The sequence below is a fragment of the Carex rostrata genome, chromosome 27 (genome assembly GCF_964058835.1).
Source record: "Carex rostrata chromosome 27, lpCarRost1.2, whole genome shotgun sequence".
Taxonomy (NCBI): Eukaryota; Viridiplantae; Streptophyta; class Magnoliopsida; order Poales; family Cyperaceae; genus Carex; species Carex rostrata.
Window position 1 is genome coordinate 2,607,460 of NC_135944.1, and position 72,089 is coordinate 2,679,548.

At 32.6% G+C, this 72,089-nt stretch overlaps 4 protein-coding genes and 1 pseudogene across 5 annotated transcripts; 3 read left to right on the forward strand and 2 right to left on the reverse strand.

The window, feature by feature from the left end:
• The first annotated feature begins 1,032 nt into the window (after nucleotides 1–1,032).
• LOC144545134 (glutamate dehydrogenase 1, mitochondrial) lies at nucleotides 1,033–6,797 on the forward strand. The gene is made up of 11 exons (XM_078293719.1): nucleotides 1,033–1,053; nucleotides 1,508–1,564; nucleotides 2,012–2,173; nucleotides 2,821–2,934; nucleotides 3,288–3,509; nucleotides 3,649–3,723; nucleotides 4,028–4,144; nucleotides 4,726–4,976; nucleotides 5,567–5,642; nucleotides 5,731–5,817; nucleotides 6,338–6,797. The coding sequence occupies exons 3-11, from the start codon at nucleotides 2,066–2,068 to the stop codon at nucleotides 6,521–6,523; spliced, it is 1,236 nt and encodes a 411-aa protein (XP_078149845.1). The 5' UTR covers nucleotides 1,033–1,053; nucleotides 1,508–1,564; nucleotides 2,012–2,065; the 3' UTR covers nucleotides 6,524–6,797.
• Nucleotides 6,798–10,141: 3,344 nt separating this feature from the next.
• On the forward strand, nucleotides 10,142–12,797 carry LOC144544833 (flavonoid 8-hydroxylase 2, chloroplastic pseudogene; annotated as a pseudogene). Its single transcript, XR_013508343.1, has 6 exons — nucleotides 10,142–10,600; nucleotides 10,754–10,941; nucleotides 11,030–11,459; nucleotides 11,820–12,023; nucleotides 12,208–12,382; nucleotides 12,486–12,797. The product of XR_013508343.1 is annotated as a flavonoid 8-hydroxylase 2, chloroplastic pseudogene (transcript).
• Nucleotides 12,798–41,098: 28,301 nt separating this feature from the next.
• Nucleotides 41,099–45,910, reverse strand: LOC144545068 (serine carboxypeptidase-like 17). The gene is made up of 14 exons (XM_078293623.1): nucleotides 45,722–45,910; nucleotides 45,406–45,551; nucleotides 45,248–45,324; nucleotides 44,929–45,051; nucleotides 44,710–44,812; nucleotides 44,452–44,486; nucleotides 44,241–44,345; nucleotides 44,085–44,165; nucleotides 43,884–43,958; nucleotides 43,367–43,438; nucleotides 41,842–41,960; nucleotides 41,601–41,714; nucleotides 41,474–41,519; nucleotides 41,099–41,335 (listed from the first exon to the last, which is right to left on the reverse strand). The coding sequence occupies exons 1-14, from the start codon at nucleotides 45,895–45,897 to the stop codon at nucleotides 41,252–41,254; spliced, it is 1,356 nt and encodes a 451-aa protein (XP_078149749.1). The 5' UTR covers nucleotides 45,898–45,910; the 3' UTR covers nucleotides 41,099–41,251.
• A 17,122-nt stretch (nucleotides 45,911–63,032) lies between these two features.
• On the forward strand, nucleotides 63,033–64,105 carry LOC144544834 (putative WRKY transcription factor 13). The gene is made up of 3 exons (XM_078293376.1): nucleotides 63,033–63,085; nucleotides 63,333–63,464; nucleotides 63,895–64,105. The coding sequence occupies exons 1-3, from the start codon at nucleotides 63,033–63,035 to the stop codon at nucleotides 64,103–64,105; spliced, it is 396 nt and encodes a 131-aa protein (XP_078149502.1).
• A 2,088-nt stretch (nucleotides 64,106–66,193) lies between these two features.
• Nucleotides 66,194–68,164, reverse strand: LOC144545324 (GATA transcription factor 12-like). The gene is made up of 2 exons (XM_078293915.1): nucleotides 68,012–68,164; nucleotides 66,194–66,948 (listed from the first exon to the last, which is right to left on the reverse strand). Exons 1-2 carry the CDS (start codon nucleotides 68,087–68,089, stop codon nucleotides 66,349–66,351), a joined length of 678 nt encoding a protein of 225 aa, XP_078150041.1. The 5' UTR covers nucleotides 68,090–68,164; the 3' UTR covers nucleotides 66,194–66,348.
• Between the last annotated feature and the right edge of the window lie 3,925 nt (nucleotides 68,165–72,089).

The following is a 72,089-nucleotide window of genomic DNA, read 5'->3' on the forward strand; positions in this document are numbered from 1 at the left end:
AGTCAAAGGCACAACCCGGCCCAATTGTCTCCTTATCTGAAAAACTCTAATAACTGAAATTTAAAAAAAAAAATTTTATCTAATTCCTGGTTGCATTATGGTGGATGAGAATCAATCCTTTCAAATCCATATAGCTGCTGTAAAATGACGTCAGTGGATGCAAAGTTGCGGCTTTAGTTTGCACCTTCTTTTTGGGGTTAATTTACAAAAAATAGAGAAAAGAAAGAAAAAAAGTGCCAACCATTAAAGCGGGGCACCACCAATTCCAGAAAAATCTGATTCATTTCACAATTTGTGTGTGTCGCTTTAATATTCATGTGTGCCGCTTTCGTATTCATACAGATAAGCACGCACAAATATCAAAGCGGTACCTGATTTTGTAGAATCAGGGCAAGTGTTGCGTTCAATCAGGAGTAGGCAGTTGCCTACTCTTAAATTTGAAAAACCAATACAGACTCTATATGCATATGGGCTGATGTCTTACCAGGGCAAAAAGTTACAACTGGACATGTTCGCCTACTCTGACAAAAATTCTGGCTACGCTTTTGTGTAGAATGAGATATGAGTCATTGTTTATTATGACGCGAATCTCAAAGCAAACCCCCATATTTCAAATAGGTTTCGAAATGATTTTTGACACCGCTAGAAGTATTATCCGCAGTCTGATACAATCCGATACCGCAAAGTATACTGGCTCCAATGCACTGGTTGGCACCTCTAACTTGCATAAAAAAAAAAAAAACATAAAGTAGCTCCCCTCTTGATCAGTTTCTTCAAAAAGAAATAGAATAGAATAAAAAGGGAGCTATTGTTTGGGGTCTAGATTCCCATAATGAGAGCTAGAGAGAAAATTCTAATGTGGAATCCATTATCAGCTCACAATTGAATTCGTAAGAGATTCTTTTAGAGGTTCTCTTTTCATTTCGTGATCAATGACTCGGCACCAATTCATGATACAAAAGGAAAAAATAATTAAAAAGAATCACAATTCAAATTGGGTATAAAAGGAGAAGAAGCATCTCACTTTGAACTTAAATCTTCTATAGTAATAAGGTAGTGTACTATTTGCCATAATCTCACTTAGTTTGCTTCTTCCTCTTTCTGGGTTTCTTTTATAACCTTTTAACATATAATTGCATTGGCCAATTCTATTTTGACACTTGTTACTTAATATTTTTTTTAAAGAAAAATAATCTGTCTATTTACTGCATGTTTACTCTTAATTAATTGTTATTTGGAAGCCTTCATTTTTTATTAAGAAAAAAATAATTAGTTTATGACATGATTGAAAAATAGCCATTTTTTTTTCTCATCGAAAAAAAATAGTTAGAGCTGAAATTTCAATTCTAGTTTTATTAAATTTTGAAATTCATTTAATATTTTTATATAGATATAATTTGAATTTTTACATTTAATCGACAAAAAAAATCGGATATTTTTCTGCTTATATCAGTCTCCCATAAATTTCATTAGGTGGTTTCATTGTTTTTATTTATTTTATTTCCAGATTGAGATAGCGTGCATTAATTTACGCAGCTGTGTTTGCTCTGAACTCACATTTCTGGTAAGAAAAATTATTTTTACTATTTTTAGGGGTTGCCTAGATATTTATTTATTTCTAGCGTACCTTGCATAAATATTTATAACTACCACCCACTATTGTCTGACTATTAAGTAGACCTTTTTGTCACTCTCTTTTTACAATTTAGTACCTGTTCTACAACAAATTACCAAGGAAGATCTCCAATTTGGATAAACATCACCAAACATATTGTAAAAAAAAATTAGAAAAATGATACATATAATATTTTTTTAATAAACATCTCCATCTCCAATTAATCAACCCCCCACACACACACCCACTGGGAACTCTTTCCACAAAGACACATACATTAAATTCTTTTTTAAGTTGTCTGCTGCTTGTATGGAAATCTCAAATTGGCCATGACTTGGCTGGTACAAATTAGTTTGCTTATATATATTCATGACCTTTCAATCCTTGAAACTACAGTGAGATTGAGAAAGAGAGGAAAGAGAGATAAGTATACTTGAAACTTGAAAAAAAATGAATGCGTTAGCTGCAACAAATCGAAATTTCAAGCATGCGGCGAAGCTTCTCGGTCTCGATTCAAAGCTGGAGAAGAGTTTATTAATCCCTTTCAGAGAGATCAAGGTTGGTTTTCTAGTTTATATATGTAACCCAACATTGGCATCAACTTAATTTATATTGTGTTTTACCTTGGAAAGACAAGATTTTTTTTTCTTATTTTATCCTTTTTTTATACTCATATGGTGTGTACATGCACCAGTAGATTCTAGTTTTATCATTTGTGTTCTTTAAAGAAATATGATTTTTAACTATGGTAATAAGTATATTACGAATCGATCTGTGCTATGAATTTATATTTTTATTTTCATAGTTAAAACAACCTATCTGAACCGTTAAATATAATCATTCATATGTATTAGGAGACAAAATTTTACATTTTGTAGAAGTTTTTAACTATTTGTTTAGATAAGTAGAAAATCAATAGTTTCAGATGGTTCAGAATGTTCAAATCAAGTGATTTTATATCTATCTAATAAAATAGTAAAAATATTCTAAAAAATGTAAAATTTGGTCTGCAAGTACATTTTCATATTAAACGGTTCAGATTAACATTTTTGGACTTTAAAAACAGAGACATTGATCTATAGTATGGACCAATCTACACTATACATAGTACCATAACCTCACTCTTAAGAAAGCATCCAATTGACATTAGCATATGAAAGAATAGATGTCATTCTTCACTAACACAGTTTTAAATTTTGTAAAAGGTGGAATGCACAATACCAAAAGATGATGGTACTTTGGCATCCTATGTGGGTTTTAGAGTGCAACATGACAATGCAAGGGGTCCTATGAAAGGTGGTATCAGATACCATCCTGAGGTATCTCATTCCCTATTTGTTTAAAATAAAGGAGAAGATTCATTTTTTCTGATTCCCCTTTTTATTTAAGGCTGCTAATTAATGGTTTTTCATGCTATTATTATTTATTATGTTATTAATTGTATGACTCATGTTTGAATGGATATCAATTAAATTTGACTCATTGATTACTATTAAGAACTAATTCACTAGTAGTAATAAAAAAAAATTCAGCTATATATATACTCATCATAGCTGCGATATTTACTTATCAAAACTTTAAATTTAGTTATTTTCCAATCAAACTCATTTATATTTTATATATACTCATTTTGTGATTTAATGCAATTTTAAAAATAATATGAAAATGACAGGTGGACCCAGATGAGGTGAATGCCTTAGCGCAACTGATGACGTGGAAGACAGCTGTCGCTAACATCCCGTATGGAGGTGCAAAAGGCGGGATCGGGTGCACACCGGGAGAGCTGAGTCTGTCTGAGCTGGAAAGACTCACTCGAGTGTTTACACAAAAGATACACGATTTGATCGGTGTCCACACCGATGTTCCCGCACCCGACATGGGAACCAACCCTCAGGTTCTTTTTTAGCATCTGTTTAATCAATTTGTAAATTTTTTTTTTTTTTTTAAACATGGTATCAGTTTTTAAGAAGTAAATTAGAGCTTGTTAAATTCAAATGTATTAAATTTGATTCTGGTAATTTATTTTATGGCAGACAATGGCTTGGATTTTGGATGAGTACTCAAAATTCCATGGTTATTCTCCAGCAGTTGTTACTGGAAAACCTGTTGTAAGTGTATTATTATAGTTGCAAATCAACTTGTAATTATGCATATTATAATAAAGTAACATAAAATAATTATTACTAAAATCATGCAATAGTTATATAATCTATGTTGTTCCATGGGCCCTTGTCAATATCTTAAAATTCGGCCCAATTTGGTTTCAGGTCAATATTGTTGGGCCTAAATTGGATCTGAGATTGCCCAGAAATTCTTCATTCAAATGATTAAATGTTCTCTCTTTTTCTTTTTTCTTTTTTCTTTTTTTTTTCTAAATTTTAATACAGGGATGAATTTTCTTGAAATTTGTAGGATCTTGGTGGGTCCCTTGGTAGAGATGCAGCAACTGGGCAAGGTGTCTTGTTTGCAACAGAGGCTCTTCTGGCTGAGTATGGAAAGAGCATTTCAGGCCAGCGCTTTGTTATCCAGGTCAATTTTACTAAAATACCCCCATGTTTAATTTTAAATAGTTCAATATATAAGAATGAGTATCTGTTGTATCTTAAATGCTCAAAATATATTATGGTGATAACTAACAGGGCGGATCCAATGTAGTCCAACTTTCTTTTCCTAAATTTTGAAAAGAAAAATAAAAAATTAGAGCCTATGTATTATTGGGTTTTTGTCTATTTTTGAAAAAAAATATTTTTCTACTTGTAATTTTTTTTTTCTGATTTCTGATTTGTGTGAAGTGGGAGCCATGCTTATCCTGAAAATTTCTAATTTTTTTGAAAGAAGGGAGCATCCAAATTTCATCGGACCAAATTCGGAATTGTCCGATCTACTTCAAGATTCGTGCTTACCAACTATGCACGAATCTTGATATAAATAAAAAAGATCCGATGCTCATCGGACGCCTTCCCGATTCAAATTTTTTTCCTACATCTGACTAAATTCCTGAATCCGTCCCTGAGAACTAGACCAGTAACATGCCAGTTCTGTTAGGTACCTCAGTAATGTTGCATATAATTGTTATTTGTTATTAGTAGCATTGGTTGGTTTGTTTTCAGGGATTTGGAAATGTTGGATCATGGGCTGCACAGCTGATCAGTGAGGCTGGTGGAAAAGTAGTTGCAGTAAGTGATGTTACTGGTGCTGTCAAGAACAGTAACGGTCTTGACATATCGAGACTTCTCAAACACAGTAAAGAGAACCGTGGGATTAAAGGATTTGATGGTGGAGATTCACTTGATCCAAACTCGCTTCTTACTGAGGATTGTGATATTCTCATCCCAGCAGCACTTGGTGGTGTAATAAACAGGTTAATAATTGTGACAAAGATAATTATATTATATTTTTTCTTATAAAATGAACTAGAGTGAGGTTATTGTACTATGCATAGCGCATAATGGTTCATACTATGGATTAATATTTCATTTTCAAAGTGCAAACTATCAATATGAACCGTTTGACATGATCTCCTTATGAAAATGTACTTGTAGATCAAATTTATATTTTTTAGAAATATTTTACTATTTTTTTAAAGAATATGGACTGACAAAAAGTAGTGATTTTCTGCCAATGTAAATAAATAGTAAATAAGTTTGAAAAAATATAAAATTTGAAATCCAAGTACTTTTTCAAATGGAGATAATGTTGAACGGTTCAGATTGACTATTTGAACTCTGAAAACAAAAATATTGAACCGTAGTACGGATCAATATGCGCTATGCATAGTACCACAGCCTCACTCAATGAACCATCTTTTTTGTGGGGAAAAGAGAATGATACTCTACTAATTATGACAATGACAAGTATATACAAATTGTAAAGCCTTTCATGAAAGCTATTTTTCTAAAACAAAATCATTTCTTCATATTGTATCACTTTACAATGTGGTTGTTTGTAAAGGGAGAATGCAAATGACATAAGAGCTAAATTCATCATAGAAGCAGCAAACCACCCATCAGACCCAGAGGCTGACGAGGCAAGTCGATCGATTTAATTTACTAATATTTCTTAATGACTGATTATTATATTTTCTCTAACATTCTTTTTTTTTTTTTAATTTTCAGATATTAGCCAAGAAGGGAGTTGTGATTCTCCCTGACATTCTGGCAAATTGTGGGGGTGTTACTGTAAGCTATTTTGAGTGGGTTCAGGTTAGTACTCTACCCTTTTTCTAAAAAAATATTATAGGTGATAATCCTAATTAGATACATACATTAAAAGTTGTGGGAGGATTAAATGTCCATTTATAATTTCTTAGACCAGATTTAACAATGATTACCAGTCAAATACTGGTACATTATATAAAAGGGATATATCATAGAGACAAGAACAGTAACACAGAGAGCAATATAAAATTCTACCAAAAAATATTGAAAAAATTACAATGGTATATGTTATGCACAAGGAAATAGTATATCATATATAAATAATCAGAGATAGAGCCAAACTCTCAAATTATGGGGTCAAATACACATTGGAGGTCAATTATATATATAATTATATAATTTTCCATGCTGAGTATGAGAGCCAATTTTACAGTACCTATTGCGAATTTTACTTTAAATTATATAGAAAATTATGTATAAATACACAAAAATTAAAAATGACTGTGCAAGTGATTTTGGGCTCTTCTGGTATTGATGCAAAAGGAATGGTATTATTTGTTTGTAGAACATACAAGGATTCATGTGGGATGAAAACAAGGTGAATTCAGAGCTCAAAACCTACATGACAAGAGGATTCAAAAATGTCAAAGAAATGTGCAAAACACACAACTGTGATCTTCGCATGGGTGCCTTCTCTCTCGGAGTTAACCGTGTCGCACGTGCCACTGTGCTCAGAGGCTGGGGAGCCTGAATCAGCAATTTACCAATATACCCTTACTACTAATTAAATATCTCATTTTCCTATGCATGATTGGCATATGAAATATTATGTTTTTTTGTGGTGGTGTGTTTTATATATCTTGCAAGAGAAGATGTGGATTTGATTTTTATTTTTAGGCATGAATTAATAAGTTCTCTTGTTTCTTTTGGAGACGAGTGATTTGTGTGGTGAATTACTTGGTTTACCCCTTAATTATGTATCAAAATCTTAATTACATGGATTTATGGAATATATTAATTAATATTGATGGGGTGATTTATGGAATATTTTAATTAATATTGATGGGGTTTTGTAGGTTAAATTAGATAACCATATTAATGTGAGTTGTAATTTAAAAAAAAAAAAAAAAATGATGTCAACTTGTTTGTTGGTCACTCAGTTCTCCAACAAAAAGAAAAAGGAGAGAAAAAGCAAGATATTTGAAAGAATAAAAAGAAAAAAAAAAAGGAAGAAAAATGTCAAATAGGTAACCAGCCCATTTATCTATTACAAATAAGTCCATTTTTATAACATGTCCAACTATAAAGCCCTCAATAATTTGGCGCAGCGAATAGCGCTTATTTTTTTTTTTTTTTGGAAGAACACACAATAGAAAAAAAGAAAAAGAAAAAGAAAAAAGAAAAAATCATTTCTCTGTTCTAAAGGATACATCCGGCTGTTCCTTAAAAAAATTGTTTCAGTTTAAATAAAAAAGTTGTTTCAAAATTTTTATGGAAAAATGTTTATTGATAATGAGAATTAGAAGTTAAAACATTAGATATTAGAGGTCAGAGCATTAGAAATAACAAGTTAGAGCATTTTTTTTTTATCTAGTATTTAATTACTTAATAAATTTGAACCTGATTCCTTATTTTCTTGCCCTTTGACGAAAAAACACATGTTTAATATGAAGTAATTATCATTATAATGAAGAGGCTGTCAACCCAGAATTTTTAATTTTAGAAATGTATTAATTATTTTGTAAAAACTGGAAAGAAGTTTTTTTTTTTTAAACTATAAAGAAATCAAATCATTAATTTGATTCCTCATGTACTTTTTTCAGAAACTAGATCAATAATTTAATTCCTTTTTAACACATTAAAAAAATTGATCTTTCTCCACAAAAAAAAAAAAAAAAAAAATTCGGTGAAGGATCTCAGCGTCACATCTTCAGATCAGCGGCTAATAATAGCAGCTCTGCGACAAGTCAGCATAAGCATCAAAGTCAACGATGGATTGCATCAAATCATCAATCAAAAGAACTTGAAAAGGATGACATTAATTAGTTACTGAATTATTTTTAGATTTTCAATAGAGGGATCGGTAACTTGTTTGGTTGTTATTTATTTATTTTTATTTTTTTTGTGATATTTTGATATATATCTAACAACTTGTATGTTTGAAGTAAATGAATTTTTCTCTTGAGAGTCTCTCGTAATATGCATATTACAGATCAGTAGTTCATGTTTTAGATTTATATCTTCGTTTATAAAATTTAAATAGTCGATTTGATCTGTTCACATGATCTCTGTACGGAAATATATACTTGCAAACAAATTAAATTTTATATTTTATTTCGAATTTACTATACTTTTAATATGCAGAAAATCATTTAATTTGAATTTTTTAGACCGAGAGTAGTGATCAACCTATATAAAATAATGATAAAGAAAGAATTTAAAAAAGAATATAAAATATGATTAAAGTATATTTTTATATGAAGATCAAATTTATTAGTTCATATCAACTACATAAACTTTGTAAATATCAAATTTATATGCATATATATTACCATAGCCTCACTATTTTCTCTTTATATCTTTTACAGGTCTATCCTGACTTTATTATTATTATTGTTATTGTTATTGTTATTGTTATTGTTATTGTTATTGTTATTGTTATTGTTATTGTTATTGTTATTGTTATTGTTATTGTTATGTATCTCTCACTAGCGAGAGAATGATCTGAAATTGAATATTTCCCAACAGTGATATAAAAAATATAAAAAATATTGTTTTTATCTTATTATTTAAAAACTATAAATTATTAATCCAATAAAATGATATAAAAATGGTATAAATCAAATGTGTCATAAATTAATAACTAAATAAAAACTATATCAAATATTAGACAAATCAATTATATCATAAATTATTGAATAAAAAATATATAAAATGTTGTACAAATCAATCTAATAATAAAAATAAAAGATCATATAGTCATGTATACTTAAACAAATTATAATATATAAATTAATATTTATCAGTTATCTTATAAAATAATTGATTCAAAATTGCTCTTTGATCCTTTACTCATGTGAACATAACATATTCGTTAAGTTAACAAAAAAAAAATCCAATGTAATGCCCTAAAGTAACTCAAATTTTGAGTTTAGATTCAGACCGTCTGATTTGTTTTGGCACTAATAATGAAGTTCTCCGTGAATCTCTCGATACAGCTAATTGGTTGCCAGTGAGAACGTGGTTGCCTGGTAAAATAGGTTTTTAGAAAATTTATAGTATGTCTTAAAATTTGTAATAGTTTGATTGAAATTTTGTTTATTTTCTAGGTTGTATAGCTATTGTTTGAGAATTAAACAATGTTTGATTGGTACAATCAATTAAACACTTGAGAATTAAATACTTGGTCAATAAGAATTAAACACTTGGCTAACTCATCTTTGAAAAATTATTTCTTATTAAACAATTTTTTTCAACAATTGCTAAATAAGCAATGACCATACAATCCAGCAATTATATTAGCAATTGACACATCAGATTAGCAATTTAAAAATAATTACCATTATAGATGCTCGTAATATGGAACACAAGGAAAAGAAGAAAAAAAACCTTTTTTTTTTTCATTTTTGACTACAATTTGCTCCTCTGATCGTTTTTCGTCTAATTGATCTGTCAGATTGATTCGTATTTTTATCCTCTACATTTTAAGATCTCAATTACTTGGGTTTTATTTTATTTTATCTCCGACGAGAATTTCAGAACGTCGCCTCCTTGCGTCGAAGGTGCTGGAGTTGGAGCTTTATTGGAGGTCTGAGTGTGGTCGAACCCTTGAAATCATAAAAGCTTTTGTTTAGAGGTCTGAGTGTGGTCGAAGGTGTCAGAGAAAGCTTTTGTTTAGAGGCATTTTAATTTCTATCACTTTGGTTTAGAGCGAGAACTCTCCTGACGACATAGAAGATTGTGAGATATAAAAGTAAATATTGATGCGATGAAATTTATGAAAGTGCACAATCGACACTTTTTCAATGCTATAGCAATAAAGGGACAGTAGATTATGGCTTGAGAGGCAGAATAGAAAGTCGGCTTGGCGACAGAGACGAATCGAAGGAAGCGTTGGGTTATTATCAGAAGATGAAAAGATAAGCAAACAGCGAGAAAGGAGAGGGAAGAGATGCTCTAAGTAACTCAAAACTTTTGAGTTTAGATCATGACTGTCAGATCTGTCTTGACTCGAATATTAAAGCGCCATGGATTCTGACCTGACGGTTGAGATCTAAGCACAAATTTTGAGATTCGGACTCGTAGTTAGCATACCAACTCTCAACAGTTGGTAATATAAGACCTTATCATGCACCAGCTCTCAACAATCATGGCCTTGCAAAATTTCCTCTTACCCTCCCTCTTCTCCTGCCCATCCAAATTCTTCATATCACCTCTCCCATTCCGACGTTCTTATATTAATATTAGTGTTAATCATCGGTTAACCAAACTCCATATTTCCTCAGCTGCACCAAATCCGACTCCAACACCAGAGACGGAGACTAATTTCGATTGGTTCTCCCACTGGTACCCCTTGGATCATCTATGTGACCTTGATAAGCAGGCTCCAAAAGCCCGAACAGCGCTCGGGCTAGACGTGGTTATTTGGTGGGACTATGTTGACAATGCATGGAAGGTGTTTGATGATAGGTGTCCTCACCGACTAGCACCTCTATCTGAAGGCCGTATCGATCACCAAGGCAGACTTCAGTGTGTGTACCATGGTTGGTGCTTTGATGGAGCTGGTGCATGCAAGTATATACCACAAGCTCCTGCACTCGGGCCCTCGGTTAGATCTCTAATGCTATATATATTTACACACGTATGTTTATTCTTAAACTAGCTATGTGCCCACGTGTTGCGGACTTGCGGTGGGGATTGCTAGTATAAGTGTATAACATTATAGTAATTTTTAAATTTATGAAAATTTATGAAAGTGCAGGTACACAAGAACGAGAAGGCTTGTGTTGCGGTATATCCGAGCATTGTTCAAAATAACATTTTGTGGTTTTGGCCCAACACTAGTTCTCAATACAAAGATATCATGCACAAAACAAGACCTCCGTATATACCAGAGTTGGATGATCTATCATTTTTTGATGTGAGGTCGACAAGAGATTTTTTATATGGGTAATTGTTGCTTGGAAAGCTGTTTATCATCTAATATCTTATACTTATATAGTGATTTTGTGGTGAATTCTTGATGTTGATGTTACAGGTATGAAATTTTGACCGAAAATCTTCTGGATCCAGCTCATCTTAACATATAAGAAAAATGAAGATCCCGGAAGATATATAAGCTTAATTCTAATTCTTCAATCTAAACATCAATTGCTTATATATTGTTTTTATTGGATTTTAGCACAAATAAAGCTAGAAACATTAATTATTGTCAAACTAATATCATTGATATCTTAAATGGCAATTGGCAAATTCAGTTACCAATATTAATTTCATCTTATTAAGTATATCTTACTATGTCGACTAAAATATGATGTGTTCATTCATTCACAGTCAAAACTGATAGAGAAGGAGGTACCCCACTTAAGCTAACAATAGAGAAGTCAGATATAAGTGGTTTTGATGCCGAACATTATAAGTTCATTGCTCCATATGTTGTTTATTTTACGGTGTTCAGAAACTTTTCCGTAAGAAGTTCAAATGCAATACAGCTATTCATGCATTATTCTATATTTAATTATCTTACTGAGGATTTTGAATTTGTTGGTGCCAAATCGCTCCAAGTTACAAATTCCTCCTCAGTATACTGGCAAGAAAATATTTAAACCTTCACTGAACCTCAATAAACCCTCAACTTTGAAACTTCATAATTAGCCAATAAAAAATGCCTTAAGTTATAAGGTATTTGTCATTGTACCAGAACAAATTGAGGTTTAAATCTTTTGAATTGGGGGTTTTACACTATATATGTTGCAATTTGTAACCTTTGAGTCTTTGACCATGCTATTAATTTTATGACTGTTATTTCTTTTTTGTATATTTCTCAGGAGAATTCTGGTAAAGATAGTTGGAATCCACAGAAACTTATGAGCATCTTCTTTTGTGTACCAGTTAATCCTGGAAAGAGTAGAGTTCTAATTATTACTGCATGGAATTTTGCGACATTAATCGATAAGTTTATCCCACGATGGTACTACCATAGAGGTTTAAACCTTGTCTTAGATGCAGATCTTTGTCTTCTTCATGTCGAGGTAGAACAATCTTTCTTGAAATTTCGATTTTACTATTTGAAATGAAAGCACTCTTATACTGAATGGGGTCAGATAATTGTGTAATTCCTGTTTGTTTGTCCTGAAAACCAACTAATTACTTACTTTCATATCCAATTAATGAAGATTCCTCATCCATTTTCCTTTAAAAATGTTAAATTCTCAGGAATGGAAGCTTGTTTCAGATGGCATTTCAAATTGGCACAAGGTTTGCTATGTGCCAACACAATCAGATACAATGGTTGTTGCATTTAGATCATGGTTAAGAAAATACTCAAACAATTAACTAAAGGTTTTGCAGCCCTTCCTACTTCCCCTCCTAGGGAACAACTCGTGAACAGGTTTATTATTTTAAACAAGTTTTTAATTTAGGATTGAATTTAATTACAATTTAAAGTTAATTGTAACAGTTAATTTCATCTAAATTGCTTCACCAATGTTCAGATATTGGTCACATGTTGTTCACTGCAAAAGTTGCCGTTGAGCGCTAAGAACAATGAAAGCCATTAAGGTTTCTCTACAAGTCGTCTCAATAGGATTGATTGGTATTCTTGCTGCTGCAAACCATAGCATAATCTCAAATATAGCAAAGACCGGCATTGTCGCTATGGCGATCACGTTCTTTGTCGCCTCCCATTGGCTATCTCAATTTATCCATAAAACATTCTATTACCATGATTACAACCATGCTATCTTCAGGACAACTAATACTTGTATGGAGAAAATACTTGGTGCTTTGAGGTCTCTTAGACTTACCTTTTAATTGTTTGATTTTACTTGTTTTGAGAGATTAATTTGGAGGGATTTGATTTAATAAATTAATGTCCCTACTTTATTCAATTTTGTTTTGAATTTTGCTGGTTCAAAAGTATTGTCATCTTTATGATAAATTATTCCAATTGTGCTCAGTTGAGATTGAAGTCTTGTTGCTTTGGCTACAATTAAAAGACTATTTTATATATGAACTGAGGTTCCTTCAATTTTAATAGGGATGCACTACCAATCTGCAAAATACCAACCATCAAATAAATTTTGATTAAGGAACTTAAAGATAATGTTGTGTAAAATGCAAGTAATGATTTACACAAGGAGAAACAAAAACAAAATATAGTACATATCAAGTAAGTTGTAGTTAATTCCCATTTACATATGGCAACAAAATGTAGTACAACAAAACTATAAATTGGTACTAGTTATAATTTACAGTCTGTCTCTATTAATTAACAGTGCCAGTTCTGAACAGCTCTAAAGCATTAAAATAATCTTAGAAAGTAGTTTGTGTTATTTATATTAAGAGGGTTTAAATGTTTTTATTTTTTTGTTCTTTTATTGTGTCTCTATTTTTAATTTTCTAATAAAAAATATTTTAAAATGTATATGTTAAAATAAAATCATTAGATGTGATCTACATTGTTCTTTCTACATGCATATAAAACGAGCATTTTTATTAATATCCCTAAAACAAATCAAAATTTTAAAAATGCCCCTGTCTCCCATTTTTTTTTAAATATGCCCTGACCGCCAGAATTACGGGCGGCCCATTCCTCTAGTGAGGCGCCACCCCCTGGGGCGCCCCACTAGGCCTGTGAGGCGCCACTTCCTGGGGCGCCCCATGCTATTTTTTTTTTTTTTTTATTATTAAGATTTTAGTATTTTGATTTGAATAATTTTGTGAAAAAAAAGTTTTCTTATTTAGAGTGTATGCCAAAAAATAAAATATTTGATATATTTATGAAGTGATGTCGTAAATATTTATAACTTTGAATTTTTTTTGGTGAACTTTGATTTTATTTGTCAGTTGGATATTACAAGTCTAAATATAACACTAATTAAGGACTTGGGATTTATTATGGTTTTTATAATATATGTATAATATATACATACACACACACACACACACACACACACACATACATATACTAGTATTTTGATTTAAATAATTTTGATCTAAACAAGATTAGAGTGTATGCCAAAAAATAAAACATTTGGATATATTTATGAAGTGATGTCGTAAATTCATATAATATGCAATAATTTTTTTTTACGAAATTGATTTTCAGTGGTTCGTATAAAAGTTATACAAATTGAATTAATTTTATATATAAATATTTTCTTATAATTTTGAACGAAAATTTTAACTGAGAATTTTTATTTTTTATTATGTATGCATGTATATGTTGATGAATGTCATTTGGAGATGCAATATGTTGGAGATCTTTAACCAAGAGACATCATGTCATGGATCACATACATACTCTTTTTTTGATATGTTGGATCTAATACGCCTTAGTTTGTATGAAATTTTGGTCCAAACTAGATCATAACCAAGCATTTTGGCAATTTGAGCCCAACTTACTGAATTTTGGGCAAAAGCAAAAATGTATGTGTATCAAATTATAATTGTAGTATGGACCAAAGCAAAAATGTATGTGTATATGTATATGTATATGTATATGTATATGTATATGTATATGTATACTAATATTATTTGTTAGTTGGATATCACAAGTCTAAATATAACACTAATTAAGGACTTGGCCTTTATTCAAAATAGTAGTTTAGAGCTATTAAAATAGTATGTGTATATATGTAGCTTTGTATATGTATATATTGTTAGTTTGTAATAATCTAGAAGTCAATAATACGATAAGTTAATCATAAAGCTTTGTTCATGAATTGAATGTTTATTTATATATCATTTTGTTGCCTTGAGTATTATTGCATTTATGGATCATTTCGAGTTCATGACTGAAATTGTGAAACTCCATAATATAGATAATATACACTCTTAAAAGGTCACTGACCAAGGTAATTAGCAGGAACACTAATTACCGCTATAAGGTTAGTATGTGGATTAAAAGATGGTTAAGTTTTACAAACCACCTGACACGAGATGTCATTTTAATCACATAGATACATGTTCTAGGAACATGGTATTTGACAGACCCCGAATGAAACATTAAATAGAATTGTGTTCGTGTCATTTATGTTTTTCATTCAGTGTCAAAGTTCTACAGTATGAGGTATTTATCGTTCCCAGTAAGAAATATATATGAGTGAGTGTTATCTAACGCTGTCCGTAAAAATCAGCCATAACGGTAGCATTTCCATATATATAACTTAGCTGAGGAAGTGATAGTCTGCCAAAAATACTACTTGTCCCTCGTATCTCTATACGAGCTATAGCATCACTGGGCCCCTTGATAGAGTTAGATTATCTGCATGCGGTATAATTACAAGAGTAATTATATTTGATAATCTACTCAAGATCAAGAAAAGATACAGTTAACAAGGATGACACATATCTACCTTAAAACTGATCTGATAGCTATGAGGCAGAAGAACTGACACAAGTAAATTGTTTACTGGATCGTGATATTGTACAGTACATCATCATCTGTGTAATTGGATGGTCATGATGTGTTGCCAGACGCCACCCATGACTAACAGAAGTTAAAATAGTTTTAACTCTGTTTACCAACATAACACAGATCCTATTGGGTCACACCATATAGGAGCTACTCGGAGAATCTTACTGATTAATTATAAATTGATTATAATTAATATTAAGATGGTTATAATTAATTATACGTGTATAATTAAATTATAAATGTCATATAAAATTGACAAGCAGAAACAACGGTTAATTTATAAACGTACACGTTACGTTGTATAAAAGTTACCGAACAACAACCGAAACCGAACCGTGAGAAATATAATTGTTTAGAACAATTATATATATAATTTTGATTTAGATTTTAAATATTAATTATGGTTTTAATTTTAGGCTAACCTAACAAATTAAAACTTTAATTAAAAATTGAAATCTAAAAATTCGAAAATATAAAACAAATCAATATGCATGTCGGCACATTTATATATTCAATATATATATATATATATATATATATATATATATATATATATATATATAAATATATTAAATTAAGATGTCGGCAAAGAAATAAAAATTAAAATATAAATCAAATTAATTTTGGCCAATGAAAAGTGGCAAAATCAAATTTGAGCATTTCATCTCAAAACCGCCACAATATGTGGCATGGGCATTTTGGTAATTTCATGCATATTGATGCCTATAAATAGAAGGGTAGGGGTAGAGAGAAAATAACTAATTCACATGTATCGTATCTGATCTGTCTGATCGATTCGAGTTTCTATTTTCTCTCTTTCTCGGTTACGGTTTCGGTGAATAGTGTTTCTGCAGAATTCCGCGGTTTACGGTATTTCTGGCAGAAGAAATAAATCGCTCTCCGGTTAGTCCTGGTGGATAACCAATAGAGGTATCACACGTGTGATACTGCGAGTCGATTCCATCCCTGGTGAGGCTCTACTCGCTCGGTCTGCATTCCAACTGAGATTTGGAATCAAGGTATAAATTGTTATATTAATCTATTTAATTTGTAAATAGATTTAATGCTTTAGAAAATCAATTATGGAGTAGATCTGTAAATGAATTAAATGAGGTTTTGATGCCAAAGGAATACTGAAGGTGGACCGCCTTGGAAGGTTTCCTGACATACCTCGTTTAATCCGTAGCTTAAGTTAGATGTAAAAATTTTTGTTTTACTCTTTCCGCAGCTTAAGCTAATTAAAGGGTTTGAACCGTTCCCCAAAACCCAACAGTGGTATCAGAGCTCAAGGCTCTCCCGCTGATTGATTTTCTAAAGTTATAACTTATGCAAATAAGGTGCATGTACCGCATATCGGTCTAAATTCTTACATTTGCAGCACAAGTCCAAAACCGATTAGAAATGAGATTTTCTTGGTTCGGTTTTTCCGACTAAGAAAGTTAAATTAGATTTACGCTTTCTTTATGCTTTCTTTATATTTTTGTTTTCAAAAACTTTTGATCGCGTTAAAGTTCATCGAAGAATGTGATGAAGCAATAAAGTACCTTAGTAAGAGCTGTCATTTCCACACCGTAAAAGAGATGGTTCTGTCTAGGAAAGATTGAGTCTAAGCGGTCCTTGTGACCCCGATCTTTCCTGGGAGCCCCTTTTACACGTCCTAATGGCTGGCCGAAAAGGAACTTTGTCACGTTACCAAATTGCTTTAACGCTTTTGAAATGGCAAAATTTAGTGTAAATCTTTCGCCTTTTCGAAAACCTTCGGAAAATAAAGTTCATCGAAGAATGTGATGAAGCAATAAAGTACCTTAGTAAGAACTGTCATTTCCACACCGTAAAGGAGATGGTTCTGTCTAGGAAAGATTGAGTCTAAGCGGTCCTCGTGACCCCAATCTTTCCTGGGGGCCCCTTTTACATGTCCTAATGACTGGCCCAAAAGGAACTTTGTCACGTTACCAAATTTCTTTATGGAACGAAAAGAATATCTGTTTTAAAAACATGTAAACTGTTTATATGCTTTAAAACGGTATAGAATAAAGAACTGAGCATAACTGCAAAATAAAGAATTAGGAACTGATAAATAAATATACCTGACTTGGTCCCGTATATAAGTAAATTAGATTTACTGCTTTGATATGAACTGAATAAATTAGATTTATCGCTTTCATGGAACCGTGAAAGAACGTGATGTCAAAGAAAGATTTGTGAAGGAACTCACCGTTGTCTTTCTGGCAGACGACTTTCACGTGTCCGCTAGAATGTCTAAAGTCAGTTGCAAGAACTGACTGCTTAACAAAAGCTAAGTATATGAAAGAGATACTGCTAAAAGAAAGGAAAGTAATGGAGATCATATTCGGTATTCTTTCTAGACTTCCTTTCCACGACTGCTTAATGAAGCATATGAAAGAGGTATCTTTAAATACGAATAAAATCACATTAGTCGTTCTTTCTGGCACGCTAAGAATAGAAAGTAATGGAGATCATATTCGGTATCCTTTCTAGACTTCCTTTCCACGACTGCTTAATGAAGCATATGAAAGAGGTCTCTTTAGATACGAATAAAATCACATTAGTCGTTCTTTCTGGCACGTTAAGGATAGAAAAATGTGATCACATTTCGTACTCTAGACTTCCTTTCCACGACTGCTTAATGAAGCATATAAAAGAGGTCGCTTAAAGATACGAATAGAATCACATTAATTATTCTTCCTGACATATCCCTTTTAGAAACTGCTGGCACTGTTAAGCATAAACACCAACCCATTAAATATTAAGTAGTATGCCCTTCCCACTCTATCCTCCTCAAACCATTGTTCATTGGTTGATGATTAAACTACTCAGTAGACATCGCCTTTTACCTTTGGTGGTCGAGGGTTATGTCCGACATATCAAACCAAATAGAGTGAGGTTACTTACCAATGATTTCCAAAACAGTTTTGGGCTTGGGGCAAAGTCTTCGTTAAATACACGTGATGTTTTAACGAAATCAAGAATCACAAAGAGGTGTGATTAGCAAGTTTGCTTACCTAAGATAACTGATAGCCATGATATGCATACACTGTCTTGGTTATTGGTGAAAATAGGGATCTTGGTCCTACTGCAAAACGGGAATAGAACAAATTTGCAGTGGGAGTTTTATCATTAGAATAAAACATTACATGAACAAAGCTAAAATCTTTACATTTTAAACATTGTAGTAATATGGCTAAAGAAACATCCTTCTCTCTACGCTCCCTGCTCGAGAAACAAACACTGAAAGAGGACGGATCCAATTTCACTGATTGGTTCCGTACTCTCACCATTGTACTAAGACGTGAAAAGAAAGAATATGTCTTAAACTCACCTGTCCCTGCTGAGCCAGGAACAAATGGCAAACCAGAGGATATCACTAAGTACAACAAGCACAAAGAGGATGAGCTTGATGTACAAGGTCTCGTAGTAAGTATTATGGGTCCTGAATTGCAGCGCCGATTCATGGATACCAAAACTTATATCATATGCGATCAGCTCAAGAACATGTTTCAAGAGCAAGCGCGTATCGAGAGATTTAAAGTGACAAAATCTCTACTTGGTCACAGGTTGGCCGAGGGAGGCTCTATGGGAACTCACATGCTCCGTATGACGAGCGATGTTGAGCAGCTCGAGAAGCTGAATGCTCCGATAAGCAAGGAATTTGCTACGGACATTATCCTGCACTCACTTCCTCCAAGCTTTTCGGGATTCATCATGAATTTCCATATGCTTGGTATGGATAAAAGTTTGCAAGAGCTCCAAGGGATGCTTCGGATCGCTGATGGGGACATGAAGAAAAAGTCTTCTGTTCTCATGATCCAAGCTGGTGGGAAAAAGATAAAGAAAGCCCCAAAGAAGGTGGCTCCCAAGTATCAAGGCAAAGGGAAAAAGATTCTTAAACCGAATCCTCCCAAGATAAAGGTTGCTGCTTCCTCTGAATGCTATTACTGCAATAGCAAGGGTCATTGGAAGAGGAATTGCCTGAAGTACCTAGCGGATCTGAAGTCTGGAAAGGTTTCCAAGGCTTCAACCTCAGGTATTTTTGTTATTGAAGTTAACGTTGCTACCTCTATAAATGATTGGGTATTGGATACTGGATCATGTGCTCATATTTGTTCAAATATGCAGGTACTAAAGAATAGAAGGAAGCTACGTAACAAGGAGATACAACTCCAAGTTGGAAACGGAGCACGAGTTGCAGCCGTAACAGCTGGTAGTATAGAGTTGTATTTGCCCAGCGGGCTTGTAATGGAATTAGAAAATGTATATTTTGTTCCTAGCATTTCCAGAAACATCATTTCAATCTCATGTTTGGAGATGAATGGTTTCTCTTTTGTGATAAAGGACAATAGATGTTCTATATACAAAGATGAATTATATTATGGATCTTCTTATATGATGAATGGTCTTTATATACTGGAAATGAATAAACCCGTGTTTAACATAAATAACAAACGACTCAAAGCATCACATGAAAGCACGACTTACATGTGGCATTGTCGCCTTGGTCATATAAATGAGAAACGCATCAAGAAGTTACATAAAAATGGACTTCTTGGTAAATTTGATCTGGAATCAATTGACACATGCGAATCTTGTATACGAGGTAAAATGACCAAAGCGCCTTTCTCCAAAAAGGGCGAAAGGGCAAGTGACTTGTTAAGTCTTATACACACGGATGTATGTGGACCTATGAGTACTTGCACAAGAAATGGTTTTTCTTACTTTATCACGTTTACTGATGATTACAGTAGATACGGTTATGTCTACTTGATGAGACATAAGTCTGAATCCTTTGACAAGTTCAAAGAATTCAAGACTGAAGTAGAAAATCAATTGAACAAAAGTATTAAGGCTCTACGTTCTGACCGTGGAGGCGAATACTTGAGTTTTGAGTTTAAAGAATACTTAAGGGAATGTGGGATAGTCTCACAGCTCACACCTCCGGGGACACCACAATGGAATGGTGTTTCTGAGAGACGGAATCAAACTCTACTAGATATGGTTCGATCCATGATGAGTGAAGCCACTCTGCCAAAATCCTTCTGGGGGCACGCACTAGAAACTGCTGCACGAACTATAAACATGGTTCCATCCAAGTCAGTAGAAAAGACTCCATACGAGTTATGGTTTGGGAAAATCCCAACTATGTCTTATCTTAAAATTTGGGGTTGCGAAGTATTTGTCAAACGTCCGACGTCTGGCAAACTTGATCCCAAAGCTGACAAATGCTTTTTCGTAGGGTATCCTAAGGAAACGAAAGGATATTACTTCTATTACCAATCCGAGAACAAAATAGTTGTTGCTCGTCATGGTAGATTTTTGGAGAACGAGTTTCTCGCAAAAGGAAGTAGTGGGAGTAATGTAATACTTGAAGAAATTCAAGATACATCACACAATACAATATCTGAACCAGATCAGATTAACCCACCTCTTGATTTTTCGGCTGATGAGCATCTGGAAGTACCAAATCCACAAGTAGCTGTGGATGAGGTTCTAGTCCCGAGCTCAAGTACTTCAACGCAAGTTGAAGAAGAACTGGATCCGCAGACAGTTGTGGATCAAGTTCAACAGCCCGAAGAACGAGTGCTACGTAGGTCAACAAGAGTAGTCCATGCACCTGAAAGGTACTTGGGACTGCACGAGATCTCAGCATATGATACTGAAGATCCTTTGACCTATGCGGAAGCAATGGATAGGCCCGACTCTGATAAATGGCTGGAGGCCATGAGATCCGAAATACAGTCCATGTATGACAACACGGTCTGGAACCTAGTTGTACCACCTGATGGGATAAAACCCATATCTAACAAGTGGGTTTTCAAAATAAAAACAGACATGGATGGTAAGATGACTGTATACAAAGCACGGCTAGTAGCGAAAGGTTTCAAACAGATTCTCGGTGTAGATTATGATGAAACTTTTTCGCCCGTGGCTATGTTTAAGTCAATTCGGATACTCCTAGCAATTGCCGCATTTCATGATTATGAAATATGGCAAATGGATGTCAAAACCGCCTTCTTAAATGGAAATTTAGAAGAGGATGTGTACATGACACAGCCTGAGGGTTTTGAGGATTCAAAGAATGCTGGGAAGGTGTGCAAGCTTCTTAAGTCCATTTATGGACTGAAGCAAGCATCACGGAGTTGGAATCTTCGATTTGACGAAGAAGTCAAAAAGCTTGACTTCGTCAGATGCAAAGAAGAACCATGTGTATACAGAAAGACTAGTGGGAGTGCCATCGCTTTTCTTATCCTATATGTAGATGACATACTACTAATGGGAAATGATATTCCTCTTTTGCAACAAGCCAAGTCTTCGTTGAAGAAAGTCTTTTCAATGAAAGACTTGGGCGAGGCTGTCTATATACTAGGCATAAAGATCTATCGAGATAGATCAAATAGACTTATAGGTTTAAGTCAAAGCACGTACATTGACAAAGTGCTAAATCGGTTCAGCATGCAGGATTCTAAGAGAGGATTCCTGCCAATGTCTCATAGTGTTCAGCTAAGCAAGACTCAGTGTCCTTCGACAACTGATGAGCGAAGCATTATGAGTAGAGTACCATACGCTTCGGCTATTGGCTCTATCATGTACGCCATGTTGTGCACTCGCCCTGATGTCTCGTACGCTTTGAGTGTGACGAGTAGATATCAGGCTAATCCAGGCAAAGAGCACTGGATTGCTGCAAAGAATATCCTTAAGTACTTGAGAAGAACTAAGGATATGTTTCTCGTCTACGGTGGTGATTCCGAGCTTGTGATTAATGGTTACACTGACGCCAGTTTCCAAACTGATCGTGATGACTCAAGATCACAGTCTGGGTATGTGTTCATACTCAATGGTGGTGCTGTGAGCTGGAAGAGTTCAAAGCAAGAGACTACAGCAGACTCAACCACCGAAGCAGAGTACATAGCTGCATCCGAGGCAGCTAAAGAGGGTTTCTGGATCAAGAAGTTCCTTAGCGAACTTGGAGTGGTTCCCAGTGTTCAAGGCCCTGTGGACCTCTACTGTGACAACAATGGAGCTATAGCTCAGGCCAAAGAACCGAGATCGCACTCGAAATCCAAGCATGTTCTACGGCGTTTTCACCTGATACGAGAGATCGTAAATAGAGGTGATGTAAAGATATGTAGAGTTGACACAGTCAGCAACACAGCTGATCCACTCACGAAACCTCTTCCTCAAGCCAAGCACCAGATGCATATTGCCTCTATGGGTCTGAGACACATAGGAGACTGGCTATGAGTTTTTTCTTTAGATCTACGAGATTTTTAGAATACTAGAGATTTTGTATAAGTAGGGCCTACGATGATTGGCTCCTAGCTTAAGTGGGAGATTGTTAGTTTGTAATAATCTAGAAGTCAATAATACGATAAGTTAATCATAAAGCTTTGTTCATGAATTGAATGTTTATTTATATATCATTTTGTTGCCTTGAGTATTATTGCATTTATGGATCATTTCGAGTTCATGACTGAAATTGTGAAACTCCATAATATAGATAATATACACTCTTAAAAGGTCACTGACCAAGGTAATTAGCAGGAACACTAATTACCGCTATAAGGTTAGTATGTGGATTAAAAGATGGTTAAGTTTTACAAACCACCTGACACGAGATGTCATTTTAATCACATAGATACATGTTCTAGGAACATGGTATTTGACAGACCCCGAATGAAACATTAAATAGAATTGTGTTCGTGTCATTTATGTTTTTCATTCAGTGTCAAAGTTCTACAGTATGAGGTATTTATCGTTCCCAGTAAGAAATATATATGAGTGAGTGTTATCTAACGCTGTCCGTAAAAAGCAGCCATAACGGTAGCATTTCCATATATATAACTTAGCTGAGGAAGTGATAGTCTGCCAAAAATACTACTTGTCCCTCGTATCTCTATACGAGCTATAGCATCACTGGGCCCCTTGATAGAGTTAGATTATCTGCATGCGGTATAATTACAAGAGTAATTATATTTGATAATCTACTCAAGATCAAGAAAAGATACAGTTAACAAGGATGACACATATCTACCTTAAAACTGATCTGATAGCTATGAGGCAGAAGAACTGACACAAGTAAATTGTTTACTGGATCGTGATATTGTACAGTACATCATCATCTGTGTAATTGGATGGTCATGATGTGTTGCCAGACGCCACCCATGACTAACAGAAGTTAAAATAGTTTTAACTCTGTTTACCAACATAACACAGATCCTATTGGGTCACACCATATAGGAGCTACTCGGAGAATCTTACTGATTAATTATAAATTGATTATAATTAATATTAAGATGGTTATAATTAATTATACGTGTATAATTAAATTATAAATGTCATATAAAATTGACAAGCAGAAACAACGGTTAATTTATAAACGTACACGTTACGTTGTATAAAAGTTACCGAACAACAACCGAAACCGAACCGTGAGAAATATAATTGTTTAGAACAATTATATATATAATTTTGATTTAGATTTTAAATATTAATTATGGTTTTAATTTTAGGCTAACCTAACAAATTAAAACTTTAATTAAAAATTGAAATCTAAAAATTCGAAAATATAAAACAAATCAATATGCATGTCGGCACATTTATATATTCAATATATATATATATATATATATATATATATATATATATATATAAATATATTAAATTAAGATGTCGGCAAAGAAATAAAAATTAAAATATAAATCAAATTAATTTTGGCCAATGAAAAGTGGCAAAATCAAATTTGAGCATTTCATCTCAAAACCGCCACAATATGTGGCATGGGCATTTTGGTAATTTCATGCATATTGATGCCTATAAATAGAAGGGTAGGGGTAGAGAGAAAATAACTAATTCACATGTATCGTATCTGATCTGTCTGATCGATTCGAGTTTCTATTTTCTCTCTTTCTCGGTTACGGTTTCGGTGAATAGTGTTTCTGCATAATTCCGCGGTTTACGGTATTTCTGGCAGAAGAAATAAATCGCTCTCCGGTTAGTCCTGGTGGATAACCAATAGAGGTATCACACGTGTGATACTACGAGTCGATTCCATCCCTGGTGAGGCTCTACTCGCTCGGTCTGCATTCCAACTGAGATTTGGAATCAAGGTATAAATTGTTATATTAATCTATTTAATTTGTAAATAGATTTAATGCTTTAGAAAATCAATTATGGAGTAGATCTGTAAATGAATTAAATGAGGTTTTGATGCCAAAGGAATACTGAAGGTGGACCGCCTTGGAAGGTTTCCTGACATACCTCGTTTAATCCGTAGCTTAAGTTAGATGTAAAAATTTTTGTTTTACTCTTTCCGCAGCTTAAGCTAATTAAAGGGTTTGAACCGTTCCCCAAAACCCAACATATATCACTAGTGGAGAACATACAATTAGTGTCGCCTTAAAAAACCGACACTAATACTTTAGTATCGGTCGTTTACAAAAACTCGACACTAATAATATTAGTGTCGGCTGTTTATAACTGGCCGACACTAATTGTTAAGTATTAGTGTCGGCTGTTTATAAAAAGGCGACACTAATACTTAACAATTAGTGTCGGCCATTTATAAACAGCCCACACTAATACATTAGTGTCGCTTTTTTATAAATAGCTGACACTAATACTCAGTTATTAGTGTCGCCTATTTATAAACAGTCGACACTAAAGCTATTCCAATTTCATTTTAAGTCCCGCGCACCTCTTTCAAACGCACGCCTGGGGTTTAAAACATCTCCTTCACTTCACTTCACGCTTCTCTCCGATCTGATCTTCTCTCCGAATTCTAGAAGATGTGATGCAATATGGTCTTGCGCATGCTTCACGAAAAGGGGCGTAACTTTTGATCCGTCCGTCGGATCGGGCTGAAATTTTGACAAGAACTCCACAGCCCAAAACCGGATGCAAAACTAATCTATGATTTGTTTTGCCATTTGCGGGCTCAGATTCGCGATCCGAGTCTTCCTTCATGGACTTTTGGACCTTTCTTTATAATTTGTGAGTTTTTAGGGTCTTTTATGTATCTTTTATGTATCTTTTATGTATTTTCTGTTTTAGGGTTTGTATTTAAACAGACGTCATGTCTTTTATGTATTTTCTGTTTTAGGGTTTGCACAAACCATTTATAAGAATAACAATAAATGAGCAATTTGGATGATATTTTATTTAGTGAGTGTTATTTGTAAATTAGTGTCGGCTTTTTAATAAATAGCCGACACTAAAAGTTAGTGTTAGTGTCGGCTATTTAATAAATAACCGACACTAATGCCTTACTTTTAGTGTCGGCTATTTACAAAGTATTAGTATCAGCCCGATTAGTGTCACCTAATGTCCGACACTAATATCCATAAACAGCCGACACTAATTCCAAGTTCTCCACTAGGGTATATATATGTGTATGTGTATGTGTATGTGTATGTGTATGTGTGTGTATGTATATGTTTGTGTGTGTGTGTTTGTGTGTGTGTGTATGTATATGTGTATATGTGTATATTATACATATATTATAAAAACCTTAATTAATGTTATATTTAGACTTGTGATATCCAACTGACAAATAAAATCAAAGTTCACTGAAAAAATAAAAAATCATAGTTATAAAGAATTACGACATCACTTCGTAAATATATCAAATATTTTATTTTTTGGCATACACTCTAAATAAGAAAACTTTTTTTTCACAAAATTATTCAAATCAAAATACTAAAATCTTAAAAAAAAAAAAAAAAAAAATAGCATGGGGCGCCCCAGGGAGTGGCGCCTCACAGGCCTAGTGGGGCGCCCCAGGGGGTGGCGCCTCACTAGAGGAATGGGCCGCCCGTAATTCTGGCGGTCAGGGCATATTTAAAAAAAAATGGGAGACAGGGGCATTTTTAAAATTTTGATTTGTTTTAGGGATATTAATAAAAATGCTCGCATATAAAAAATTATCACTTAGTAATGTTGGTTTTATATGAATCAATAAGTTGAAAAATCAACATCTATAATTTATCCGCATTGGTGTATTTTTGCAAGCTCTTAATACTAATTAAAACAAAATTGAAATGTCGTGAACTTTTGTGTGTACATAGAGAAAATGTTATATCATATCTAACAGTTTTATTTTAACATTTAAATTTTAAATTTTAAATTATTGTCGTTCTAAAAATAAAACCACGATGGAAAATACAAAAAATAAAGACATTTGAACTCCCATTAATATATTAATGAAGTCTTCGAATGCAAATAAGATGAGGTCACCTTTTAAATAAATCCAACAATCGTTAATTAATACACTTACTAGGATATCAAACTTCCAATTTATTCAAGAAAATAATATATAATTCTTCTTCTGATAATTTACCTCTCTATTATTAAGGAAATTTCCATATCCTAAACTACAAATTTCTATAAAGTTTGAAACCGACAATTTGGATTTATTAGGTGTCTTATTGATAAGAGAAAAGCTGTGGAAATTTCTCGAGAGGAGCGGAGTCGGAGAAGCTAATAATGGGACCCCCTGATCGAAGGGAATTCACTTCCTCTGAGATACCTCAAACTTTGAGGTGTTTCTTTGGAAAATCTCAGCCGTTTAATACCTTCTGCACGATTCTCAAAGCCCAAATAAAACTTGCCCGCGCTATCCCAAATAGAAACCGTACTCGGTCATGTAAAAGTTGTAATATCTCGGAGGATACACTCAAATCCAGTGTTGTAAAAAGCTTCTGTTTAGGTCGACTAATCTTCGATTAGTCATTCGCAGTGATCAAAATATTACGAATTTTTCTGATTTATTGATCGATTATTTTCAATTATAATTGATTATTCTCTATTATTTTCAATTAATCTAACAACATTATATCGTTATTTGCAACACTGCTCAAATCAAAGTGAATTAGATACATAGAACTAAGATATCTATACTTCTTTCACAGTTCCACTGCACATGAAAAACGAGTGCGGTGGCTGCTTCAAAGAGAGAGAGAGAGAGAGAAAGAGATAGAAACAGTTCCGTTGCACTGGCTGGTCCCAAAAAGCGGTGGTTGTTGGAATCCATATCACCTAGAGGAACTCAAATTTTATGTTTAAATCTACACCGTCAGATACATATTGACTCGATTATTAAAGCGCGTAGATTCCAATCGAACGGTTCAGATCTAAACTCAAAAGTTTGATCTACTTCAGAGGATTCGGGCTAGTGGTTGGTTTACAACTTTACATCCGAAACAAAACAAAACAGAACCCCACTCTCCACTGCAAAAAAATATATAAAAAAAACCCACTATTTATTAAATCAATGGTGTTCTTGCTAACTAGATCTAGCCAAAAATCTCCTCTTTTATAGCCAATTTTGATCCTATTTTGGTTTTGAATTTCTTCTTACATGGCCATGTGCTGAGTCTGAAGAGATCAAATGGGGGTTTCATTCTTCAAGTGTAAGAAGTTACCAGTATTTCTCTACTTTTCCTGTCTTCACAAATTGAAAGAGGATAGGTTCATTTCTTCACCCCCGAAACCCGATAAGGTCTCCTTAGAGGAGAAGCCTCTAGATGAAAGGGTTAATTGTGATACTGAAGGTGTAATTTTGAAGAGTAGTTTGAAAAAGAATGGATGTTGTGATTCAATTGGGGTTGAGGAGAAGAGAAATGTGAAGTGGATGGATTTCATTGGGAAAGAACTCGTCGAAATTCGGGAATTTGAAACGTTGTAAGTTCAGTTTATTGAATAATTGCTTCAACTTTATGAATTTTATTTTAGTGTAGGTGTTAGTGTTGCCTCTAGTACCAGTTCAAGTATCTAAATTGGTAATTTGGTTGCTTCCATTTTTGTATGCTTTATTTTGTTTATACTATATGACTTTATCAAAATACCCCCTATATTTATATATATCATACTTATACTATGTTGTGTTTAATTGAGGCTAATTAACAGCTTGGTAGTTCAAAATTCTATAAATAGTAAGAAATAAAACTCTAGCAAATTTCCAGTAGCATGCCAAAATTGAAATTCTTAATCTATAATTGTTATGTGTGTTTCTTATCTCAATGTTTTGTGATTAGTAGGTATATATTAAATCTTTTTTTCTCTAAATAACAGTAAGCTAAAATTAAGAAGTGTGGAAATGGTAGGGGCAGTTTCGTCAAAAAAAAATTTAATTAAAACCATTTACGCCCGTGAAATATCAAGCATTGTAGATTATGGACTGCAAGTTGTTTAATTGGTTTTTCAGGTTTTTCATGGCTGTAAAAGGTTTAAATTAATCAAAACTTGACTAAACTTCTAACCTTTTCTTACTAATACAGATATAAGTATTAAAATATACCTACTCTTATGTCAGTATATCTTAATGAGTAGGTATATTTTAATACTTATTTCTTAATATTAGTAAGCTAGAATTAAGAAGTATGGAAAGCCTAGGGGCAGTTTAGTCAAGTTTTGATTAAATTAAACCTTTTTATGCTGGTGAAAAAACTAAATATTATAGGGTTGATGTTGATGTTGATGTTCAGTTGATAATTACCAGTAGTATAGTACTTTTAATTCTGATTTTATTTCCTTGATTAAAAATTTAATAGGGAGCTAGAGGAAGAGGAGCAAGCCATTGGTAATACGCCTTGTCTATGGTTCATCCAATAAGCTACAAAATCTTGACTTTATTTACATAAATTCAAATAATGCTAAACTGTGCACAAAGTAAGCTCTCTCTCTCTCTCTCTCTCTCTACTTCTTTGTTTCTTCTTCTTTTTTCTTTTTTTTTAGTATTGTTGGTGTGGGAAAAGTTCTTCTCTCTCTTTGTTATAAATTGAAAACAACTAAATAGGTTGCCTCCCACATAGTGCGGTGGTTTATGCTTTGTTAACCCTCATATAATCAAATTGATAATGAGTGAGGCTATGGTACTATCCATAGCGCTGATTGGTTCATACTATGGATTCATAGGTAGAAAATTATATTTTGTTTTTTGCTATTTTTTAAGATAAGTAGAAAATCACTATTTTTAATGGTCTAAGAATTATAGATTTCAGTGATTTTCTACCTATCTAAAAAAAATAGTAAACAATTTGTAAAAAATGTAAAATTCGATCTACAAGTACATTTTCATATGGTGATAATGTTGAACTGTTCAGATTGACTGTTTTAACTTTCAAAACAGAGATAATGATCCATAGTACGAACCAATCCATGCTATGCGTTATTAGTACCATAGCCTCACTCATTAATAGATAATAATAGGATCAATTGCATTATTTGACCCTAAAATCTGATAATAAGCGACAGAGATGAGAATACAACACAAAATAAACAAGAAATAACAACTCATCATCCTTATAAAAAGTGTCCTATCAATTATTATATAATTAGTGCTTTAGCATATTATTACCAGTTTTCATAAATGCCTATACTCACATAATTCACCTTCTTTGCCTGTAACTTCTCAGGGACCGTCTTGGTGGATCTGGGTACAAAAATCCTGTAAAGTGTGACACTACCATCGCCACAGAAAATCCAAGAAAAAACCCGAAAACCACAACCCATATGAACCAATGATCTTCACTATTCTGTTCCGCTTCTGCATCTAAATCTCCGTCGCTCACCTCTGACGGGTTATCGGATTCACACCGAACCCGGATTTGAATCCCGCACAACCCACTATTGTTTGAGAATGCTATATCCGTCATGGATGCAATCTGGCCTTTGTCTGGGATCCAACCCATTAACCTGTTATAACTCAGATCCAGTGTTGTTAAATCCTCCAAACTCTCAAAGGAATGAGGTATAGACCCGTTAAGCATATTATGCGACAAATCCAAACTTTCTAGTTTTTGTAAATGCCCCAAATTAGCTGGTATCCCTCCTTCTATCATGTTATATGACATGTTGAGAGATTTCAGGCCTTTGAGGTTTCCCAGTTCATTTGGTATAATACCCAAAAACCGATTTCTTGACAGATCCAAATTTGCATAGGTATCAACACGCTGAAACCCGAGGCCCCGCAATGCCCCTTTCCAATAAATGGTAATATCAGATAAATCAATTGAGAATGTAAATAGGTCAGATATTGAGAAATATGTAATGGGTGTGTCTACCATTCCTTCAAGGTGACCCATTTGAATCGGTATAAAACCGCTCAAATTGTTTCCTGATAAATCTAGCACATGTAACTTTGAAAGATTTGATATGGTATGGGGAACTGGACCCTCCAGTTTGTTGTTTCTCAGGTTTAGTACCGAAATTGTTGACATTTGACCGATCCAAATCGGCATTTCTCCGGTGATATAGTTGTCATGTAAATCAAGGTTTTCAATGAATTGCATGGTGTTGAGTTCAACTGGTAACAGGCCGGTGAATTTATTACCCGATAGTGCAAGACTTCTTATTTGTGGTCCAAAAGTCACCGGCACCTCCCCGTAAAAACCGTTCTCTGACAAGTCAACATATGCAAGATACGTGTCAGGCCCGAATTGCGGAAAGGAATTGCCAGATAATTGGTTTGCCGACAAGTCGAGAAGTAAGAGACGGCCTATGTTGGTAATGGATGCTGGTATGGGACCCGTTAGGTTGTTACTGCTCAACAAAAGGATCATGATAGTAGAAGCATTGCCCATGTTTTCTGGTAGATGGCCACTGAGACTGTTTCTTGAAAGATCTAGAACTGAGAGGTTTTTCGAATTGAAGAGATTTGCGGGTATTGACCCGGTAAGGTTGTTATCGGATATTATTAAACTCCCAATTTGTGGCCCGGTAAGCCATGGTGGTATGGACCCGGTTAACTGGTTTTCACTTAAGTCGAGGAAGTCGAGTTCCTTCTGATTTGATAACCAAGCGGGTATTGACCCGGTGAGCCCACATGCCCTTAGAGAGAGGAGAGAGAAAGAACTTCTCAGGTGAATCTCTAAACTGTTATTTAACACTAGTTTGTTTCGTCCAAGATTGAGTTTTTTTAACATCTTAAGATCAAAAAGTGAAGAGGGTATAAACCCAGTGAGGAGATTACTGTTTAATTCGAGCAATTGTAAATTTTTCATGTTAGAAATCGAAATTGGAATCTCTCCTGATAGTTGGTTCATCTTTAGAGAGAGAAAGGAAAGGTTGAAAAGAACTCCTATCTGGTCTGGTATGGAAGAAGAGAGAGAATTATTACTCAGGTCTAAATTTTGTAACTGTTCTAACCGTAATATTTCCTGTGGTATTTCTCCTGAAAATTGGTTCTGACTTAAAGAAAGAACCTTTAATTCGATTAAATTACCAATTTCAGGGGGGATTTTACCAGAAAGATAATTCTCATTTAAGGAAAGAACTTCTAACTTGGAAAGATTTGCAACTGCACTTGATAGAACACCAGTAAGTGAATTTGCTCTCAAGTTGAGATTCCTGAGATTTCTCAATTGAAAAATTGTTAAAGGAATAGTACCATTGAGCAAGTTTGAACTAAAATCCAGGTACCTCAAATTCACCAAATTCTCAAAACCTTTTGCAGGAATCTCTCCTTCCAAGGAATTCTGTGAAATATCAAGAAAAGTGAGGGTCTTTATTGCAAAAAGTGCTGCTATTGCTGCAGATGGTGCTGTGTAGGTAAGTGGAACTACACCATAGAGACTGAGTTCAGTAACTGGTTTTGAAGGCAATTCCAGATTACATGTAACTCCTTCCCAGTTGCAACAGTTGCTTGTATTCCACGAATCAAATGTGAAGAAAGGTGCCGAATTGTCGACGGCTTTATGGGTTACTAGAGATTTGAACTGGAGGAGAGAGTGCTTGTGGATGGAGGGGCAAGAGAGAGAATGATGGAGGAGAGAGAGTAGAGAGAGAAAGACTATGAGAAGAAGAGGATATGCCATTTGTTTGTTCTATCACTTTGACAATGGTGAAGTTGAGACTTGAGAGGTGAAGTATTATATTGTGAAACAAAGGTGATGCAATGGATGCCATTATTTATTATTAGGTTATGAAAATATTAAGTCAAGGTCTTCTATAGTTGACAAAAAATGCATTTCTTGAAGTATGCAATTACTTGTACTGTGAGTACAAAAGTTTGACTATAGAAGGTGACCTTTTGATTATGAAGTGTCCTTTAGTGTTTATTCTCTGTTGCAACCATGGTGTAGATAGATATGCAAATATTGTTTATAAGTATATAGTGTTTTCTTTTTACTTGTTATGTAAGTAAATGGTAATGTAAAAAAACAATTTATCTGTGTAAAATATATTTTCATAAGGTATAAAATATCTTGCATTGATATTAGAATTCAATATTTTGTGTTTTATTTCTGTGTGGTTGTCAGTTTGGATCCTCTCCAATTGCAAATGTATTGATTAGATGGGAGCTTGTCAACTGGATCAAATTATCAGAATAGCAGCTTGTCTGCCACTTAATTTTTCTTGGCACTTACAGCAGAGGAAATCTTTGACAAAAATGACAATTTTTTAAGATCATGATTGATTGCTAGTAAATTTAAGAAGGATTAAGTTAATTATTCTATTTTACTTCTAATATTTTGTATTTTGTTTGACAACTTAAGTTAAAGGTTAAATTATCAACCGATGAGTAGAGAAAATTTGAGAAAAGAATCTGTCTCTGACTGTAGGCCCTGTTTGTAGTAAGTTTAATCCGTTTGAAAAAGTGATTTAATTTTGTGGTAACTTTATATTATTTCTCATATTTGATTCTTGTTTGATAATTGAGGTGTGTAACAAAGAGATTACTAGTCTTCTTACTTTATAATCTGCAATTCATTTTAGTTTGATAATGGAAGAATAGATGATGCTTTTTGGAAAGGGCACGAAGATGGAAACTTCACAGTGAAATCAGCGTATTTCACTCTTAAAAATGGACCAAGGATCGCTACAAGATTGAAAGGATTATGGAAGCTCTCTGTGCCTCCACGTTTCAGAATATTTGCTTGGCTTCTACTGTTAAATAGAATACTAACTACTGATAACCTCAACAGAAGGGGTTTTTCTCTTGTCAGTATATGCTATCTATGTCGGGCAGACGAAGAAACAACAACGCATCTTTTCAACCAATGTCCTTTTTCGAAGTTGTTATATGAGAAGGTATTCAATTGTAGTTTCCAACATTTTGGGTATCGGATGGTGAATGGTATCAATTTTGAAACTTTCTTATTGGACAAAACAAGGATGAAGCAACTCCGAGAACTACTGCTCATTACCATATTCATTCTATGGAGAGAAAGATGTGCAAGAATTTTTAGAGAGAAGACCAAAACGATCGATGAACTGATAGAAGAGGTGAAGACTCAGTGGAGCTTAACAAATGCATGACATTTATCTTGACAAGAAAAGAAGCATAGTACCCTCTGTTTTTTCCTATTCTCCTTTCTTTTTTTTTTCTTTTTTTTTTTCTTTTTTTTTTTTTTTTTTCATCTGTAAATATATCATAGGGTTTTCTCTCTAAACCCTGAAACCATGTAACCAATTATGGTTAATAAAAATAGGAGCATGACTCCTATTCTTACTCAAAAAAAAAAGTGGTGGGATGAATTTCCTTTATAATCTGCAATTCATTTTAGTTACTTTATAATCTGCAATTCATTTCGTAATCAAGTGGTGGGATGAATTTCCTTTAGATATTAATGACTTGGGTAATAGCTGGAATCTGAAAATGAAACATATGAGGAAAAAAATGTCCGGTTGGGCTAAGAACTACTATGGTCAGAAAAAAAGAACCAAACAGACTCTAGTTGGTAACCTACATGATTTAGAATTGGTGCAAGAACATAGACCTTTGACTGACCAGGAACAGGATGAGTGGTTGCACATTAAATCTCAATTAGATAATATCTATTTAGAGGAAGAGATATATTGGAAAAATAGAGCTAAACAGACTTGATTAGAAGAAGGCGATCTCAACACCAAATTTTTTCACACAGTAGCTTCTCATAGGAAAAAAACAAATAGAATCAATTCTTTAGATATCAATGGCGTGTCCACCTCCAAAATGAAAGAAATCAAACAACATGTTACTACATATTATAAAAATATTTTAGGGGATTCCGGGGTTAAGTATGGTCACATGGATGTCCAATTTTGGTCCCCTTCAGAGAAAATATCTCAGGAGGAAAATCTTAAATTAGTAATCCCCTTTACAGAAGAGGAAGTCAGAATAGCTCTGTTTGCCTGCTCATCCACTGGGACACCTGGACCAGATGGTATTAGCTTCCTATTTTACCAAAAATATTGGGATGTAGTTAAGTCAGATATCATGACATTATGTCGAGGGTTTCATGCTCATACATTGGACCTTACCAAAATTAACAAGTCTATCATTTGCTTGATCCCAAAAGAAGCTGAGGCTAAGGTAATCAACAAATTCAGACCAATCAGCCTAGTCAATTGCATTTTTAAATTGATTTCCAAACTTTTGACAGGTAGATTAGAGCTAATCATGAATAGGCTAATTGATGAGAGTCAATCAGCATTCATTAAGGGTAGATATATTCTAGATAATGTCCTTCTTAGCCAAGAATTGATACATGATTGCCAGCAAACAGCAAAACCAGGTGTAGTCATAAAAATTGACTTTGAGAAGGCATATGATAAAATACATTGGTCTTACCTATTAGAGGTATTAGAAGCTAGGGGATTTGGACCTTTATGGAATCAATGGTTGACCAACTGGTTAACAAGTTCACAATCTTGTATTAGTCTTAATGGTGAACTCACTCCTTATTTTTTCTGTAAAAGGGGAGTTCGACAAGGTGATCCACTCTCTCCCTTCCTCTTTATTTTGGCAGCAGATACTTTAAGTCGAATTTTCGCTAAGGGTAGACAAGCTAATTTGCTTAATGGTTTGGGTCCTCCTGTCCATAATGGTCATGCTATCACCAACTGCCACTATGCGGATGATACAATCATCTTCTTAGAGGCAGAGGGTGATAACATAGAGAATGCTTGGTGGGGGATGATAACATTTGAAGCCTTGTCCGGGATTAAGATGAATTTACATAAGACAGAAATGTGTACTATCAATTCAGATCAGGGGATAGCTTTAGCTGATAGATTTAGATGTAAACTAGCTAAATTTCCCATTAAATACTTAGGGTTACCCTTACAACACACCAGTCTGGTCCAAAAAGATTGGGATTTCTTGATAGAGAAATATGAACATAGATTGCAAGGGTGGAAAGGATCTCTTTTATCGATTGGCGGTAGGTTAACACTCATTAATTCAGTCTTGTCTTCCATTCCATTATATGCATTATCGATTTTTAGGATCCCTAACTCCATCTTACATAAAGTAGATCGAATTAGGAGAAATTTTTTATGGCAAAGTACAAGTGCAAAAAGAAAATATGCGTTGATTAGCTGGCACAGGGCTTGTATTGCCAAGGAATATGGGGGGTTAGGTATTCTCGATTTGAGACAAATGAATACAGCTCTACTAATGAAGTGGTGGTGGAAATACCACGATACCACCTATTCTCACTTATGGAAATCTCTTATTCAATACCAATATTACTCTCATCACAATGTGCCTATTTCAGCTTTCTGGAAAGAGATAGTCAAATTAGGAAATCTAGGAAATAGTAGTTGCACATACACCCCGGGAATTCAATCCACACTTAGATTCTGGTCTGATCCTTGGGACCCACCTAATACATTATCTACCAAATACCCTGAATTGTTTGCTATTTGCTCAAATCCTCAAATAACATTGAAGGAGGTGCTTAACACCCAGGGCACAGCTGTGCATTTCAAAAGACATTTGGATGCAGTGATGGTAGAAGAATGGACTCAAATCTTGTTGTCTCTAAGTTGTATCTCTTTTACACATGCCTCTGTTCGTATTTCTTGGAAATGGGAACCTTCAGGAGTTTTTTCTGTTATATCCCTTTATAAATTCCTTAATTTTGGAGGAATTAAAATTGCACAAGCCATGATGTGGTGGCAAATTCCAGTGCCTCACAAAATACAGATATTCATGTGGCTTGTTTCTAAAAACAGAATCCTTACCAAGGTTAACCTTAGGAAAAAAGGGTGGTCCGGTAGTGTTAAATGCCAATTTTGTACTGAGGACGAAACTGTTATTCACTTGTTTCTGTTATGCCCCTTTACCCAACAGTTGTGGTTTTGGATGGGATTAAGCCAGAATCATTATAAACATTGGAACACTATTCAAGATATACTTAATTTTGCTAGTTCCTTACCCTCGGATTACCAAACTGCTTTTCTAATAATGTTTAGTGCGTTTTGTTGGACTATTTGGAAAATACGAAATGATCTATGCTTCCAACAGGTATATGTTAAGAATTTTCGAACCATTGTACTAATGATTGTTGCTTTGGTGCATTATTGGACAGGTATCAGCAAGCGGACAGCTAGAGACATCCTCCCCACTTGGCTGCCGGAAGTGATAGAAGAGATACCGCTGAGGATCTGGAAGCCAGAAGATACTCAAGTGGTGCTATATCAACCACTGGCAGAGGAAGATCGCAGTTACAGCCACACGGCTTAGTTTTTATGCTAGGTTATCTAATTAGTCTAGCTAGTACCAAACTATTTTGTTGTGCTTCTTTTGATTCTGCTTTATAGATACTTGACATTGGTATATTGGTCTTATGGCATTTTGTTTGAATCTGGACGGATAAGTTGTATGATGTAATGAACTTTGTTTCTTGAATGAAACGGGCATACGCCTTTTATCAAAAAAAAAATTCATTTTAGTTACCACCTTAAATTTTCATAATTCTGACCTTACCAACATTTTGGGAAAAATTCAAAACTTACATGTGCGTAGACTCAAGTGTCTTGCACTATTTTTATGATTTATTTTTTTAATTTGTTTTCTTTCTGCACATAACAACAGCGCTTCAAAAATAGTGCGCAAACCCAATCTGCGCACGTGTTAAGTTTTTAATTTTTCCTAAAATATTAGAATTATGAAAGTTTAGGGTGGTAACTAAAAATAGGGCTAGGCTACTATGACATTGGTGTTATTTGAAATTAAATAACACCAACTTTTAAACCCTTAGATCTGCCTTGAGATTCGTACAAAATAAAGTGCTTGAACAGTAAAAGCGGATATTACGAATCTCAAGGCAGATCTAAGGGTTTAAAAGTTAGTGTTATTTAATTTCAAATAACACCAATGTCATAGTAGCCTAACTCCTAAAAATATATGGAAAAGAGTGCTTAGATAAAGTAAATATGGGCCTTCAATGACATGTATTTGTTTTCTCGAGGCCCAAAAATTATAGATGTACAATTAATATACGATAATAGAGGCCCAAAAATGCATAATAGACAAAAAAAATCACAAGGTTCAAATTAAACAAACATTTTATTAAGGTTAGTAATATAATGGCTACACGACATTATAAGATATATATTAGAAGATATCCAGAGATATGCACAATCAAAATTTCTGATCTTGTATACATATACAAAGTCATAGTCATAAGCGACTTTAGACTTGTTGCTTTATCAACTAATTATTTTAATGACACACACTTTTAGCGAGCAAAGTTGTTATTACAATTATGACCCAAGATGTGGATGAAAATCTACTAATTAATACTAAATATATATTTGATTAAACAGCTGATTGGCACTCAATGATTTAAACAACTAATTAAAACCAACAACATATATATTACATATAAATATCTTCAGTTACATATATATGCGGCTCTCGCAGGAATTAAAGAATACAACATATCCTAGTTAAAGAATTATATACACAGCATGTTAGGGGCAAGCCAAAGTTGACATTGATTTGTGTGTATATATAAGGAGGGATGGATGATGGTGTATTTGGTAACCAAATTATAAACAGATCAATGGCTAAATATTCCACCAAGATGTCATTTTATGTACAGTTGTTTATCCTCGCCGTCGTCATAGTAATCCAGCTTAGCGGCGTTGAAACATGATTTGGAGGCAGCAGACGCGCGCTTATGCAATCTAATATATATAGATGTGCATGTTACTGGTCAAGCACCATTTCCAGATGTTCTCCTTCCACTTAACCTTGGTGGTCACGTTATAGCGCACGTTATAGGTGGTATTTTTCACGTGGTGGAATATCTCTTCTCTGTATTATGTATCTTAAATTAAATTTGTTGTCCATAAACTGCAACGGCTGAGATTGATTAATATAAATTCGGATTGAATCTGAACCCTCCAATCAAATAATTTGTCTTCTTTTGATTAAATGCAGAGGATACGGATTCCCTGCCTGGCATGGTGGTATACATGTATTAATTATAGTTAAGTGGAGCTTGCTGCTGAATTTAATATACAGGAAACCATATAGTACCAGATTAAGATGTTAGTAACTAACACATTTCGTAATTTTCTTTTTCATTCTAATTTCTGACTCTTTATTGCTGGTATCAGTACCAAATAATTTTTTCAGTAATTGCATTACAACTGTATCAAGGCATACACAGATACACTACTGAGGAAGAATCCTATAATTTCCGAAATCTAACTAAATTCAAATTAAAATTCTCAATTAAGCATTTGACCCCTAATTATAATATTAATTTTCTTAGAGATAATAGATGTGAATTGCTAATTTATATGGCTTAATACACAGTAAAAAGGAAAGTAACTCAGCAATAGTGAATGGTATGGCCTTCTTCGGTTTAGGCCTGTATACTTGGATCTTAGAAAGCCAAGCGTCTGGGCATCGGACCCAAATCGGTCCGATGTTTGCTTAGGACCTTCGAATTCGCTCCATAATTCATTCGCACCGTTTGGATATTCGTGTGTGCTACTTCAAGATCCGTGTAAATTTTGAAGTGAATCAGACGGTTCTGAGCGGACATCAAATTGGTTTGATGCTAATCAAACGAGCTCGATCCGCTTACTAACAAATTCGGTGATTCTCTGTCTACAATCTGCCAGGTTTTCCTACAAAATCACTTTCGAAATTATGGATCTAACTTAACCTTCAAATCTTAGATCTTGCCATCTACAATATTGTGAAACAAAGGTGATGCAATGGATACCATTATTTATTATTGGGTTATGAAAATATTAAGTCAAGGTCTTCTATAGTTGACAAAAAATGCATTTCTTGGAGTATGCAATTGCTTGTACTATGAGTGTGCAAAAATTTGACTATAGAAGGATAGCTTTTGATTATGAAGTGTTTTTAGTGCAGATTCTCTGTTGCAACCATGGTGTTGGTAAATATGCAAATATTGTTTATAAGTATATAGTTTTTTTTTTTTTAACTTGTTATTAAAGTAAATGGTAATGATAAAACAATTTTCTCTGTGTAAAATATATTTTTATAGGCTGCAAAATATTTTGCATTGATATTAGAGTTCAATGTTTTATTTTATTTTATTTATGTGTGTTTGTCAGTTTGAATCCTCTCCAATTGCAAAGGTATTGATTAGATGGGAGAATAAGATCCGGTATTATTCTTCTCATGCTCCTCTCTATCGCTCTCCTCTTACTCTCTCTCCCATTTGATCTTCTTTCTCTCCCTTCTCTTCTTTGAAGAGAGAGATAGAGAGAAAATGAATAGCATGATGCTGCTATTCTCATTAGAATAGCAGCAGATTGGGATCCTTAGATGAGAGTTTGTCAACTGGATCACATTATCATAATAGCATCTTGTCTGTCACTTAATTTTTTTTGGCACTTACGGACTACAGCAGAGGAAATTTTTGACAAGAATGACAATTTTTTAAGGTCATGTTTGATTGTTATTAAATTTAAGAATGATTAAGTTAATTATTTTATCTTACTTCTTATATTTTATATTTAGTTTGATAACTTAAGTTATAGTTTAAATTACCAACCAATGAAAAAGCAAAATTGAAAAAAAAAATCTAGCTACAAAAATGGAACAGTATCCGCAAGGATAAAAAGTGATTATCCGCGAAGATATACTAACAAAAAGGTGTTTTTTTCTATTACTGACAGAAGTATCCGCGAAGGTATACCGATAGTATCCCTTGCGGATATTATCTCATTATGTCTCTAACAGTAGGACTTGTTTAGAAACTCAAACCGATTAAACTCTGTCATAACTTTATTTTATTTCTCATTTTTATTCTTGTTTTACGGTATGTAACAAAGAAATTTACTAGCCCTCTTACTTCAGAATTCTTAATTTTTTTAGTTACCTCATCATAAACTTTCATAATTCTGATCTTTCTAACGATTTAGGAAAAAAATTCAAGACTTGACACTTGTCCAGTTTGTGCACCATTTTTGTGGGTTTTTTCGTGCGCAAACTAAGTATGCACATTATTTTTGTGAATTTTGTTTTCTATTTGTACATAACAACAAAATTTTAATGCACAGACTGCGCATGTGTCAAATTTTTAATTTTTACTAAAATAATAATAAATTCATAATGGTAAAAGTTTAGAGTAGTAACTAAAAAAAATCTCGGTTCAGAATCAGACAGCCTAAATTCATGCAAAAGAGTGTTTAGATAAAGTAAATATGGACCTTCAACTTGTTTTCTTGAGGCCCAAAAAGTAATATTTGTACAATTAATATACATCATAGACCCCTAAAAATGCAAAATATAAAAATATAAAAATTTATTAAACAAACAATTTATTAAGGTTAGTAATATAATGGCTCTGGAGGATTTCAAATCCCAGTGCAAAATCGATATCTCCTCTTCACGAGCATCTGAATTAATTAAGAAAACTGAAAACAAAATTTTCTACAAATTCTCATTAATTATTGAACTTCACAAATTCTCACGCCAATAAGTTTCTTTTCTTTTTTCCATTGGATTAACAATTATTCATAGTTTTTGTAACAAAACAAAAATTCTCAATGCAAAATAATTTTCTAAAAATAATATTCTATTTTCCGAACAAGCACCAGAGAACAACCCAAGTATATATATTCTCATAGAGGTGCACCAGAAAGCCATCTCTCAACCATAGCTAGGCATTCATTCGGTTTATACTCTGGAGCAGCGTGCCCAGCACCCTATGAAAAAAAAAAAGGTATTTGATAAAAAAAGACAACATATTCAATCAATTATTAAATTATATATATTTCAATGATAAAAGATTTATCATATTATCTTTTCAAATTTTTCTTCATTTCAAGTTCAGACAATCTTACCTTGACAGTAGCAAATGTGAGGTTGTTAGAATACCTCCTTGTGAACCTAAAATGAAGCAATCTTTTTCATGTAAATTTTCTTTAAGATTAGAATTTGTACTAATAATCAGAAACCAAAGAATCTTACCCTGCTACTTGGCCACCAACATACCAAGGTCTCCAATCATCCACGATCGAGAAGTTCAAGGATCGTATCCAGGCTTGTGTGCCAATATAAGGAGCCACTGAGTCATGATCACCACTGCACACACACACACACACACACACACAACTTTCAGTACATTATTTGCCTGTGATACAGAAAGAATGTAGAGGCTCACAAGAACAAGAGAGATGCATTTCACAAGAAGAAACTTACTCATTTTTACCTATAAATAAGTGCCGGGTAACCTTTATCGGTGATGGTACGATGATACGACACTGCACTTTGAATATCATACGTGTAGTAGGGTGGATCTGTACATAGCTTCCAATCAACAATTGTTCCCTACATAAAATAAAATGCACTTTTTTCTTAAAATCTCACATACATATATACATATATACATATATATATATATATATATATATAGAGGTGGGCTACGGTGAGTTGCGAAGTAAAACGCGTTTCTACTTCACGCCGTATTTTCATTTTAAAAGTCAAAACGACCGATCCGAACCGTTAGATGTTTAATCCATATTGAAATGTGCTTGGAGACCAAATTTTACATTTTTTTTGAATTTTTTTACTATTTATTAAGCATTTTTGAAAATTGTTGTTTTGCTGTGAACAATAAAATTTTCTGGACCATCAGATCAGCGACTTTCAAAATTGCTTAATAAATAGTAAAAATATTCCAAAAAAATGTAAAATTTGGTTTCCAAGTACATTTCAATATGGAGAACAAGATGAACGGTTCGGATCGACGTTTTAAACTTTAAAATTGCAAAATATGAGCGTGAAGTAAAATAGTAGCTTTACTTCACAACTCACCGTGGCCCACCTCTATATATATAGAGAGAGAGAGAGAGGTTGGCTAAGATCAAAGTGGTAGTTCCTGAGCTTTGGTGCTACCAATTCGTTTTTCAATTTTTAAAGTTTAAAACGTCGATCCGAACCGTTCAAGTCAATCTCTATATTAAAATATGTTTGGAGACCAAATTTTATATTTTTTTGAATTTTTTTACTATTTATTAAGCCACTTTGAAAATCGCTGATCCAATGGTGACTTAACAAAATAGTAAAATCAGAAGCCACCGTTGGATCAGCGATTTTCAAAGTGGCTTAATAAATAGTAAACAAATTCAGAAAAATGTAAAATTAGATCTCCAAGCATATTTTAATATAGAGATTGACTTGAACGGTTCAGATCGATGTTTTGAACTTTGAAAATTAAAAAATGAATTGGTAACACCAAAGCTTAGAAACTACCACTTTGATCTTAGCCAACCTCTCTCTCTCTCTATATATATATATATATCCAACAGTTTATATCTTGCACAAATTGAATCATGGTTGTTAATTAGACCTTAATTTGAGTCAATCATGTTAACACTAGCTACTTTATGTTTTTATTAACATAACATCTTCAAAAAAAAAATATGTGGACAATTTTAACACTCTTTATATAATTTTCTGATTATCTTGTTTTTTATTAACCAACCACAAATATTTATTTATTTTATAAATCAAATTTCATGAAAAGAAAATCATAATGATGTATGAGAGAGAAACATATTTTTTAAACAAAATTTTACGGAAAAAAAAATCCTATGATCGATAATATGAGAGAACAGAAGCAGTTTTTAAAGGTAATAATTAATAAAGGATAGAATTGTTTATATATTAGAATATTTACATAATGTTATGTTAATAAAAAGTAACAAGCTAAGAGAATATATAACCATATGTACCTTTCGGATACCAAGCGCATCTCGGACTGTAGCATTATTTGCCCAGAACTCTGAAAGCGCGTACAAGGAGTTCTGGATGAATATATGAGAAACAATTTAGATAATGTTTTGAAGAGCAATGTCAATGAGATTGACAATTAAAACTTTTATCAGTAAAAATATGCACAGAGATTTACAATTGACCTCGACTAACCCTAAACATATATAAATATTTTCAGCATATTTGAAATATAACCTATTTTACCTCAGATTTAAATTGGCACCAAATTAGTTATATTTGAAAATTGACTCCAAATTGGTTATATTTCAAATATGTCGTATTAAGTGACACCATATTGGGCAAACTAACCCTAATTGATGGAGATATCATACCAATTTTTTCAGCTCAATTTGAACTATAACTTAATTATTTTACAACTAATCCTCTGCTAGCTATCACCAAATTTGGTGTCAATTCATTTCAAATTTGGTGCAAATCATGATGTAAGAAATAAAGAGTCCAATAAGCATATATTACTCTGCAATCTTTTCGTAAAGGAAATGCTTCACATTGCGGTTCCAAGATCTGTTCCACATTCACATCTTTTGTGACCTGGTTTGTAAACAGTCATTAAGGTGTTAACTTGCTCTTTTGGTAGAGATGCAATCTGTCCTCCTTTGGACATATGAAAGTTTATAATGATAATACAAATATATTTAGATTATTTCTGAATCACACCTCATCTACAGCATCAAGATACTTTGCACAATGAATGTTACTCGGGTTCACATAATTCCCTGAACAGCTTTGCTTGGTGGACTGCACAGAAAATTTAAAAAATAAACTTGCCATTGATTCGTTCTATATGATTTTTGTTAGTTATTATTTATCTACCTCATATAGTTCATCAGATATAAGCGCCATTCCGTGAAAAAATGGAACCTTGGCATTTTTATCGAAACCGTGAATATCAGTCATGGGATTGCCAGCCAAATAACCCTTAAAATGTCAAATAATTAAAGTTTAATTAGTTCGAGAGGTTAATTTGGTAATATAAATCCAATAGAAAAACTAGAACAGATATAGTTTTCTTTTGTTCTCAAACCTTGAGATTAAATTGTGCCCCCTGGGATTCTTTAGCTGTAATCAACAAAATCACAAAACAGATCGAGATCAAGCTTTTTAGCGAGGAACTGATATGAACAAATTGTACTGGTAAAGTAATCAGTAAATTGTGACTGGCATACATCATGTTGTTTGGAGATTGTAATTCTTTTTTCTTGCTTGCTTTTCACTATTGTAATTAATTGCCTACATTCTTACATCAAGAAATAAAGAAACAATTGCCTTCATTAAAAGTTACCTGTAGCAATCTCAAGAGTTAAAACTGGTATGATCATGCCAGCATAGGAAGAGCCACCTATATAGAGAGGATTTGACTTAAACTTTGGGTGCTCCTCAAGCCACTACATAACAAAAGTCATGTTTTAGCCAAGGTTTTCAGGCAACTATCTCAAAACTAGAATACTGCTCTATTCTTAATAGATTACAAGTTTTGGATTGAAAACTGCACTGTTATCACCTTATAAAGAAAAGATAGAAGCTGATGTGCTGCCTCAGTGTCAGATGTCTGAAACCCCTCCATCGTACGCGAATAAGAGAATCCAGTTCCCACTGGAGAATCAACAAATATAACATTGCTCACCTATATAAAGAAAAAACAACATAAATAGGATTGCAAGTGCAGAAAACAAGGAAAAGTCAAACTAATTCTTAGTTTTTTTTTTTTATCATAATATAAAAAGGAATTATGTAAAACACTTTATTTTGAATTTAAATGGTAAGGTTAGATTAACAACATAGTTTTGTAATTGATTTTATTAAAAAGACAGAGAATTAACCTGGGTCCATGAATCAGTCTTATAATAGAGGGAAGGAAGGTCATCTACATAGTTTTGTAGGTCATAACCAAGCGGCCCTGCACAGCACATAAACACTTAATTTGATCACATAACAATTACAAAAATGGACAAATAATAATAGAAAGAGAAATCAATACCTATCTCATAGACCAATCCAGAGAGAGAGGAGCAACCGGGCCCACCTATCAGCCATAGCAATAGAGGATCCTCCTCAGGATTTTTCTCTGATTCAACAAAGTAGTAGAAAAATTCCACCCCTTTCTCTTCATTTACCTCCAAGTAGCTGTTCAAGTGTTTACCTTGAGCTTTATTAATCAAATCTTAATTAATTCGTAAACAAATTCTAATACCAAGTTTGGACATAACATTAGGCCTCAGATTCATTAACAAATTCTTGATAAAAAATAATCTCAAGCAAAATACTTTGCTAGAGGTCATGAGAAGAATGTGTACCCGGTTTCTAAAGAAAAAGGCAACGGGCCATTGAACCCTGGGAGGTTGTCGATTCGCTTCCGAGCAGAGACTAATTGCCATGAAGAACAACACAGCACAATCATAATCACAATCACAATCACATTCACAAGAGGAAGTAGAAAACATTTCTTAGTTGCTTGTGCTGAATACGCCATTTCACAATCACAATCCAACTCTTGTTTTCATTTGCTGAGAGTCCACGGTCAACTCCCACTTCCACTCCCACAACAAGCTAATATATATATTATATATATGTGTGTGTGTGTGTGTTTTGATTGCTTGGAACGTGACTACACGTGTAATTTCCTATTCAAATGTCTTACCACATCGGCAAATGAGAGAGATTGACTAATATGTTTTCGGCTACCAATTCAAATTTCAAAAAACTAAATTCGAAACTTCGAACTAAGTAGTTCAGTAAATTAATTATATATTGAATATGTAGAATACTAATTTTTACTATTTTTTATGATTTATGAAAGATGGCAAAAAAATGGTTCAAAATTAAATTATTTTAAGCTATTTTTTGTCATCTTTCATAAATCATAAAAAGTAGTAAAAAAAATTCTTAAAATAGTTAAAACTGGTATTCTACATGTTCAATATATAACCAATTTACTGAGCTACTTAGTTCGAAATTTTGAATTTGATTTTTTTATTTGAAATTTGAACCGATAATACATCGGTAACGGTAACACTTTGACCAACTTTATACAAATCGAAGATCACACTTTAAAATATTGCTCGGCAGATATATATAGGCCGGCGCTTTGTTGATAAAGGTAATTAATTAGGGGCATATGAAATATTTTAGGGAGATGATATGAGTACCCGCACTCTCATCCCCCCATTATCCCCCCAATTTTATTTGTTCAATCTCTTCCACATTTCTCATGATCTATAAGGAATTTTGCGAATCTAAAATCACGAACGTCTTCTACACAATTTTATCTTTCAAATGAGATCCATGATGACATACTTTCGAGCTTGTCATCACACAAGTATTTATAGCTCGTCATTTAAGTATTTATACATAGTATTTTTCACATATGACACTGCTGACATTTAAAAGTATTAATATCAAGTATTACAAGTATTTATATCTATGCACTAAAGTATTTATACCTATGTGGTCAACTATTTTTGTTAGAGAAAGGTTGACGCAGGGACGATTAGGGAAATGTGATGCGGAGATGCAGGGTCCACGATTGGGAATAAATACTTACAAGTATAGGTATAAATACTTGTACGATGCGATATAAATACTTGCACAATGAGGTATAAATACTTGTGTGGCGATGAATCCGAAAGTACGTCATCATGGATCTCATTTGAAAGATAAAATTGCGTAGAATACATTTGTGGTTTTAGATTCGCAAAATTCCTCATAGAACGTGAGAAATGTGGAAGATATTGAAAAAAAATACAAAAAACCCACCTCTAAAAACGTGTATGATTCTTCTCCCCATGTAGTTTGAGTGGTTTCTCCATATAGTTATACATGCAAATATTAATATCTTAATTTGCAAGCATTAATTTATTATCTTTCAAGTATTTATACTAGTGTTTTGAATAAATTTAATTAAATTAGTTAGTTAAGTTAGTTTATGGGAAGTTAAAATTTATTTAAGAGATGGGGGTATAATGCGGGTACAGAAGTGTGGGGATTGAAATAATTATTCAATATTTTAGCCTCAGATCCGTCAGATCCGGTAATTAATTAATTAGGGACATCTGGAATATTTTAGTTACTTGTACTATTGGTATCAAAAAAAAAAAAAAACTTGTACTATTGGCTACAGTAGGGAGCTAATTTAATAACTCCGCCTACAGTTGGGATCTTGAATGAAAATGAGGTCTAGGCCTGTTGTTCGGCCCATTAATTTAATAACTCCGCCTACAGTTGGGATCTTGAATGAAAATGAGGTCTAGGCCTGTTGTTCGGCCCATTAATTTAATAACTCCGCCTACAGTTGGGATCTTGAATGAAAATGAGGTCTAGGCCTGTTGCTCGGCCCATTAATTTCACTCATTTGTTATGGATTAGCAGCCCAATAATAATAATTTGACCGGGCGAGCTTCCTTCAACTTTGCACTCTACCATAATTTCATCATTTTTTTTCTATTTATTAAGAGAAAATTTTGAGTTCTAACTTCTCAGTTCTCACACATAAATAAAGTGTTGTGTTTTGTAACTTCTTATAATTAATTTGATTATTTATAATATTGTGGAGGATAAGGATTATATATGGATCTGAGAAAGCCTAACATGTAATTAGAACTTTAGAATTAAGCGGGGCGTCCGATGAGCATCAGATCCAAATTGTTTGATGCCCACTTAGAATCATCTAATTTACTCCATGATTCGTTCGCATCGCTTTCATATTTGTGCACACGTACTGCTTCAAGATTCGTACATATAAATGTTCACAAATCTTGAAATTAATTGAACGATTTCCGAACAACTATCGAACTGATTTGAATCCAAAAATAACAATCCGAACCGCTCAACATGATGTCCTAATAAAAAAATTGAACAATGTCCTAATAGATTATTTTCTTTTTTTAAGACCTGATAGTCAATTTGAATCGCTTAACATAATGTCCATATTAAAATATGATTGCGGATCAAATTTTATATTTTTCTGAAAAAAAAAATAACTATTTTTTTAGATATATACAAAATTATTTTTTTTTTAACCATCTAAAAATAACGATGTTGTACCTATATAAAAAAATTACTATTTTTTTCGAAATCATATAAATTTTGGTCTCAATCCGTATTTTAATATGGAGATTATATTAAATAGTTTGAATTAATTGTTTGAATTTTGAAAATAAAAATAAAGGATAGAAGACATACTTTATGAAAGACAAAATATATCGTTTGGGCTGTTTGGACTTTGTTTTGTTTTAATAATTCAACTCTAATTCTTACTATGTTATATGAATACAAATATAGTATCATATTCATGAATAAGTCGATGTATAACTTTTAAAAAATAATGTATATGACACAGAACGTTCTTCAAGTATAAAATAATTTATTATTTGTATATAAAATAATATATTTATATTTCGAAACATCTAATACATTTTGCTTCTCCTTTAGTCAAATATATTACAAAAGTAAAAGTTCACTGCATACAACATACAACATATGTGGTATGATACTGCATATGTAGATTTTTATGTGGATATATATACGGATTTTAAAATTAATATATATATATAGAGAGAGAGAGAGATATGGGCTACGGTGAGTTGTGAAGGAAAGCGACTATTTTACTTCACACTCATATTTTACGATTTGAAAATCCAAACGACCGATCCGAACCGTTCATCTTGTTCTTCATATTGAAATGTGCTTGGAGACCAAATTTTACATTTTTTGGAATTTGTTTACTATTTATTAAGCAATTTTGAAAATCGTTGATTCGATGGTCTAGAAATTTTTACTGTTTTTTACTGTTCACAGCAAAATAGCAGTTATCAAAATTACTTAATAAATAGTAAAAAAATTTCAGAAAATGTAAAATTTGGTCTCCAAGCATATTTTAATATGGAGATCACATCTAACGGTTCGGATCGGTCGTTTGGACTTTCAAAATGAAAATACGGCGTGAAGTAGAAACGCGTTTTACTTCGCAACTCACCGTAGCTCATCTATATATATATATATATGAGGTAGTCTACGGTGAGTTGCGAAGTAAAACGCGTTTCTACTTCACGCCGTATTTTTATTTTGAAAGTCCAAATTACCGATCCGAACCATTAGATATTTAATCCATATTGAAATGTGCTTGGAGACCAAATTTTACATTTTTTGGAATTTTTTTACTATTTATTAAGCATTTTTTAAAATTGCTGTTTTGCTTTGAACAGTAAAAAACAGTAAAATTTTCTGGACCATCAGATTAGCGACTTTTAAAATTGCTTAATAAATAGTAAAAAAATTCCAAAAAATGTAAAATTTGGTCTCCAAGCACATTTCAATATGAAGAACAAGATGAACGGTTCGGATCGACGTTTTGAACTTTAAAATCGCAAAATATGAGCGTGAAGTAAAATAGTCGCTTTACTTCGCAACTCACCGTAGCCTAGCTCTATATATATATATATATAGTATGCAGTAATATGCGGTATCATACAAACAAATATATAATAATATGCGATATCAGATAAACAAGTATGCAGTAATTATACCGTAATATACGGTAATATGCGGTAATATGCAGCTGAATATGCAACCAAAAATGCAGAACCACATATTTGACCGAATAGAGATTTTCTATTCAGATTGCAACCGAATAAAAATATACGGACGCATATGCAATCGTATATATCTAATTTTAATACACTGTGCATACCTACTTCTAGAGTGGGAAAAATGGCACCGCGGAGCTGGTTCCATTACGGAACGACACGGATATGGCACAGCACACGTGTTGATTACGTGACGTTACTCGCGTGTCACATACCACGACTATCTTTAGAAAATTTGATACGGCACAGCATGCGAAAGATTTAGTCATGGCACAACAGGTAGTCACGCGAGTCACGTTGATTAAATGGTGAATCTTGAATAAACTAATCTAAATTATTATCAAATGATCACGTAAGTCACATTTTGATACGGCACATTTGAACATAGCGTGACCATTTACGTGTCATGACCACACCTTGACGTTTTGGTCACGGCACTGTACGACACGTAAAAAATTAACTTAATTACAACATATTAGTCATGACACGACACACCACAACACGTTTTTTCCAATCTAACTACTTATTAAAAAAATGTAAAAACAAAATATTAAGTCAAAGCACATACTAATTAAAAGTACAAATAACTAAATCGATATTTTAGTCCTTCTGTGTACATGCATGTATCGTTGACAGGGTCTATAAGTCATACTATTTAAAATAATAAAATATACATGCGAGATATCATATGAGAACCAAAGCTTCAATTAATGGGTTGGAATAAATTAAGTTATATTGAGTCTTAATTGACTACTAATTAAATTGTTCAAGCACGCGTGTTATGGTGACGTGTGCATAATAATAATAATAATAATAAAAAAAAAGATCTTCCAAGAAATATTACAAAGAATATATAATACATTTTTTCTCATTTAAAAATAGATGACTTTCTCTTTACACGAGTTCTTGACTTGCTCGTTCAAATTTCTAAATTCGGTCCAATTGCACTATTGTCACTAGTGGAAAAACTGGAATTAGGATCGGCCTATCTGGATCGGCTATAAGAAACAACCGATACTAATACCTATCTGGATCGTTTTTATTAATAAAACCGATCCTAAAAACTAATAAGATCGGATTTTTTGGTCAACTGATCCTAATTTATGAACTTTTAGTATCGGTTCTTATTAAAAATCGATCCTGATAGTATCAGAATCGATTCTAACAAACAACCGATCCTAATTAGCATATATTAGGATCGGTTATTTGAAACAACCGATCCTAATACTTTTTTTTTTCAAAGTTGGTTCTACAAAGCAAAAAAAAAAATAGTATTAGGATCAGTTGTTTATAAACAACCGATCCTAATAGTATCAGGATCGGTTTTTTATAAACAACCGATCCTAATACTTTTTTTTTCAAAGTTGGTTTTGCAAAAAAAAAAAAAATTAGTATCAGGATCGGTTTTTTATAAAAAACCGATCCTGATACTAATTTTTTTTTTTTTTTTTGCAGAACCAACTTTGTGTGGTGCGCTGTATGTAGTCTAAAATGCTCTGTTCAAATTAAAAGCAAATTGGCATAGTGACAGCTTCAAAATTGAGATAGCAAATTTCATTTTATAATTAAATTTAAGTTTAATTGATTTATGAATTGAAATTTCTACAAATTAGTTTTTTTTCAATATTTTAAAATATTTATGTTTGTAATTTTAATATTGAGAAGTATATGTAATTAGTGTGGTGATTAATAGAATATATATATGGCTGTTGTATATAGCATATGGTTCAATTATAAAAAAAATTTTGATGAAAATTTATGTGATAATATAATTAATTATTTAACATTGATATTTCATTTTGAAGTCATTTTGACTATTGAATTTTTTTTATACAATCATGCATGATGCATCAATGACTTGTGCCATATAATAATATGCATAGGACTTGAACCCTTGTTATGTGGGGTTGTGAAGGAACGAATACGAACATCAGCATTTGGTCGATTGGAACCATTAAAATGAAAGAATGTCATATTAGTTTCACCATTATAAAATTTGATACAATTCGGGATTCGTTTACTAGTTCATCAAAGCAAAACAATATAGCAACATCGCACGGCCGTAAATAGTTTACGTTGGATCAAAACTTACAGTTGTCGGGCCTTCGGCACTTTTACGTTATTAATGTTCCATGTTATATCTTCATCATTTTAAAAATTATTACATGTCATTTAATTACAAACCCACCGTTGGATGATCATGCAGAAATGAACGGTCTGCATTCCATTTAACAATTTGATGTTATTAATAATAATAAAATTGTACAAAATTGATCATAGTGGAGTTGATTTGGCCATACAAACACAAATAAATAATTTTTATAATTTTCACATTTTTCTTAATATTTATCCGTGTACATGCATTACCAAACAGAAAAGAAAATAAATGGTAGCCATTTGATGGTTGATAGACCATCAATATGAGTGGGGTTTACCTCAGTGATTCTTCTTATATATAGTATCAGGATCGGTTTTTTATAAAAAAACCGATCCTGATACTAATTTTTTTTTTGGCAGAACCAACTTTGAAAAAAAATTAGTATCAGGATCGGTTTTTTATAAAAAACCTATCCTTATACTATTAGGATCGGTTTTTTATAAACAACCGATCCTAATACTATTTTTTTTTCAAAGTTGGTAAAAAAAAAATAGTATCAGGATCGATTTTTTATAAACAACCGATCCTAATGATAACTCCCTATATAACCTGCTTAGGGTTCTTCTTATTTTCATTTCGCGTCTCTCATTTTCAACTTAGCCTCTCTCTCTGTGTCTCCGTATCTCCCTCTCAAATCCTCAGTACTCTTTGTCTCTCTGTCTCTGTCTCTGTCTCTCCCTCTCCTCCGTGTCTCTCTCTCTCTCTCTTTCTCTCCGTCTCTTCCTCTCAAAGCCGAGCCTCTCGCACCTCCGGCTCCATTGTGTCAGTTTTTAATTTTTTTTATTGTTTCAAAAATTAATTAATGGTGTTTTTATATTGTTTTACAGTCTTGAGGACATCTCGCTCACGTTACTTAATTATCCGGCCGATCAACTATCATGATATTAGTTTTATCTAATTTTCTCATTATTATACTTTTAAAACACATTTTTTTGTATTTTTTATTGGAAAATGTTTTTCCATCTAATTGTTACCTTTCTTTTTGTTTTTAGGGTCTTTTTTAATCTCAAGTGATGTGATTGCAAAAGAGGTAATTATTGATTTTTTTTTATTGTTGTGCTTTACATTAATTGCATAAATGTGTGTTAATTGAAGAAATAGCCCAATTAGTCACTTGTATGTTTGTTAATTAATTTTTTTTGGATTTAAATTTCTTGTTATAATATGTAATGCTTCACAAAATGTTGGTTCTTGAAAAAAAAAGAATTAGGATCGGTTGTTTCAAAGAACCGATCCTAATAGTACTATTAGGATCGGTTTTTTGAAACAACCGATCCTAATACTTTTTTTTTCAAAGATGGTTCTGCAAAAAAAAAATAGTATCAGGATCGGTTGTTTATAAAAAAAACCGATCCTGATACTTTTTTTTTTTTGCAGAACCAACTTTGAAAAAAAAATAGTATTATAATCGGTTGTTTCAAACAACCGATCCTGATAGTTTCTATTTAGATCGGTTATTTAACCGATCCAGATTATTGTAGTATCAGTATCGCCTTCATCAGGATCGGTTGTATTCCGATACTAATATGCGTATATAACCGATCCTGATTCCATATTTTCCACTAGTGTGTGCTTTCATGCAAAGAAATCATGATTTAATGAGACCGGTGTAAACATAGTGATCTGTGTGGCTACCACCTGACAACCAAAATGGCTAAAATGAGCCATGGCTCACCAACGCGCTATGAGCCATGGCTCATTTTAGCCCAACTCTCTCACTCTCTCTCTCTCTCTCTATATATATATATATAGTATGCAGTAATATACCGTAATATGTGGCCGAATATGCAACCAAAAATGCAGAACTACATATTTGACCGAATAGAGATTTTCTATTCAGATTGCAACCGAATAAAAATATACGGACGCATATGCAATCGTATATATCTAATTTTAATACACTGTGCATACCTACTTCTAGAGTGGGAAAAATGGCACGGCGGAGCTGGTTCTGTTACGGAACGGCACCTGTGTTGATTACGTGACGTTATTCGTGTGTCACGTACCGCGACTATCTTTAGAAAATTTGATACGGCACAGCATGCGAAAGATTTAGTCATAGCACGACAGGTGGTCACGCGAGTCACGTTGATCAAATGGTGAATCTTGAATAAACTAATCTAAATTATGATCAAATGATCACACGAGTTACATTTGGATACGGCACGTTTGAATACATTGTGACCATTTACGTGTCATGACTACCCCTTGACGTTTTGATTACGTTACTATACGACACATAAAAAATTAACTTAATGACACGGCAGACCACAATACGTTTTTTCCACTCTAACTACTTATTATTAAAAAAATGTAAAAACAAAAAAAAATTAAGTCAAAGCACATACTAAAAGTGCAAATAATTAAATAGATATTTTAGTCCTTCTGTGTACATGCATGTATCGTTGACGGGGTCTATAAGTCATACTATTTAAAATAATAAAATATACATGCGAGATATCATATGAGAACCAAAGCTTCAATTAATGGGTTGGAATAAACTTATATTGAGTCTTAATTGACTACTAATTAAATTGTTCAAGCACGCGTGTTATGGTGACGTGTGCATAATAATAATAAAAAAAAAGATCTTCCAAGAAATATTACAAAGAATATATAATACATTTTTTCTCATTTAAAAATAGATGACTTCTCTTTACACGACTTCTTGACTTACTCGTTCAAATTTCTAAATTCGGTCCATTTGCACTATTGTGCTTTCATGCAAAGAAATCATGATTTAATGAGACCGGTGTAAACATAGAGATCTGTGTGGCTACCACCTGACAACCAAATCCCCATAAATACATGGAAATGCTAACCGGTAACTTACAACAATAAACTTAATAGAGCATCAATATTTAAATTTTTATTCTAATTTATAATTCATTGCGGCAATTTTTTTTTAAATCTTTGAGATATATGAAAGTTTAATAATTAACAAGTTTTTTTAAAGTCCTGTTCAGAAGTCTGGTAACACATAATTTGGGCTAGATGCGATTTTATTCCCATGACCTCATTCAGTAAGCCCAATTTGTTCAAATCTCCCAATTTATTCCCAAAGCATCTAAGTTATGGGAAAAAAATTCTCAAATAATGCATTGATAGATCTCTCCTCTGGATTCTCTCTCTTTCTAATTTCTTGCTGATAATCAGACTCACTTTCTAATTTTCACGTTGATAAAGTTATAAGTTCTCATTCATCGATTATTAATTGCTAATTCTACTTGAACTATTAATTTTAGTTTGTAATTCAACATGATAATTTCTAATTAATTTTAAAAATGAAAATTCTTTAAGTTAATTTCAATTATTTTCTGACAGTTTTATTTAACTTCTTTCAATTTTATTGATATAAATGCGACAGTGTAAGATGGCCATAGAAGATCCTAAACCTGGTAAATTATTCGTTTTTTCAGTCCTGTAAGAGATGATCTGAAGCTGCTCTGCTCTGCTTTTTGACTTTTTTTCTGTTTTTTTTTTTAAACAAAACAAATTATCAATGGGAAGAATAAGATATGATGTTATATGACTCACAACACCAATTCCAACCCCAACCCCCCCCCCCCCCCCCCCCCCCCCCCCCCCCCCCCCCCCCCTTCCAATTTATTAAAATTAAATGACAAAAAAAAACAGAGGTAGCTTATGTTGGTCCATTAAGGTTATATAATATACCAATTTAATTATTTAAGATGATTTATCAGTATTAGGCACATTTTTTTAGGTCAAGAAAATCATGTCAAAATAAAAATTGTGTGATTACTCCATTTCATGCACTCCCAACTGTAATCAAAATCAAATATAAATATTATTTTTATTATGAAACACATGTTACATTCTGACATTCAACATAGTCATAATTTTAGGTGTACAAAGATACACTTGAATTAGGGTAACTTTTGAGAGTTTGTATCTCTCAGATACTGTACTCGATTATAGAAAAAAGACGGTATGAATTTAGATATAGCGAGACTAAAAGAAATTCAGTGTCTACTATAGATATAGGAGGTTTATTTTGAGATTCGTGCTACTGTTAAAGAACGGTTTGAATTTAATAATTTTACCCTCCGACACCTGAGGGAATCTGAATTCCACCTCATGTGATCCCTAACTTCAGAGATAATTGAAAAGTTCATATTATTCGAAAATCAGACTATATTCAATACAAAATCTATTTAAAATTCACGGATAATATTAACAAAAAAAAAATTAACTACTTCAAAATTCATGTTTTCAAAATCGAAATGGACTAGATTTGTTAGGAATACAATTTAAAATTTTCGAGAAAAATATAAATCCGATGGCCATCAGAAATAAATTTAGGTCTAATGGACACCAAAGTCGTTCAATACGTTTCAAAATTCTTATGCACTCATTTTAAAATTCATGCGCACAAATTTTAAGCATAACAAACAGCTCTGATTTCCAATAGCTGTCCATCAAATATAAATTTAGATCTGATTATCAGACATAAATTGCACCCACAAATTTGAGACTGGTATGAATTCTTATAAACATAATATTTCCGTATCATTTGGTTGGGCCCACAAAAGAAGGGGATGTGCTGGTGAAATTCGTATCCTCTGCATCAACTCAAAAGGAAATCTTTTGAGTTAATCAATCTTATCCATTCGATCTGCTTAATGATTCGTGCATACTAGATCCACACTAATATTGAATGGCCCTCTATATCATAAGTAGGGACCAGATTAGCTCCGTTTAAAATCAAACGGTTGAGATTCATTAACTCAAAAGATTCCTTTTTGAGTTAATGCAGAGCATACGGATTCGTGCTGGTGCGAGTGCTGACGTAAGATTGATGATGCAATCAAGCGACACGTGGCATTAAAAATGGAGGAGGCCAGACCCGTACCTGCTGATGCTCTGCTTCCACCTGTGTGGTTGAAGCGTCAACAACCAAATTCAAAGATCCAAAAAAGATTTTGATGAAAATATCGGATCTTATTGGTTGCAAATAAATCCGTTATGATTTATCAACGCTGCAGAAGAAATGGCTATAAATTATCAGAGACACGGAGCTAGTAATCTCTATTTTTTTTTTTTAAATATATGTATACATAATTTTTTGTATGGTTTAAAATAAAATGCTATATATATTTAAAATTGACATTCGTAATATGAAAATTTTATGTCATTGATTCTCATTTATATTTGACCCTTATAGTCATAATGTATGACTCAGTCTTTGACCATGACACGTCACGTGTGTCAGTCATATGATGTGATTCACGATCATGTTTATCACGTTATGTTTTTTAGCATATGTCATAACAAAACTGATCTAATCAGTTATGTGACCAATTTATTTAATATTATTTCTTTATTAATTTTCTTATTTTTTAGCATTTTTATTGATTAATTTTCAATAAAATAATTTATAATTTCAAACAAAAAATAGTTAAATATAGTTTCTAGCTAAATAATAGTACAATGCATGTGACCACAGGTAACATAATTATTCGTATGATATATACGAATAGAATGTAATTATCATCTATAATTTTAATCACATCATGTAAAAATAGTTATTATATCACATAATGTGACATGATCAAATTACAACCTAAAGCCAATTAGCCTCATCCCATTACAACTTATAACATTATTCCTCCATCAGATGCTATGTGGTAATTAAATGGATTCAATTGAATCAATCGGGTATGGATCAAAATGGACCCGAATCCGGATTTCCAGTGAGAACAGCTGGGAACTTTTTCTGTGCAATTTTTCCACACGCAGGAAGATTTATTTAATTTTTCTCTCTCAAGGAAACTTCATTAGTGCAACAATTAATATATAACCCTCCAGTTCTAGAACTGGATCTGTCCAGTCTTCTTCAATTCACTCTTTTTTAATAGTTATAAATTTCCTTTATTAACAATATTAAAAGTTATTTAAATACTAGCCAGCACTTGCAATATTGTACAAATCATTGTTGTTGAGATTTGAGATATGTTTCTTTTAATTTACAACAGCATATTTATGTCTAATACTCAAAATTAATTAGTTGCATAAATGATAATTCCTCACTATAATATAACTATTTTTTTATTTTTTGACAAAGTGAATATATCCTCTGATTTTCCATTTCAAAACTAATGAAATGCATGTATCATATATATAGCATTTGAATGACAGTACTAGAGACTTGAGACTTCCCAAGACTAATTAAATTTTCTGCATTGACAAAAAAAAAATGTATACACACACACACACACACACACACATCTCATGCAGGGAAAAACAAATGGATATATCCAGCGTAGACATAATGGAGAGGATTCAAAACAGTATGTGTCGGTACGTGTAGTGTGTGTTAATGAAAAGAACCACTTCTTTGATAAGGGAGGATAAGACACAAATATTGAACCAGAGAGAGAGAGAGAGGAAGCTTCAAGTACTTCAATCCATTTCCAAGAAATTTCACTGGCACTAACTAGAAATTCAACTACCCTTTTGCTGTACAAATAAATAACTGCCTGTCTCTCTTTCTCTCTCTCTCTAACACTCCTTCATTTCCAGTTGCTCTTACAAAGAAGCACATACAAGGACTCACCAGTCACCAGTACTTGCAATTTCATGTATGCTTTTCAAACTTGTCTCTCTTTTTCTCTTGTTATCTATCTAATATACTAAGCTTATTTGTAGAATTTTAGTTCAAATATGTTATAACAGTCAGATCTGATTATTATTATCAAACCACAACTACACAGTAGTACTGAAATGTTAGTTTGGATTTTCATAGCTCCATATATATACTGGTTTTTTTTATTTTTGCAAAATCAGCACAAATTACCAGTATCAAACAGAATTTATATATGCTCTTGCATGCAAGTTGGGTTGGAGAAAGTGATTCTCAGTTGTTGTTTATGTACATGTTAAGTTTTCCTTTTCTGCTGTCACAATTTTTTTTCTGGCTTTTTCTGACTAGTTGTGACTGATTTCCAGCACAGTAAACAAATAAAACATTGATTATATATTTATTTTATTTTTTTCCCTTTATTTTTCTTAAGGTACCATTGGTGTTGAAAATTTAGCATATCAATTTTCCTTTTTCTTTTTTTTTTTCTATTTGTGTAATGAATCCATTTCTAAATTATAATATTTATTCTAAATTAAATTCTTCATTGATTCTTCCCTCAATATATATACCTATTCAGTCATAGTTTAGTGATTAAGGTTTCCTTTTGCTATTTTATATGAAGAATCATTATTGGTATAAGAGCATAAAATAACAAGAAATTATAAACCAATTAGCTCGAGTATAAAACAAGAAGAATGAGACACTTTTCGCGAGGATAAAAAAATGACTTTTTGCGACATACTACTTTCATTGTTCAGTTTTTTCTTTTTGCGACGGACGACCGTCATAAAAGCATTTTTTATCTCGCAAAAAGTGTCTACTTTGTTGTAGATCCATGCACATCTCTTGTTGGTCACATAATTACTAGTCAAATTAAGAGCATAAAATAATAAGAAATTATAAGCCAATGAGCTTCATGCACATCTCTAGCTTGCTGGTCACATAATTACTTCCATTATTGAAACTTAGAATAGTTGATGATCGATCGTCTCTCTAACTAGAGAGAGACACATGCAAGTTTAATTTCTCCAAAAGACATTTAAAGAAAACGAATATCGAATTAAACAAAAACTCTTATATTTTTTAATATATGTATATATATATATATAGAGAGAGAGAGAGAGGGGTGTTAACCAATAAGTTTTCGGTAGCACTTCGGCCGAAATATCATAGGGTCAAATTTCAAAATTTTATATTCAAAACTTCGACCTAAGTAGCTCAATAAATTAGTTATATAATGAACTTGTAGAATACCGATTTTTACTGTTTTTATGATTTACGAGGCAACTACATTTATTAGCATTGGAGTTTCAACTTATCTATATGTATGGTGTTATATATGTATGTAGTGTGTGTGTGTGTGTGTGTGTGTGTGTGTGTGTGTGTGTGTGTGTGTGTGTTGGTTATATATGTGGTGCTATATATATCTACACTATTTTTTTATGGACAGTATATATATGTTGGTTATATAATATATGCTGATACTATATCTACACTATTTTGTTTTCTTATAATCTTGCTCATTCTATGCACAATTTATATATTTCCTGTTCTATTTAAAATACTCTCAACTGCGATTTACAAACGGTAAATGAACTCATTTATATTGTTTAATTTCCATTTTCTCATCATTATTTATTTATTAACAGCACTGGTTTACCAAAACTTTGCCTCAAAATTAACAATATGTTGTGCTAGATTTCACTTCATTTTTTTTAAACATCACCTGTCTTTAATTTTTTAATTATTGTGCATTTTTTTTTATTAATTAATTTTTCAAGCACCATTTGTCTTTTATTTCTATTATTGTACATTTTGCTGAATATAGGTGTAATTTGGTACACTTTTCTTTCCATTCGAAATATCTAGTTTAGCTTTCAAACATTCAAAAATTAGGATGCAATTATCAAGTTGCAATATTTTTTGCACATATAAAGTATTCCACATGGAATCACTATAGAGATTACATCAAGTGTACTAAACAATTTTATTCAAAAAAACAAGTGGTGGACCCCTGAGTACTATATAATATATTGGAATCAATTATATATGGTTGCTTTTATAAATCACATGCAATCTCATCTACTATATATTGATAGCATGGCATGACCAGTCCCTCTCCCAGGGGCGAAACTTACCTATACCTGGGGGTGCTAAGCCACCCCAACTTTGCAATTTTTTTATTATAAGTATATAGAAATTATATTATATTGTTCATTTTACATGTACAAGCCCCCCCTATAAAAAATATTTACATTAGAAGGCTTCAATGTAAATTTAAAAAAATATAACTCGACTCATTTGATCTATTTGGGCCTGGGCCTTCCGTTCTTTGCACAATGTAATAAACAAATTAGAAAAGAATTGGAAACAAATAAACAAACAACAAATAATATTTATTATAGCTAATAATATTACTTCAGATGAGATTATTACTATATTTGATTTTTTAGGAATCATAGGGCAAAATTTAAATAAAAATATATAAATATTATGTGTTTAGTTTAATTTTGATAGACATGACACTTTGTTGGTGTAGTTATTTATTATATATTTTGTGAAATCAAATAGAGAATCTTGTATTATATTGTGTTATGTATTTTTTTATAGAGGAGGGTTCAAATGCACCCAAATTTTTGTGCACCCAAATGCACCCTATCTTTCAAATTTTTTTTCTCCGTTTTCAAAGTCCGAATAGTCAATCCGAACCGTTAGATGCGATCTACATATTAAGATGTGCTTGGAGACCAAATTTTATATTTTTTGGAATTTGTTTACTATTTATTAAGCCACTTTGAAAATCGCTGATTTTACATTTTCTGGACCATTGGATCAGCGATTTTCAAAGTGGCTTAATAAATAGTAAAATAATTCCAAAAAATGTAAAATTTGGTCTCCAAGCACATCTTAATATGTAGATCGCATCTAACGGTTCGGATTGACTATTCGGACTTTGAAAATAGAGAAAAAAGATAGGATGCATTTCGGTGCACAAAAATTTGGATGCATTTGAACCCTCCTCTTTTTTATATGATATTATTTAGCACCCCCTATGCTCAAATCCTGGTTCCGCCCCTGCCCTCTCCACAATTTTATTATTTATTTAGCAAGAACAATCGTATGTAAAATATCTTCCTATATTACCTATCACCAAAATACAAATCATTGCTGTTTTTATATTCTCTCTTTTGGCTTTGCTTTCAAAATTTGCATGTTTTCAAGAAGATATGAAAGAAACATGTAGCTGTTGCACCTTGACATGAAACAATAAAAACTTTGTCGTCTAGTGCTCTGCTGGGTCCTACATGTGGGCCCAGCGGGCTTTTCTACGGATCATATTATCCATATATTTATGTTCTTTCTTGGGTTCCTCTCCAATTCATAAAAGACAGGAGAGAAATGCTACTCATATAATTAAGTGACTAAACTATTCATTCTTATTTGTGTCAAAAACTAAACCTTACTTTATAATAGTGTGTACTAGTTTTCTTACAACTATATTATTACTGTATTTTGACATATTATAGTTATGATAATATCATGAGGACTTCTCACAAGACCATGTTTTTTTTTTCTTCAGTTAAGATATATATATATATATTTCTCGGTCATTTTCTTTCATAAAAGAACTTCGTTCTCATATTTAATTAGTAACAATATCAAATTGGCATATTAAATTATGTTGAGGAGAGATCAACTTACATCGTATGTTAGTGACAACATCTTACACTATTCAAACCACACATCTAAAAATAATCAACGGTCTTTATCAAAACAAAAGCCGTAAGTTGAGCGAGTCGAGCATGCGAGCGGAAACCTAGCTAGCTGTAAGTTGTTTTGATCTAGACCGTTGATTATATTTAGATGTGTGATCTGAATAGAGTGTAAGATAGTGTTATCAAAAAAGTATTAAATGGATTCCTCCTCAATTATGTTTGTGATATAGTATGATTACATTTAAATCCATCTATTATTTGCTATAAAATATTGATGGGACCAACTAATTAATTTCCAACAAAGCTTTTTACTAATGTTAAGTATTACAAGTTTAAAATATAGAGATTTGTAATTTCACATTCATACTTTTCTATTTGCAAAAATCTTAATATTTTTCTTTTCTTTTCTTCCTTTTCTTAGTTGAGAAAAATGTGGGATGTCTTAATTAAATTTTATGAAAAGAAAGGTAGACCATAAGTTTTGAGGTTTTAATTAAGTAGCTACTTTGGAATTGGTACTGCCAGCACAAAGAGAAAGCAGACGAAATGACCCCTCCAGTTCAGTCTATAATGGAGAGTTGGATACTGCTCCTTTGCTGGTAACTTAGATATAATGTTGTATATATATCTAAGGTAGGCATGTAATCATTTACTAAGTTTGACTTCAATTAATTGGCTGGGAATTAATTTCAATAAGCAGTTTCAATCTGAAATATTTTTTTTTTTTAGTTTTTAAATTTGGCTTCTAAGATAATGAAACTAAATAATTGTTATAAATCAATATTTTAGTGCTATATCGATCTCTGTGCATTTTAATAGTCAAAATTTTACAAAATTTATATACAGGGATGAAATAGAGGAACAGCATGAGCATCCATCAGCAGCAGCTGTTAACAGTGCCCAGTTGGAGATGCCACAGGATAGTCATGACTGGAAAAAATATGGCCAGAAATATATTCACAATATTAAAAAAATCAGGTATATTTTAATTTCTCCAGCTAGCACCACAACAAAAAAATCATTTTATGACTGTGTAATTGATTTACATGCTAAATAATTTGATAAGCAGACAAGCAGTCAGGTGTCAATTCAGAATAATTAGTAGGATATTAGTAGGATAGGACCAAAAATTTAAGTGAGGCATAATATTGTAATTATTTAAGTACACTTTTATAATTTTTCTGAAAAAAGTATAGAAATAGGAAATATTTTGGGAAAAATTCAAGGTAGACCAAATTTTATAATTTCTTTAAGCTTATGAAGTGTTCATTTTCATAATTTTTTTTTTAAAAGATATAATAATAGAAGTTAGTTTTGAAAACAATTTGACTACACTTGGCTCTGTCCCTTTAAGCAGCTATATATGCTGATAACAAGCTTTAACTTAAACCATTTGTTGTTGACATAGGAGCTATTTCAAATGTAAGAACAAGAGTTGCAAAGCCAAGAAGAGAGTCGAATGGCACCCGTCAAGTCCGAGCCACTTGCGAATAGTTTACGATGGGGCTCACGATCACCGGTCGAAATATGAATTGGATCAGGACTTGAGCTCGGACTCGATCGCAAATCAATATGATCTAAGCAACCAAGTGTTTCGTCAGTTTGATGGCACTTCATAGGAGGTTAATTAATTTTACATTCAGAGTGAGGCTATCATATATGCATATTACAGAGTGATATGTGCTATAGACTCATATATTTATTTTTAAAGTTTAAATAGTCGATCTAAATTATTCAACATAATCTACATATGGAAGTATACTTGCAAACATACATTTTATATTTCGTAGATCCTTTTAGTATTTTTTTTTTAGATAGATAGAAAATTACTTGATTTGAAAATCCTAAACAATCCAAAAAATGTGGTGTTCCATCTATCTAAAAATATAGTAAAATAATTCTTAAAAAATATATATATAATTTGCTTTGCAAGTACATTTTCATATGGAGATGATATTTAACGGTTCAGATCTACTGTTTGAACTTTGAAAATATATAGAAATATAGATCAATAACACATGTCGATCTGTAGTATGCATATTACGTACCATAGCCTCACTCTTAGTTTTTTTTTTAAGTTTTTCTTGCTAATTGTGACATGACAAAGCTGCATATATACTTAATTTAAATCTATGTTGTATCAGAGATACATTACTTAATTGAGATATAAATTTACATAATCTACAAAAATTGTTTTATGTACATTAAAATAAGAAGAAGAAAAAAGGTACTTGGTCATTTAAATTTGGTTTTATTTCATAAAATTGCTTACTATTAGTTTGCATATTTAGAAAAATAATACTTTTGAGTTACCCCCACCCCTTCAATGTTTTTATATAAATAATAATTATAATTATCTTTTTTATCCTTCTGGGTATAATTGAATTTTGTGGTTTGTTTTGGACAAAAGTGGTAACTTTTGTTTCCTTCAACTTTTACTGTTAAAGATAAATTATTCCTGCATGCACTAGGCAGGTAATAATATAAAAGATGAAAAAAAAAAAAAAAAGATTGGGATAATGATTAGATAAAGACAGAAAGATAATCAATTCTAAAAGTAGCTATCAAATTTGCCGTAATCATTTAATGCTCAATAATAAAAAGAGCACCAGGAACGGTTCCCAATGTTTGTATTCAATAAAATTCTGAAACATATGTAATTCAATTCTGCACTAGATTTAACATAAAAAAATGTTAGGCAGAGAAACACAAATTTGTGGTTATGATTTTTTTTTTCTTTTTTAAATACTACAGAAAAAAGGAATTGGTGCCTTGAGCCACGCTTTTCTCCAGTTCCATTGAGATTGGAGGTGTCCAGTATCTCTTTGATATGATGCTATCAAGCTTTTTACACATTGGATGTGTAAATTTGGGGAATCCTACACAAATATTATGCGTTATTTCATCTATTTTCATGTGTATATAATTATATATCATTATATCAGGATTAAATAGTATAACTCAAACCTATTTTACCTTTTTTTTATTGCATATTATCAGTAGAAAGGCAATTGAAATGAAGAAGATCCCATTTAAACTAATATGTTGAATCAAAGAAATTGAAACATATAATTCAAATGGCATATGGGATTTTCCTCTGTACAAAAACATACTCTATAATCTATATATTTTTATTTGAATTTCAAATTTGGGTCCTAATTGAGGATATCGCTTTCAAAAATTATATTTGGGCTTGGGCCTTGGCTATCTTTTATTTGGGCTAACAATTTGAAATTGAAACTCAAATTTTGTTTTTATGAAAATCGGATAATACTGGCAATTTAATTCATCTACCAAACATTTTCAAACGGTGTGTTGCAACTTGCAAATTATGATTTCACATGAATTTTAAAACAAAGTTTTAACTTTTCTTTGTATGAACAACATGTGCTTGGTAAAGACAACTGACAACTCTGATATTCAATTTTGTGTCAAAACCTTGCCAAAACTAAAATACATAACACAAATCCAAGACAAAACCAAGAACAAGAACAAAAAAAAAAAAAAAATTCAAAGTATATTACACTTATGTTATATAATATTTGGATTTTGAAACAAGGTGCTTTGCAAAGAACAACAAGTGCATTGTAAAGACAACCCTGGTATTCAATTTGCACCAAATTCTTGCCAAAATTATTATCCAGAATAAAACCAAGAACAGGAATAAAAAAAATCAAGGTATGTAGATAGATAGAGAGAAAAAAAGATTTAATAATATCCATATTCTACTAATGTTATAATATTTCAAGACAATAATTTACCAGCTGAATTCTAAAAAATAAACTACTATATATGCTTCACTCTTTACAATCACAAAAACTAAACCTCACAAACACAAACTTAAACCAATTCTTGCATTAAATCAATCTGAATTGGATGGAATATCACTACCCTTCCTCATCTCCAAAACCTTCTTGTGAGAATTCGAATGCATCCAGCTCACAAAAGTAGGGCTCTTAGCAGGTCTATACTCCGGCAATAACCGACCAGATTTGAACCGTACCCCACATGCATTGCAAAGTGTCTTGGGTCCCATCGGGCCCTCTCTCCATTGCGGGGTTTTGTTCGACAAGCAATGGGTGCACCTCCTTTGCGCCTTTTCTTCCTTTGGTACCTTGTTTGGAACCTTAACCTTTTTCTTCGGAGGTGGACTTGGTGTTTCAAGTTTTGGTTGGCTTAAAGGGTACATGGGTTCGCTATCCGCTAACCATTCGGTTCGATTGGGAAGAAGCGGGGGCTCTTCCGAAAGGTGAATGATTCCACTTCTTCTTCTCTTGAATTCTGACTTGGATGGGGAGGTAGAAATCGGGCTTGGTTTCAGGTCAGGGTTAACGGGGACGCTTTCAGTTTTCGGGCCAGGTTGCGGTTGGGTACAATAGGTTGTTGTACCGCTAGAGAGACAATCTTCGACATAAATGGAAAGCCATTCAAGGGTTGAATAATCTTCATTTTCATTTCCATCCTAAATTATAAATAATTATATGATATAAAAAGATTAGTTATGTGGGTTATGATTTGATTGCATTTGTACATTCATCAAGAAATAATTCAAGTGATTTTTGAAAACCAACATTACATGTTTGGACCAATAATGGAGAAGGAAAGGTGATATCTCAAATTTTGCAAGTTTACACAACAAATTTGAGAATTTTGCAAATTTATTACCCAACTGGTATAACTGGAGAAGAAAGAAAAGCCCAATTTATGTAAATATTTACTAAATCAGATAAACAGAGCAAAAGTAATGTTCATGCAAGGTACAACTGCCAACCAACTAGTACCTTTTCAGAGAGAATTCAATTCATAGTAAGTGTGTAACTGCATGACAACATATTTTGGTTTTGTAATAAGTCTTAACATAAGGGGCACTTACGAATAATTATTAACAAAACAAATTTACTTAAAAATTGAAAATGTGGGGAGGCATAGTGAAGAAAATTTATGTGTGATCTTTAATAAAATACAATTATCCAAACAAAACAAATTATATGGACTAGAGTTTGTCTTGCAAAATATTTGAAAATGTGACCATGATAAATTATTTCTGCCATTACAATATGCACATAAAAAGTTCACCAAGAATTTTCAAATATTCAAAATTATGAGGTCCATAATGAAATTTTGAAAACAAAAAACAAATATACATTTCTTTAAGCAGTTTTCACAAACTTAAAATCAGTTTTTACTAAAAACACATGTTTTCTTAAATTGCTTTAAAAAAATAATTACACATCAAGTTTCACCGAGAATTTTAAATTTTAAAATTTTCAAAATTACGAGACCCACAAATGAAATTATTTCTTTAAGCAGTTTTTACTAAAAGCCCAACAAGGTTTCTTAAATTCCTTGAAAAAAAGGAATTTCAACAAGAAATCTAGAAAAGATACGAAAAAATCCCCCCAAAAAAAAACAATACTCTGGAAAATGCAGTGCTTTCTTCACAGGAAGAGACATTTTCGTCTCCTTCCAAGAAAAAGTGCAAGAAAAATAAATTTATCAAGATATTCAAGAGAGAATATACAAACCTTGTTAGAATCAGAAGCGAAATCCCATGGGTCTGAGAAACCAGTACTAGCAACGCTCACATTTGAATGAATATCCATTTCAAATATCAAAACTTTCGCTTAAACCCCACAAAAGAGAGAGAGAGAGAGGGTTTCCTCTTTGCTTCTTACTTTCGGTTTTATAAGCGTTTAAATGGAGAAACGAATCAAAGATTAAAAAAGATAGAGCGTTCAGTAAAATTACTGTGATCTCCAGTGAAAGGGACCACTGGAGGTATCCACTGTTTTATAATCTCGCCACGTCATGGATAAATTCAAAGATTACAGAAAAAAGGAACCAGTGAATGGGGCCCACTGACGTGTTGGATCAATTAGATTATCTCCGGTTTAATTTTCACTGGAGATAGTTGACCCACTAGACCTCTAGATTTGAAAAAAAAGAAACAGCTACCAAATTCACGCTGCATTTAAATGGTTTCTTGGTCCAGGTTTACGCATTAAATGTGAACCATTGTTGTTTGAATCATAGAAAGGGTAAAGATTTTAACAGAGGAATTTTCGCATCATGCAGCGCACCCACTATAAAATCAAACCAGAGCTTCACATAGTTTGTGCGCATCATTTAGTGAAATTTAATCTGTTAAACCTTTTACCCAAGAGAAGGCTTTTAAGTCGGTGAACCGATAAGGTGAGAGTATTTACTTCTTCTTACGCGTTCTCTTGTCGGTAAGAGAGATAAAGAAACAAAACCCCAACGCTCTCTTTCACGAATTCACATCCAAAACCCATTGCATGCCATATTTTCAAATTCACCCCTAAATAATTTGTAATTTATTATACCTGTACTCTCTGTAAAAAAAACAGTGTAAATAACTGTATGCGATTAATTGAAAATAATTAAAAATAATCGGTCATAACTGAAAATAATAGACCGATTAGTTAGAAAAAACTATAACAATTTAGTTACCGCCAACTACTAATCGGCCTAAATAGCCGTCTTTTTCAACACCGGTAAAAAAATATGGTTATTTACTACCAACAACTTTTATGAAAATTATAAGGACATAAGAAAGAAATATTTTTATTTTTTTAAATTAAGTTGAAGCCGTACCCCGCTCCCCTTGGTTCAAAATTTGAAACCCAAGAGAGGCCTAGAGAAGTCAAATAATGTCAAATAAAAATATTATTTTATATGGGTCCCTGAAAAATGGTAAGAAATGTAACGTAAGGTTGCTATTGCCACTGCAGTTATCACGTTACCTTTCGCTATCATACTTCAATTTTTTTTTCAAAATAATATATGTACAGTTATCAAATTCATGAGGGAGGTCTATAAATGAAATTTAGAAAACCCAACATGTTTTCTTAAGATGCTTTCAAAAGATATAAAAAAAAAATCAACAAGAAAACTAGTAAATCATTTGAAACTTTTTATTAAATTTGTACAATTATGGCCCGTGCTAAATTTAAATTACAAAACAGAAATGTAGCATAATAAATAACCTACTTTTTCAAGGGGTTACTTCTTACCAAACTGTTTGTCTTTTATCATATATCCCAAAAAAAAATTACAAATATGATGTCCAAAAATTAGATTTAGAAAACCCAACATGTTTACTTGAAAATTAGCAATTCTTGAAGAAAAATACTACAATGAAAAAATTAAAAATTTGTACGTTTATGCAAAGAGATACGTGAAAAAAAATAATTACAAAACAAAAATGTAGCATAAAAATAGGCAGAGGCTTCTATGGACGTAAGGACCTATTTGTAAAATGAACATATTTTCACAGGGGTTACTTGTTTACCAAACTGGTTGTCTTTTTATTATGAATTCCTAAAACAGGAAGTTTTCTTATATTTACTTTTTTTTTTGTAAAAAGGTTAAATAGGTAGCTTGAAGATAACAAAAGGACAAAAAGGACTACGGTTAAAGCTTTGAACAAGGATAGAAACTGTGGGCCCCATTTTCTGACACTCTCCTGTTAAATATCAAACCTATTTTTGTTTTGAGTTTGTTGGCAATTATGTGCAAAATTGTTGTTATGAAAATTTCTATAGTTAGACTACAATACTATACTATGCATATGAAAATGTATATGGAGATTAAATTTTATATTTTTGAGAATCTTTTACTATTTTTAGATAAGTAGAAAATCACTAATTTTGAATAGTTAAGAATTTTTCAATGTTTTAAACAGTGTTTTTAGATTATAAAAACTATGGTGCTATTGGTGCGATAGCGTGCATATAGCGGTGCTATATGCACATAGAGCTCTTTTTTTTAGCCGTTCTGTTATAGCACAATAAATGTTATTTAAATCTTTTGAATTTTTAGGTCTACTGATTTTCTATTTATCTAAAAAGATAGTAAAAGAATTCTGAAAAATATAAGCTTTCATCTCCAAGTACATTTCTATATAGAGATTATGATGTGTTGTTCGAATTAACTGTTTGAGTTTTGAAATCATAAATATTAAATTCTAGTACGGACCAGTGTACGCTATGCATATTATCGTAGTCTCACTCAAAGATATAAATATATAAATATTTTAGAAGTATTTTTTTTTAATTCTTTTCTTTCTTGATATTAGCCTTTAACTGTTTTTGAGCTATTTTTGTTTATACTAAAAAAGACCAATTAATTAGTTATAATTCTAACAACATTGATGTATTAAATTTTATGTAGTTTAAACATAATTTGATGATCTGAAATGTTAGATATTAAATTTAAACTTTATTAATAATAATTTGATAAATTAAAATTAAGTCATCAGAAGTAAATCATCATCTCTATATATTTTATACAGATGCAGTGTTTTATCATGAAAAATAGTACTTTATATTTTATCAAATAATAACAGCTTTGATCACATAAACCTCTTTCATAGTCACAAGATTCATGAATTATTCCCAAATTAAATATGAATAATTTGTTTTCTGGTGATGCTAAACCGAATGCCGAATTATTCGGTTAACCGAACATTGACCGAATTAAACCCGAATAATTCCCGAATTTTCAGAATTTTTTCCATAACATTTTTTTTGGTTCTCTTGTAGGACTGGGATCTCTGGTCCGGATAATTCCAAATTATTTCCTAATTATATCCGAATTATTTCCGAATCACGAATTTTTGACCTCGCCTAACTGAACCCAAATAATTCATTTGTCACTTTGATCTCTTCATGAAAAATAGAGGGACAACACCTTGAGAGCAGCAACCCGCCACACGAAGAGTCAGTATTTGGAGTGCCACAAGAGAAGAGATATATGTGTGAGAAAAAGAGAGGTGGCAGGGTGGTACGATAAACACAGAAAGCGTTATCATAAAAAAAAAAAAAAAAAAAAAAAAAAAAAAAAAAACACAAAAGCGTAGCATCCTCCTCATGCAGTGCATACAACTAGACGCCATGCCTTCCAACCCTTACACAGCTGTCTCCTGCTCCCACATTTTGACTCTCCACTAGAGTATTAATAATACCCTTAACGGGTATACCCTACCCTACCCGCCCGTACCCGAGCCCGGGTATGGGTAGGGTACGCGGGTAGGGGCAAAAACCGGACCGGACTCACATTTTTGGACCCATACCCGACCTTACCCGTACCCGACTATACCCGTACCCGAGTACACGACTACCCCTACCCGATACCCGACTACTGTTCACTTTAATTCAAAATTCAAAAAACCCAAGTTCTCCCACTTTTTATGTTTTAAAATTCAAACAATAATAGGTGGTAGAAGGATTTATCTGACCCGTTAGGCCAACGGTTTTTTCTCTTTCTGTTTTTTTATTTATATTTATATTTATATTTATATTTTATTGTTTTAAAGTAAAAAAAAACATAACAAAAACAGAAAAAAAAATGGAAAAAAAATGGAAAAAAAACGAAAACAAAAAAACCAGAAAAAAACAGCAAAAAAAAAAAATACCCGTATCCGGACCGCCCTACCCGTCAAGGGTACACGGGTACGGGTATAGGACGGGTAGGGTATGGTTTTTGAAAAAAATACCCGACATACCCGTACCCGTAAACCCTAGTACCCGTCATACCCGTACCCGAGACGTACCCGTACCCGTGCCCGGGTATACCCGGGGT

Bases quoted from the DNA above. Each gene is read 5' to 3' on its own strand.
- LOC144545134 (XM_078293719.1), top strand. From the start codon at position 2,066: ATGAATGCGTTAGCTGCAACAAATCGAAATTTCAAGCATGCGGCGAAG. The intron at 2,174-2,820 runs GTTGGTTTTCTA...ATTTTGTAAAAG, and splicing joins TCCCTTTCAGAGAGATCAAG to GTGGAATGCACAATACCAAA. The intron at 2,935-3,287 runs GTATCTCATTCC...TGAAAATGACAG, and splicing joins GTATCAGATACCATCCTGAG to GTGGACCCAGATGAGGTGAA.
- LOC144545068 (XM_078293623.1), bottom strand. From the start codon at position 45,897: ATGGCGTATTCAGCACAAGCAACTAAGAAATGTTTTCTACTTCCTCTT. The intron at 44,487-44,709 runs GTAACTTTTAAT...TGTTGATTACAG, and splicing joins AACTCTTGAGATTGCTACAG to CTAAAGAATCCCAGGGGGCA. The intron at 43,439-43,883 runs GTAATATATGCT...ATATTCATCCAG, and splicing joins CTTTACGAAAAGATTGCAGA to AACTCCTTGTACGCGCTTTC.
- LOC144544834 (XM_078293376.1), top strand. From the start codon at position 63,033: ATGACCCCTCCAGTTCAGTCTATAATGGAGAGTTGGATACTGCTCCTT. The intron at 63,086-63,332 runs GTAACTTAGATA...ATTTATATACAG, and splicing joins TGGATACTGCTCCTTTGCTG to GGATGAAATAGAGGAACAGC. The intron at 63,465-63,894 runs GTATATTTTAAT...TTGTTGACATAG, and splicing joins CACAATATTAAAAAAATCAG to GAGCTATTTCAAATGTAAGA.
- LOC144545324 (XM_078293915.1), bottom strand. From the start codon at position 68,089: ATGGATATTCATTCAAATGTGAGCGTTGCTAGTACTGGTTTCTCAGAC. The intron at 66,949-68,011 runs GTTTGTATATTC...TTTATAATTTAG, and splicing joins TCGCTTCTGATTCTAACAAG to GATGGAAATGAAAATGAAGA.